The sequence below is a fragment of the Macaca mulatta genome, chromosome 3, assembly GCF_049350105.2.
Source record: "Macaca mulatta isolate MMU2019108-1 chromosome 3, T2T-MMU8v2.0, whole genome shotgun sequence".
Lineage (NCBI taxonomy): Eukaryota > Metazoa > Chordata > Mammalia > Primates > Cercopithecidae > Macaca > Macaca mulatta.
Window position 1 is genome coordinate 158,476,406 of NC_133408.1, and position 72,089 is coordinate 158,548,494.

Genomic DNA, 72,089 nt, shown 5'->3' on the forward strand with positions numbered 1-72,089 from the left:
AGGAAATACAGAGAACACCACAAAGATATTCCTCGAGAAGAGCAACCCCAAGACATCTAATTGTCAGATTCTCCAAGGTTAAAATGAAGGAAAAATATTAAGAGCAGCCAGAGAGAAAGGTTGGGTTACCCACAAAGGGAAGTCCATCAGACTAACAGTGGATCTCTCTGAAGAAACACTACAAGACAGAAGAGAGTGGGGGTCAATATTCAACATTCTTAAGAAAAGAATTTTCTACCCAGAATTTCATATCCAGCCAAACTAAGCTTAATAAGTGAAGGAGAAATAAAATCCTTTACAGACAAGCAAATGCTGAGAGATTTTGTCATTACCAGGCCTGCCTTACAAGAGCTCCTGAGGGAAGCAATATACATGGAAAGGAACAACTGGTGCCAGCCACTGCAAAAACACATCAAACTGTAAAGACCCATTGGCACTATGAAGAAACTGCATCAACTAACAGGCAAAATAACCAGCTACCATCACAGTGACAGGAGCAAATTCACACATAATATTAACCTTAATTGCAAATGGGCTAAATGCCCCAATTAAAAGACACAGACTGGCAAATTGGATAAAGAGTCAAGACCCATTGGTGTGCTGTATTTAGGAGACCCATCTCATGTGCAAAGACACACATATGGTCAAAATAAAGGGATGGAGGAATATTTACCAAGCAAATGGAAAGCAGAAAAAAAGGCAGGGGTTACTATCCCAGTCTCTGATAAAACAAACTTTAAACCAACAAAGATCAAAAGAGACAAAGAAGGTCATTACATAATGGTAAAGGGATCAATGCAACAAGAAGAGCTAACTATCATAAATATATTCATGCACCCAATACAGGAGCACTCAGATACATAAAGCAAGTTCTCAGAGACATACAAAGAGACTTAGACTCCCACACAATAATAGTGAGCGACCTTAACACCCCACTGTCAATAGTAGACAGATCAAAGAGACAGAAAATTAACAAGGATATTCAGGACTTGAACTCAGCTCTGGACCAAGCAGACCTAATAGACATCTACAGAACTCTCCACTCCAAATCAACAGAATATACATTCTTCTCAGCAAAACATATCAAACTGTAAAGACCATTGACACTATGAAGAAACTGCATCAATTAACGGGCACATTCTGCGTACGTACCCTAGAACTCAAAATATAAAAAATATATATATTTCAAAAGCAATCTGTTAGAAAGTGCCTTTGAGAAAGAAGTCTGTGATTGGCTGGGTCCAGTGGCTCATACCTGTAATCCCAGCACTTTGGGAAGCTGAGGTGGGTGAATTACAAAGTCAGGAGTTTGAGACCAGCCTGACCAGCATGGTGAAACCCCGTCTCCACTAAAAATAGAAAAAAATAGCTGGGTGTAATGGCAGGTGCCCATAATCCCAACTAGTCGGGAGGCTGAGGCAGGAGAATCACTTGAACCTAGGAGGTGTAGGGTGCAGTGAGCTGAGATTGTACCACTGCACTCCAGCCAGGGCAACAGAATGAGACTCTGTCTCAAAAAAAAAAAAAAAAAAAAAAAAAAAAGTCTGTGATTTTGTGTCCTGAACGCCTCACTTCAAAATCTGTGATCTTTTCTCTTGCTTTCCTATCTTGTCCCTTGCCTGTAAAGCTTATTTCCAATTCTAGATATAAGCTTATTCTTTGTTTTCTTGAGGGATGTTAATAACCTGAAGGCTCACAAACCACTCCAGGTGAGACTATTTTATTCATATATATAGTTCATGTATTCAGTCACTGTTTTTGTTAACTAACCCTAATCCAATTAGAAAAAAATGAATTAATTACTAAACAAACAAAGATTATACCTGTTGTTACACGTTTAAAATCATTAACCATAAGAGGTTTTAACTATTTTTGCCTCAGAACTAGGCTACACTGAATGAATTTGTGTCTTTTGATGCCATTGTTTCATGATGTGTGTCTGCCCCTAAACCCTTTAGAGGAAAATCAGGAAGAAAGCTACATTCCACCTTTATCTGACTGCCCTGGCCTTTAGCCTTTGGCCCCTCAGTTCAGGAGGATAAAAGACACTCAATCTTGTTTAAATGCGGAGCAGAACCGGATTCAGATTTTACCTTTGATGGCTGGATTGTATTCCAGCTCTGCCATTTTCTAGCTCTGAATAGCCAAGTTTCTAAATGGGAGTCTTACTTTATCTATAACATAATCTGTTGTGGAATATTTTTGGATTAAATAATATATGTGAAGATTATAAAACAGGCATTATATTCAGATTTTGTCTTCATTTAAAAATAAAATATTTTTAAAATAAGCTAGTTTTTAAAGCTAAAGAAAAATTTTATCAGATAGTTAAACAAGCAAGTACAACTTCATTCAAGACTATTGCAGCATGGCAGAGAGACTGAACTCAAGTACATTGAAACAAAAGGTAGTGAGCTAGAGGAATAATAGTATTGGAATAAATTAGAGAGAAGATTGTTTCATGTGATTAGACCATCTAATTAACCTCTATTGAAGTTAGGCCCCTGCCCTATCAAAGAGATTGGGAAATAGGAGCTCTGTCTTCCTTGACAAACATATAGTAGAGAGATTCTTGAAAAAGACATTTCTAGACTGTAAAACTGGCAAGAGGCTGGTAGAAGATCATATCTCCAGGGAGGAGCAGAAAAAAATGTACATAAGCAGCTTTTGTAAAGTGAATGCTCTAAGGAAAGCAGGATCATGGGGCTACAGTCAGGGAGAAACCTGTCTAAAGTCTAGTCCAGGTGAGGGAAACAATCAGGCTCCATTGGTCAGTGAATGTAAACTATTATAAAAAAGAGAATTTTTTAAATTTCTAGTACTTAGCTTGCAATTGTCAACTTCTGAAAATGAAAAAAAAAAAAAAAAAAAGAGAGAGAGAGAGAGAAAAGAAAACCAAACCAAATGAAAGTGTTTTCCCTATTCTTCTTGGAAAAGATTTTTTTTACAATTTGGAAAATAATAATTATTTAGAAGTCTGTGCTCAGCATGGGTATTTTCTGTATAGTCACAATTTCATTCTCTTTGACCAGAAAAGGAAAATAAGATCTGTGAGGTGGGAGTTGGGACAAGCAGGGCACACTGATGAGTAAGAAAGTATCGTGATAAGGGTTCTTCACTAGAGAAGGTAGCGATATCCTTTAGCAGAGGTAAGTGGTGCTGGGCAGGCTTTGACACCTTAGAGAGAGTTCCCTAGAGAGTCAATGCTGAAGTAATGTGCAATTCAAAACCTAAAGACGAAAACAATGTTACTTGGCAGAAGTCACATACTGTTTGTTAGATATTTAACAGTTTTATGGCCATTCATTATATCTTTTTAAGATTAATTTGTGTACTGGGGTATGCATAGTCTGTATGCACACATTTAAATATATATGCATATATACAAATATGTACACACGGTTCATCCATGTTGTAGGATGTGTCAGAACTGCCTTCATTTTTATGGCTGAATACTATTTAATTACATGTATACATCTATATTTATTATATTTTGTTTACCATTTACCCATAGATGAACACTTGGGTAGTTTATATCTTTTGACTATCATGAGTAATGCTCTTATGAACATGGGTGCACAAATATCTGTTTGAGTCCCTGCTATCCTGTATATATACAGAAGTGGCTTTCCTTAATTTTTAAATAAATAACTGCTACCTGTTTATTAACTATAGCTGCAGTAATGATGGCAATATTGTAAGTGCCACTTCAGTCAAATTCATTTCATTTCAGTCAAATGAATTTCCAATAACCCTGCAAACGATTTCTGTGGTGGTGACAGCAAAAGAGATGGAACCAAAATTCCAAATTTGGAATAGTCTGCTGAAGCCCTATCAACATGATGTTGGTATGTTAAAATTAGTTCTGACGCTCGTGGTAGGGGCAGTCAATGGGTAAATGGAAAAGGACGCTAAGAGAGATGAGATAAAAGGTATAATATGCATATACATATATGTATAAATATATACACACAGACATATATTTTATATGTGTGCCCGTTCAAGTATGTAGCACAATCTGAATATACAATAGTTTTAGAAAAAGAATAAATGTCTCTCCATTTGTAAAAATAACTCTTAAATAACTTTTTGCATCTAGATTACATAATGGTTTTTAAATTTTTTTATTTAAGTTTTTTTATTTAATACAAATTAATGCACATATTTTATATATGTTATTATTTATATACTCTTCAAGACTTATTCTACCTGAATTTCTTTAATCAGGAGTTATATTCTCTGTAAAGTTTAAATGTATTGTAATAGAAAGATTGGAGAAGACGGGGATGTTTCTAGATCATTTACACTTAAGATGGCTGTTATCTTTAAGCCATATTTTTAGATGCCAGTTCTAGGGCACTGAGAAAAATGTTTTGCCTAAGACATATGCAATTTGAATTTAGGATCCTTTACACCGTGAAGGTAGAATAATTGCTTCTCTAAGTAGCTTCTCAGCATTTACTATGAATTTGCTCTATGCAGGAAATATGGGATAAATTTTAGGAGGCTTACAGAACTATGTTTCAACTACATTGACATTTTCTTTTGCTTTTATTTTAATATTATCCATAACTTTTAGTTAAATACATATAAAAATGATTTAGTAATATTTAGATTTTTAACAATAAGTTTTACTAAATTGCTTTAACTTATTTAGAATTATACACCAAAGAGATTACATAACTCTCTCATTGTGGGATGGCTTCCAGCACTAACTCTAGCATCAGAGAGAATATGGTTGAAAAATAAATAGCCCATGACGTTTCATTTATAGGTAGATTTTCACTAGTGTGGGTCTTCCTTAATTGCAATCTGAATATTGCCACTATATTAATAATTAACTGGCCAAATCGAAGTAAACCTGCTGAAATAGTTCACCTACCAACAACAAATTCCATCAATATTCACTTCCTCTGACAAGGGTAAACTGAGAACATCTCTCTCTCTCTCTCTCTCTCCATACACATAAACACAGAAAAGTTAAAGCTAAAAGAAGTTATTGTCACGGTCTGCTACTTTTTATTTATGAAAACATGGTTTTTATCTTCTCTGCAGTAGTAAACTTCAGAAACCTTTACTCTTCATTTAGGGATGGAAAATTATTTCTGCAAGAATATGTTTACAACAGGGAAATATGTTTAGATACATTGTACGGAAAAAAAAAAAGTTGTTCTCATATCATGTTTCTTTTTGTTTGACCACAGTGCTGAGCTCAGCATATCTCATCTGCACTGGGAAATGTCTAATAAATCTCCAGACCTGCTACATATAGAGAATAACGCAGTTATATGGCAAATAAATCAGCAGTGGCAATAAGTGTGCATATGAAATGATCCAGTGCAAAGATAAGCATAATTTTATTGGCATTAGTGGACAACCTATATTTGCGAACATCTAGGTGATCAAGATAAAAGTTGTTTGTATTTTCTATTAATCTTACCAATCTGGATGCCAATTCCAAAACTGAAAAACTATAGCTAACAAGCTGATATGATGTTTATGGTAGAGGGAGGGTAGAGATATCTCCTTGATTACAGGATGAATGGATGGGGAGTGGGTAAGGGAGGTGACGTAAAAGATAAGAAGCCTGAAAATAAACAGACAAAAATAAATCTTGTCAAAGTAGCCTGCTGTAATGAGTAATACGTATCCAACTTTTTCTACTTTGAACGCCAGCTATGACCTTACTTGTACAGCATTTCCATTTAAGAATACTTGAAAACTTTCTTAAGAACTAGATGAGCTGAGAATCAGAGGCTTCTTGTTTGAAGATTTGTAGTGTAGACTAATATTTCTAGCAAGTGAACTTGGGCGACGTTCCAATCCCAAGTTTTCATTTGCATAGAGGTTAATGGAGCTCTGGGGGAAAAGGTTTTTATCTTGTTTATCCTCAGGTTTAGACATTTTTGTGGTTGACTTTCTTGAGGGTGAGGGAGACAAAGAAATAGAGTACCGTGAAATTAACCAGACCTAGAAATTGGGGAGCTTGAGTTTTTAGGGGAGTGTAAGTGGTATCACACATTTGAGCCGAATAACATTTCATTATACGTATATACCACATATTTACTCATAGATGGACACTTGAGTTTTTTCACTTTTTGACAATTGTGAGTACTGCTATTATGGACATAGGTGTACAGATGTCTGCTTGAGTCCTTACTTTCAATTCTTTGAGGTCTATATGCAGAAGTGGCTTTCTTCAATTTTTAAGAAGAACAAGTGCCAGCATTGTTAACTAGAGCGACAGTGATAGTGGCAATGGTGTTCGAGTGCACTTTAGTCAACTTTAAACGTAATAAAATTTCAAATTCCCTGGGAAGCATGTTAGTGGTGGTGACAGTAAAAGATGGAACTGTAATCCCAGGTTGCAAAAAAATGAGCATTTGCTTATATTTTTAAAAGATCAATACTTAGATTTATCTTTTAAAAATTTTTAAATTTATTTATTGATACATAACAATTGTACTTATTTATGGGGTACATGTGACATTTTTATACATGCATACAATATGTGTAATGCCCAGATCTGAAATAGCCCTCAGTACTATTTTGGCATAGTGAAATCAATTTTGAGTGATTAATACAGGCACACAAATATTTAGGGGTTTGAAACAAAGGTTAAACTTTCGGTAGTCAAACAAGTCGATGGTTGGAGTAATGAGAATTATATATTGGTGTGACTGTAACTGCATTTACCAACTAGTAGAGCACACATAGTAAAGATACATTACACACTATATATAAAAGCATAATCTAGTAAAATATTAACTTGAATATGTGTCATTTTTCTAGATTCTCTAAAAAAAAGACAGAAAAATGGGATTGAACATGCAAGGTTTTTAAGGGAAATGCCTATAATAGAAAATGGAGATGGGAGTGACAAAGGCTGGGAGTGATATCAGAGTGGGATGGATGTCTAACCCAGAATGAAGGGGAGAGGAAATGAAGGTGGGTGGAGGTTTTCTAGACTACTATAAAGTTTAAGGAAGGTTCAGCCAGGCACTGGTAAGCCTCAAGACAAAGATGGTTGTCAAAGGAGTCCAAGGTGTCTTAGGGATGGACCCGCTTTAGTATTCCTGCTGTGCTTGCTGCCTTTGGCAGCACCCTGTGGAAAGCATGACCTTGACCTAAATGCAGCAGTAGATTCAGAGTGCAGTAGCTGGGATCTGAGATCCATTACTCTCTTTAGTTGGAGATGTGCAAAGCACATTCTCATGGTCCTCCACTGTGCTCACTCTGTAGTTTTTGCTTCTTTTCAGTACAAGTAGGTAGCTAGGAAAAGTGAGAAAAACTCATCTGCAACTGTAGCAACAAAGCACCATAACCTTCAACATAATGCAGACCCCTATGGTGCCATTTACCTCTCCCCTACCACCCGCATTCTCTTGTTCTATCCAGAGTGGGACCATAAACACCTGGAGTACCTCCTGAATTGTTTGTCATAGCTAATGAATTTGAGTTCTCTCTGATGTCTGTATTCTCTTCCTCACTCAGCATCCTGTCTTTGTACAGAGAATAAGCATTGCACCATGACTGCCTTTTAGCCTTTATGTAGCCTCTAAATTGATGACTCAGAAAAGTAACATCTCTGGGCAGATGTGGCCACACAGGGTGCTCTTTCTGGGCCCAATTCTGCAGTAGGTTACCGTGGTTGGCAGGTGGAGCCCAGGCTACATTTCTGTTCCCAGCACCACCTCAGCAGGATGCTTTTATACAGTGCCTACACTCCACAGTTAGATAAAGAGGCTGTTTGTCCTATTTCCCGTAGCAAGGAAAGTCAATTGATAATTTGTGTGTGAAGAGTAGCTCACAAGCATCATACCTGTTTATGTTTCTTGTTACAGTGCAGCTCAGAAATGTTTTGTCCTCAACCCACAAGGATGGTTCTAACTTTTATTTTTTGATAAAATTCATCAACTCCTGAATGGTGCTAACATTTTTAAAAACAATTCTCAACTCCTTGTTTTTTGAATTAGGAAGCTCACAAATTAATGTGACAGTGGAGAGGTCTATAACAGTCAGTATCACCATCATTTCACTCTATATATCATGATGTACTTTACCATTTTCATCAGCTATTTTATTGCCTATATTTAATGGATTCCATAGGTTTCAAAATTTGGTGTTTTTTCTTACTCTAGAAAATGCTGACAGTTAACTAACCATAAAATTTCTTTATAGATCTATTTTTATATGCACAAAAAATCTTGGGAGTTGTGTATTGTTCCTTTATACATCATAATTTCTATTATTTGTAAGAAAATTCATTTAGATTTGGAAAACTGCAGTGGCAGTTTTCTGTATTACAGAAATTTCTTTTTTGTCTGCTGAAATGAACCTGGGGGATGGTCTTTTAAAGGGGGCATCTCTTTGTTTAAAGAGTACTGCATATAAATACAGTCCACATATTTTCTATGTGAATATATTTATATATAAATATGGTGTTCTATTGTATATGAGAGGAGAAATTCCAGCAAATAAGTGCAGCCTAGTTTAAGGAGTAATACTAGAGAGACAACATGCCAATTTTTAGGTAATATTTTTCAGTAATTAATTTGTGTAGGAAAATTCAAAATGTCAGAATTTTGGATTAGTTTGTCTCACATAGAGGGAAATAAGATTTCCCCCAGTAGAAAAATCTTTAAGATGTACCTAAGTAGGGTTTTACTCAAATTTAAGACAATGAACTTTTTAACTGCCCAAAATAATCTGCTAATAAAAGTATCCATTCTTTAAAAATTCTGTAAAGGGATGTTATAAACAAGTGCTTAGTTATTTCCAAAAATGCTTTATTTTAAAAGATAGGCATTTTAAAAACATTTTTAATGACTATTTTATGTACATCCACTCTGCTACTTTTTGCTATAAAAACAGCATCTGATATAAAGAAGTGGAAATTACATGTGTGCTTTCCATGCCAAACCTTCACAGCATTTCCCAACCCTTTGCTTCTCTTTAGTATCTTGGCTCTTCACATTTTGGCTGCCTTGATTGATATTTAAAGTCTCAAAAACTGTATTTTGCTACAAATTTTATGTTTATTTTGGTATTTTACTCATCTTGTATTTATTCTTGGCAGATGTTTAGTCTGATGTAAGACATTCCACCAAAGCTGGAAGTAAAAGTCTTGTTCTTTTTTCTTTGAGATGTTGTTGAATTTACATGATTATAGAAAAAAAAAAAAAAAAACCAAAACAAAAAACCCCAAGAGTAATTAACTTTAACATGGCCCCCTTCAATCTTTTCAGAGAGCTATTCTTAGAACACTTCTGTATGTCTATAGCCTAGAATGTGTTTTACCCACATTTTTAAGAAGTAGCCAGGATTTGTACATATTTGATTTTTTTTTCAGCTTAACATACATAAAAACTGATATTTTAGTAGGACCTAATTATTCAGTAGTGATGTACCATTTGATCTGGATACAGAATGTCACCAGGGAAAAACACACTGAATGTAAGACTCTTCATCATTTTTTAAAGTAGATAACAAGCCAGTGTGGTTTAAGATCAGCAGAAATTAAGTTCTAACTAAATATTTAGCAATCATAATCAGGTGAAAGCATGGTTCCCATTGTGACAATAGATAGAAATATATGATTCACACAAATAATGGGTTATAAAATGATTCAAGAAGTTAATTTGGTAATTTCATTATGTGATAATAAATAATTGAAAAGTTTGGGAAACGAAGACCAATTTTAGAACAGGAACAAGGTGTTTCTTTGACTGACATATTCTCATTAGGTGCAGGCTTTACAGCCTTGTTCCCATGTCAACCATGTGATGAGCTTATCATTTAATAAATTTCACACTTCTGGCTTATTATAACTTTTCAAAATGATTCCTAATTCTCAAATAATATGAAATAGTAATCAGGAATATGTGACTTTTTAAACATCTTATGAAATATTGCTTCTAAAAGCCAAGTGTTTGTAATGTTTCCATAGTCACTCTGGAGCCAGAATTTTTTGACCTCTCATTTTAAGCCTTCAATTATATTTAACAGAAGGAAATAGTAGTACTTTTATTGGTGGATTTGTATTGTATTATAAATGACTCCCAGATATTACATTGCAACAAGTACAGACATTGTGCACTTATCCAAAATTTCAATTTACATAATATTTCCTTAATAGTAACTTTAAAAAATTAATTTTGTGGAGAATTTGGTACATTTTAATTTTCCTGATTCATTTTTTTGCCAGATCTTTCTATTTTTTCTTAGAGAGAGGAAATGGGATGATACATTCTGTGCTCTGTGTGTGTATGTGTATTTATACACAATATAACTATAATGATATAGATATAATAAAATATAGTATATATTTTTTATTGCATGTTCCAGTTTCAAGTGCCTTTTAGAGATCATTTTATTGTGTGCACTATTTGCAGTTACTAATAGAGAAGGAAAAACAAACACCTTTAATCAATATTCTTCCTATGTTTCTTGTTGGATTGATTATATTACTAAACTTTGGATTCTAAGTTCCAGGAGAATATTTTTGATAATGTTAAGGGCACATATGCATAGATCAGTGGAATAGAATAAAGAGGAAAGAAATGAATCCACAGATGTACAGTCAACTGATTTTCAACAAAGATACTAAGAATGAGCAACAGGGAAAGAACATTCTCTTTAACAATTGGTGCTGGAATAACCAGATATCCACATGCAAAAGAATAAAATTGAATCCTTATTGTGATATATATACACACACATATGTATATATACATATATACATATATACGTATGTATATACACACAATATACATATATACATATATACGTATGTGTGTATATATATCACAATAAATTGAAGACTTACATGTAAGGTGGAAACTGTAAATTTGCTAGAATAATACAGGGGGATATCTCTATTAAATTGTTCTTTGAAATAATTTTTTGAGTATTACATCAAAAGTACAGGAAACAAAAGCAAATTAGATAAATGTAATTATATTAAACTAAAAAGCTTCTGTACAGCAAATATTTTCAAAATGTGTATCTGATAAGGGGTTAATATCCATAATCTATATAAATGACTCAATAGCAACAACAACAACAACAACAAAAATCTAAGTAAAATAGGCAAAGGTCATTTTTTATATGCCTTTTTCAAAAGAATTACACAAATGACTAACAAATACGCAAAAAGGTGCTCAACTTTACTAATGATCAGGAAAATCCACATTAAAATCATGTTACCTCAGCTCTGTTAGCATGACTACTATCAAAAAGGCAAAATATAAATGTTGATGATTGGTAGAAATGTAAATTAGTACTTTCATTATGGAAAACAGTATAATATTTCCTTACAATATTGAAATAGAACTACTAATATATGACTTAGCAATCCTACTGCAGAGTATATACAAAGAAAATAAAATTGGTATGTTGAGGAGATACTGTATTCCCGTACTTATTTCAGCATTATTCAAAATGCCCAAGACATGGAATCAATCTAAGTGTCCATCACTGGATGAATTGGCAAAGAAAATGTGGGATATACACATAATATCATACCATTTAGTCACAAAAAAGAGGGAACCACTGTTACTTATAACAACACGGATGCTTTTGGAAGACAATGTGTTAATGAAATAGCCAGTCACAGAAATAAATACCACATGAGCTCACTAATACATGGAATCTAAAAGAGTCAAACTCATAGAAACACAGAATAGAACCGTATTTACCAGGGCTTGGTGGGGTGGGGAGGAGACTGGGAATATATTCATCAAAAGATACAAAATTTCATGAGATGGAAGGAAAACGTTCAAGCAATCTACAGTAAAACATAGTGTTTATATGTATTGACAAGGTATTGTATACTTGAAAATTGCTAATTCAGTAGATTTTAAGTGTTCTTAATACAAAAAAAAAGATAAGTATGTGAGGTAATGGATATGCTGAGTAGCTTAATTTAGCCACTCTTCAATGTATGCATATACCAGAACATCATGTTATGCATCATAAATTTATATAATTTGTATTTGTCTGTTAAAATTAATTAGTTCATTAACAAAAAATAAAGACTTCAAATAAACAAACTAACTTTACACCTCAGGGAACCAGAAAAAGAACAAACTAGTTTAAGCAACCTAACTTTACACCTCAGGGAACTAGAAAAAGAACAATCTAAGCTTAACATCAGCAAAAGGAAGGCAATTGTAAAGACTAGAGCAAAAATATATGAAACAGAGTCTACAAAGACAAAAGATCTATAAAAATAAGAACTGTTTTTTTAGAAAGATAAATACATTTTATCAACTTTAGCTAGACTAACCACTAATAAAAGACAGAGAAGGTTCAGGTCAATATAGTTACAAATGAATAAAGAAGACATTACAAAGGATACCACAAATACACAAGAGATTGTAAGAGACTACTGTGAAAAATTATATGCCAGCAAGTTGAATAACTTAGAATAAATGAATAAATTCTTGGAAACATACATCTTTCCAAGACTTAATCATGAAGAAATAGAAAATCTGAACAGGACAATAATGACTAAGGAAATTAAATCAGTCATCAAACACCTCTTAACAACAAAAGACCAAAATCATATGTTTTTATTGGTAAATTCTTCCATGTATTTAGAGGAAAATCAATGCCAATCCTTCTCAAACTTATTCAAAAAGTTGAAGGGAAGGGAACACTTAAATTTATTTTATGAAACCAACAATATATTCACACAAAAGCCAGATAGGTATGCTACAAATAAAATTAGAGGCCAATATATCTGATGAACATAGATGTAAAAATCCTCAATGGAATGCCTATAAACCAAAATCAACAGCACATTAAAAGGATCATACACCATAATCAAGTAAGATTTATCCCTGGGATGCAAAGATGGTTCAACATAGGCAAATCAATAAATGTAATATATCGCATTAACAAAATGAAGGATACAAATTACATAATCACCTCAATATGCAAGGAGAAATTATTTGACAAAGTTCAGCATTGTTTTATGATGAATATTCTCAACAAATTAGGTATAGTTGCCTTCTACTTCAACATAATAAAGGCTACATATGACAAGCCCATAACTAATATTATTATAGTCAAGGGTGAAAAACTGAAAGCTTTTTCTCTAAGACCATAGTGCCCACCCTTACCCCTTCCATTCATCACAGTACTGGAAATCCTAGCTACAGAAATTAGTCATGGAAAAGAAATAAAAGACATCAAAATCAGGATGAAAGAAGTATAATTGATTGTTTTTTTTTTTTTCATTGTGTATTCTTGATGCTCTTGTCAAATATTAGTTACTATACACGTATAAGTTTATTGATGGGCTTTCAAATATGTTTCACGGTTTATGTGTCTATTTTTATGCCAGTGCCATACTGTTTGATACTGCAGCTTTGCAACATAGTTTAAAATAGGGAGAGTGATGCTCATTCTGGCTTTGTTTTCCTTTTTCAAGATTGCTCTCACTATTCAAGGTCTTTTGTGGCTCTCTAAGATTCTCAGGATTCTTTTTCCATTTCTGTGAAATTACAATAGGGATTGCATTTAATCTATAGATTACTTTGGGTAGTATGGACATTTTAACAATATTAATTATTACAATCTGGGAACATGGAATATCTTTCCACTTATATTTGTCTTTTATATTTTCTTTAATTAATGTCTTATAGCTTTCAGTCCATGGTTAAATTTATTCTTAAAGATATTGTTTGACTGGTTGTGGTGGCTCATGCCTGTAATCCCAGCACTTTGGGAGGGCAAGGTGGGCGAATCATGAGGTCAGGAGATTGAGATCATCCTGGCAAACATGGTGAAACACCATCTCTACTAAAAATACAAAAAAAAAAAAAATTAGTTGGGCATGGTGGCACGTGCCTGTAGTTTCAACTACTTGGGAGGCTGAGGCAGGAGAATCGCTTGAACCTGGGAGGCTGAGGTTGCAATGAGCCGAGATCACGCCATTGCACTCCAGCCTGTGTGACAGAGAGAGAGAGAGAGAGACTCTATCTATCTATCTAAATAAATAAATAAATAAATAAATAAATAAATGTATTGTTTTTGATACTATTGCATTTAAGAATGCTTTCTTTATTCTTCAGATAGTGTGTTGTTAGGGTTAGAAAAGCAATTTTATTTTTGTATGTTGATTTTGCAACTTTATTGAATTTATTAGTTGTAACAGGGTTTTTTGGTGAAGTCTTTAGGTTTTTCTGTATACAAGATCATACGCTCTGCAAGCAGACAATTTAACTTCCTTGCTTCCAAGTTGGATGTCTTTTTTTAATTGAAAAAATTATGGATACACAATAGTTGTACATATTTATGAAGTACATGTGATATTTTGATTGAAGTATACAATATTTTGTGACTGAATTAGGTCATTCTTGCATTGCTATAAAGTAATACCTGAGACTCGGTAATTTATAAAGAAAAGAGTTTTAATTGACTCATGGTTCTGCAGGCTTTATAGGAAGTATGGTGCTGGCATCTAATCTGTTTCTGGGGAAGCTTACAATCATGGTGGAAGATGAAGCGGGAGCAGGCATGTGACATGGCCAGAGTAGGAGCAAAGGCGTTGGCAGGAGCCACACACTTAAATGACCGTATCTCAGGAGAACTCACTCACTATTGTGAAGACAGCACCAAGCCATGAGTAATCCGCTCCTATGGCACAAACACCTCTCACTAGGTCCCACCTCTAGCATTGGGGATTACAATTCCACAGGGGATTTGGGCAGGGGCAAGTAGCCAAACTATTTCAATGATCAAATCTGAATAATTGAGATATCCATCTCCACAAATATTTGTCATTTCTTTGTGTTGGGAACATTCCCAATCTCCTGTTATAGTTATTTTGGAATATACAATAAATTTTTATTTACTATAGTTGCCCTATTTTGCTACTGAACATTAAATCTTATTGTTTCTATCTACCTATATTTTTGTACCCATTAACCAACTTCTCTTTAACCCCCTGCCTCTCACCTGCCAGCATTCCCAGTATTTAGTAATCATCATCCTATTTACTACTTCCATGAGATCATTTTTCAGCTTCTTTCATTTATTTTTCTTGCTTAATTGCTCTAGTTATGACTCCTAATACCATATTGAATAGAAGTGGTGAGAATTGACACCCTATTCTTTTTCCAATATTTGAGGAAGAGCTTTTACCTTTTTATCATTGAGCATAATTTTAGCTGTGCGTTTGCCACATATGGCCTTTATTTTATTGAGATATATTTCTTCTATACCTAATTCGTTGAGAATTTTTGTAATAAATGATGTTAACTTTTGTGAAACACCTCTTCTCTTGAGATGATCATATAATTTTATCCTTAATTTTGTGAATGTGGTGTATCACATTTATTGATTTGCATATGTTTAATCATATTTGCATCCCAAGAATAAATCTCATTTGATTATGACTCTTAATGTGCAATTGAATTTGATTGACTAGTATTTTGTTGAGGATTTTTTAAATCTATGTTTGTCAAAGAAATTGACCTGTAGCTTTCTTTCCTTGAGAGTTTTGATATGAGATTAATGAGCACAATTTTTTGGTGGTCTTGGGCCAACTCTCTTGTTCTCTGATTTTTAGTTGTATTTCTCAACTATAACTGTAGGATGTGCCGGGAATGGAAGATGCTGTAACAGGGAGAGACTGTCTAGAACAGACTGGGCTCTATTTCAGCCACCACCCCCCGACCAGTAGAAATATGATATATTTAAGTGCTTTAACCCACTACATCATGTTGTTTCCCGAGTTACAACCTCAGCGCAAACACCCAGGAGTTCCTCAGCTATGATCCAAATGGGGCAGGTGCAGTAGAGAACTCCATCCACCCAGGGCAGCCTTCCCGAGCTTTGAGGGACTATGATAAATCCCAGACTTCTGTTGTTCCTTGCTGCCTTGTTGTTCTCTAAGTAATAAATCTGCTTCACGTACCTTGCTGTGTATAAATGTGTTTTGTCTTACCTAATTCAGACATGTTGATAACCAGTACACAGTGAACTTGATTCACAAGTAATGCTGGTCTCATAAAATAAGTTTGGAAGTGTACCCTCTGTATTAGTCTATTCTCATGCTGCTAATTGGGTAATTTGTAAAGAAAAGAGGTTTGATTGACTCACAGTTCAACATGGCTGGGGAGGCCTCACAATCATGGTAGAAGGCAAATGAGGAGCAAAGTCACATCTTACATGGTGGCAGGCAAACAGAGAGAGCTTGTGTAGGGCAACTCCCCTTTATAAAACCATCAGATCTTGTGATACTTATTCACTATCATGAGAACAGCATGAGAAAAACTTACCCTCATGATTCAATTAATTTCCACTGGGTTTCTCTCATGACACGCGGGGACTTATGGGAGCTACAATTCAAGATGAGATATGAGTGGGGAAACAGCCAAACCATATCACCCTCTTTTTAAATGTGTTGGTATACTTTAAAAATGACATTAATTCTTCTTTCAATGTTTGGTATAACTTAACTATAAAACCATCTGGTCTTGTCTGATTCCTTGTTGGGAGGTGTTTCATTACTGATTCAATTCTTTACTGATTATTGGTTTGTTTAAATTTTCTGTTTCTTCCTGATTCTGTCAGGGAATGCTGTATGTTTTAGGAATTCATCCATTCCTCCAGCTTATCCATTTTTTTTTGACATATAATTGTTTGTAGTAATTGTGTGAGATCATTTGTATTTCTGTGGTATCAGTTGTAATGTTTTCTTTTTCATTTCATCCTTAATAATAGATCTCCAAGTGAGAGAATGCTTATATTTGAGAAACTCATTCGGATTGAGTTCACTGTTCTATCATATTTCTTTTTTTTTTTTTTTTTTTTTTTTTTTGAGACGGAGTCTCGCGTTGTCACCCAGGCTGGAGTGCAGTGGCCGGATCTCAGCTCACTGCAAGCTCCGCCTCCCGGGTTCACGCCATTCTCCTGCCTCCACCTCCCGAGTAGCTGGGACTACAGGCGTCCGCCACCTCGGCCGGCTAGTTTTTTGTATTTTTTAGTAGAGACGGGGTTTCACCGTGTTAACCAGGATGGTCTCGATCTCCTGACCTCGTGATCCGCCCGTCTCGGCCTCCCAAAGTGCTGGGATTACAGGCTTGAGCCACTGCGCCCGGCCTGTTCTATCATATTTCTTACCCTAGTCTATCAATTAGGTTTACTTAGTGCCTGCTGTTCATATATATCTGAATCACATGGGTCAAGAGGATCTTATTGTTCCCAATTACTCTCTCTTATTCATTTGTTGATTTCTGAGAACATAAAAATTTATAATTTATCAATTATTGAGTTTGTAATAGAATGATCTAAAAAATTACAGGGAATAACATTTTACTTTCAACTCAGAAGAAAAATATGAAAATAAATAAGTTTAATAGTTAAGTGTTTGCTTGTAGAAATACTTGTACCTGATCACCAGCACATAGAACAGGCACAACCTAACCCTGTTCCTCATAGGACATAGTTAAAGGAATTGGCTAGTCTTAAAACTTGCATTACAATCCTTAGATATTCCTCTAAGACAAATACCACTTGAGTAAGACTAAAATTAAAACCTGTCTGTTCCATTTGCAGAGTTAAATTATTTCTAGCTATTTTTTCAGGCAATGGTTAATATAATCTATATTATTATAATAATTTGGTTAAAAGAAAGAGTGTACAGAGGACTGGAGACCTATATATGATCTTGGAGCCACCATCAATACTTTCTCCAAAACAACCTAATAATAATAATAATAATAATGATAGTAATGAAGTAACAATAACAATATTGTTTAAACTGCAAAAAAGGTGGCTATGATGCAAATTCTATTCTTGTTATTTTAATATTAATTTTTAAATTTTAGAATTAATGTAGTGAGCTGTACTCTTTCTAAAATTTTAAATGTCAAATACTGATTTTCCCTTTTTCTGAAATACATAAATATAAACTTATATCATAATTATTAGATTACCACCCCCTTTAACACAGGGGAGTCCAGTGCTCCATAATTATTTTTAAATGGATAAATGGTTGTGCAATGTTTTTATTCTCTACAAAATGTTGAAAAGAAACAACAAACTTGAGTAAAAATGTGTGAAGTAAACCATGATTCATTTACTAATGAATTTATTTTGTATTTTTATCTCTCAACATTGAGAAGTGCTAATTGAATTCTTATGAATGTAAGAAGCATTTGATTTGGAAAGAGCATCACGAAAATCCCAATTGATTGAAGTCAGGTAGAATAATGAATACTTTTTTTAATGAAGTGGAGATCCCTTTTTCAGTTAAAAAACTTTTTCTAAAGTTGATTGTGCCATTTGAACGTCTATAATGTTTACCTATACATATCTCCCTTTGAGAATATCCTTCTTCTCCTCCTGATACCTCTAAAAATAAATTAGTATTGTATTTCAAAAGCATAGGTCTTAGACCTTTTCCTGTTTTTATTTTCTGCTGTTACTTGGCAGCTATAGTTAGCAGCACAACTTTCTTAGAAGCCTCATGAGCATCGATCCAATTTACAAAGGTAGAAGATTTCACACCACTTAGGAATAGGTCGACAGGGTTTTCTTTTAAGAAGGAAAGAGGTGCTTTGATAAATACTTATGGGCCCCTGAGATGCCCAAAATTCTGTGGTAGAGGTTATGAGGAATTAATAAAGAAAAATATAATTAAGCATGGCTCCTTTCCTTAAGGTACTTATATTCTAGAGAGAAACACGAGATGCACAAATAGTCATGACAGAAGGGACAAAATAACTGCACTAAAATGACAGTTTGCAAAGGGAGTACAGAAAGGAGGAGTTATTCTGACTGGGAGTTGTGAAAGCTTATGAATCCTTTTCATATTAAAAAAAAAAAAACCACACTAACAATGATAACTTTAATGGCCACCTATCTATTCATTATAGAGCATTTCCTGAGTCTCAGACACTCTGTTCATTGTTTTACATATTATCTCATTTAATTCTCAATATAATTCATTGTGGAAGATTTTCTTTTTTAATGATGAGATAAGGCTTAGGAAGTAATGGAAGAAATAGAATGCTCAAAACATAGAAAAAGGAAGGAAGAGTAGTTGATTGGAGTATAGGGTAGAAAGCAAAAGTACTTAGGAAGTTATGTTGGGGCCAGATGGGTGAAATATCTTGAATACCTCACATTTCCAAACATTTTCTCCCAATCTGTAACCTATATCTTCTATGTAACTTCAAATAAATTGTTTTACCATCTGTGCATACTAAGGAGTTTTTACTTTATTGAATAAAATAGACTAGGGAATGCTACTATGTGCTATGACTTAGAAGGAGTAAACTTGAAATAAGAGTGTAGATAAAGTTGTATTCCTACTTAGGAATTCAACTATTCCTAAATAGAAATAGTTGTATTTCTATTGTGTTCTTACTGTATTCGTACTTGGGAGTTCAGTAGGAATCTTTTTTCTAAATATTCCCATTTTAAATAAAATTCCATGATTGAATAAAACTCATGCTTTTTCTTGAATCTAAGGGTAGCGAGCATACTGAATGTCAACCTTAAAGCAAATTAGTAAATTCTCTCATTAATATTTTCATTTAATTATTCATTTATGTTTTCATGTAGCGCTGGTTGTAACCAACTCTATTCAGAGCCATTTGTTTAAATGTTAAAGCAAGAGCAATCTCAGAGTCTCCTAGAGATATATTAAATATGTGTGTTAATTGTAAATTACACCACTTCATCTCTGGAGTGACTGAGAAGCACTTGAGCCACAAGTGGAAACAGCGTGCCTTAAAATTTTTAAGGAGTCTAAATAGTTACAGTAAATCTGAGTATCTGTGAAGGCTCCAACATTGTCCAATTCCAAGTTTCAAAATGGACAGAAACACTATGGAAAATAGGAGGAAAGAGTGTGACACGGCGGGTTATGGAGTTTAGGACCACTTAAGGGTATTATTTTTTTACATGGGCTTAACCAACCTATGTAATTATGAATAACATAAAAAAGCAAATGAAGTGAGTACATTAAAATCAAATGGTTATAATTTTAGAGCCTGTGAAATAATGATTAAAATATTCTATAGTAATTAAAGCAAACAAATCAAGAATAATTGTGTATAAAGAATACTTACACTATTTTCTCAAGAAATAGCATAATATAAATTATTACAAAAATAGTTAATTAAAGTTGACAAAAATGGATATGAAATAAATTGTTTAGGCAATAAGCTTTTGTGAAATTATGCTCTTGAGAAATATTTTCATATAGAGAAGATAAACATAATTATACAACTAATTATCATTATTCATATTGTGCCTTTAAAATCAGCTATACTTTTTTTTCCCTGAAGTTTGTAATGTCAAAATCTGGCACTCATTTCTCTAAATCATATCCCAAAACTTTATTACCTCTGGCTATAAACTTCATTCTTGACAGAAAGACTATAGCCATGTAGGGACTCAAATTTGGAAAAAAAAAATTCTTAAAGCAGAAATCAAGTTTCTGACAAACTCTGCAGCTTGTTAAATCTGAAAAAGAAAAGAGTACACGTTTAAATGCAAATTATATATTAAATACTTAATATTTATCCTGTTAGTGGAACACTACAGAAACTTTTATTGATTTGAGGATAAGGATATTTTTTGTTTTGTTTTTAAAATAAAAATTATGAATTGGAGAACCTTTTAAAACAAACACATTTTTATTGCTTTTAATCTCATTAAGTGATATAAATTTTTAACATGATTTTAGTGACAAATCTCAGTAGATTTCTAAAATCTATAGATAAAATGCATTTTGAAAAGTTGTATTGACCTTGTCTTAAATGCTAAGGCTTTTTTGATCTATAAAATTTCATCTTCTTAAAAGGAATAAATTGGACATGCCGTTTTAGAGCTAAAAATGTATTTGAAGGTCATCTGACAGGGAGATAATATTTTTGATTAATTTATTTAGCAATCCCATTCTTTATAGAAAGTGCACATTTCAGACCACCAAATGTACATTTTAGCATAACTCAAGTTGATTTACTAACACCCAAAACTATAACATATTACTTAAGACTCAAATATGGCAAAAGTCTGATTTATTTATTCTAATATTTTTTCATATTTTAATTCCTAATGTGGAGAAAAATATATAAAAGGGGGGACTTTAGTTATGGTTAAGATTATTTATAGTAGTAAAATATTTTATTTTCACCAAAATAAAAATTTACTATTCACCCTATGGCTTTTTGAATGTTTATTTTTTCATGTAAAATGATTTTTATATATGAGCAAAATTTCATGGAGATCATAGAAGTTTTAGAAGATTTTCAGTTTTTTTTCATATAAATGCTGTCCTTTGAGTTTTTTAGTTATAAGGTAGTCATGTTGAAGGACTAAAAAATCAATTATAGTGTTAGTATTTTTATACTATTTTTGGTGTCGTTACTAATTATTTAAACAAAATTTGCTTAACTGAATTTCACATAAAGCAATTTATAAATCATAGCTATAGGTTTCCACTAAAATACAATAGTATACATATATGTGCATGTGCATATATTTATATATTACATATTGTGTGTGTGTGTGTGTGTGTGTGTGTGTAACCTCAAGCCCTTCATATTCTGCATATATATTTTAGATTCTCCTTAGCTAGAATACTGCTTCTTTTTTGTTGCTATGAATTAAAAGTCAAATGCAGTTACTGGCTAATGCCTTAGTTTTGCAATAATATTTAAGTTCAACAACTGTTACTTTTATGTTGGAGTATCGCTATAGTATTGCGATAACATCTGTTAAATTAATAAAGGAGTCAAAAATTGTATGGCAAATATTAAAACAAACTATTAATATACTAACTATTGTTAGATATCTGTCAATTGCTGCATATCTACATCCCAAGTGACATTTGAGAAAAATCTCTATTTATAAAGAAAAGTTAAGTAATCTGATGTTCTTTCTTCCTCTTAAAGCATTAAAATGTGTAAGCTATCTGGGAAATGATTATCAGATCTTGGTGTCAAAATGCAATAAAACAAAAACCAAAAACAAACATTATGAAATAAACCAAAACAAACAAACAAAAAGAACAAAAAACAAAACCCACAGCACCAAAAGCTCTCTAATTCACATTTTTAGGAGAAAAAGAATCCAGCCTGGGGAAAGGGCTCAGAAATGAAAGGAAAACCAGTTGCATCTTTCCTTCATTACTTCCCCATGTCTTGAGGGTCACTCCCCTTCACTGCCTGATGTCTAGTACATTGAAACTTATCATTTAATATATGTTGTTCATTTTTGGTTGTTTTGGGTAAGAAGGTAAATTTGGCCCATTACTCTACCATGATTTAAAGCAGAAGTCATGGAAATGAATTTTTAATTATTTTGTTACATACTTTCCTGTGGTCTCTTATTAGGTCTAGTAAATTTGCAGTTGATTCTTTTAGTTTTTCAATAAAATAATGATATGATAAAAATCATAATGATTTTATTTCCAGGAACTGAGTAAATGAAAAAAAGTTTTTAAAAAATCACACATCTTATTGCTATGACTACAAATTCTAGATGAATATTGAATGATAGCTATGACTTTGCCCTTTTGTTATTGGAATTACTGGTAGTGCAGTGATTCATTGATCCCTCCAAAAATGTGATTAAGCCTATGAACACTTTCTTTGAATTACACTTCTATGCAAATCATCTGTGCTTCAGTATTTCACTTTTAAATATATCGTTGATCTTGGCCTTTGGAGATGTATCCTTCAATACATATTTAAAAAGGACTTTTTTCAGCATAATAAAAAGTATTAAATTATGTAAAAAGTACATTATATCAAAGGCCTTTAGGCATCTAGACAAATGTTCATTTTTTGTTGTTTTTATAGAGAGCTTCATTTATCTCACATACTTTTGGAACAATCTGTTTGTACCCTTTTATAAAATGCAAACAAGAAACTTGGGACTATAAATACCAATGAACATGTTTTTTAAATTAATGTTTGGTATGACAACCACAAATATTTATGTGCTTAGTAAAAGGTGGAGAAAACCTATCTGGTATATTAGTATTTTAAATATTTCAAAATTTATTTTACTTGCAATGTCCACTATGCTCAGGTATAAACTATACCATAAATGTTTGATTGGAATGTGTACTAATTTATATTTTAATAACTATGTCATTGATACATTTTTGCATGTTCAAAAATATTTGGTTCTTACAAGTAAAATTCTTACAAGTATGTGACATAGCATATTCATACATTTAAAGCTCAGTATAACTTAAATATTAATCATTTTTATATTTAGTGACTAAATTAGTTGTTCAGCCCTCTGGTTTTTATAATCATTGAATCAACATATTTATTGTACCATTTGCTTTTTTAAATTGACTATGATCTTAAAAACTCTTTTTGCAGAGTGATTTCATTACAAATACACATAAATAAGTATGAATTAATGGAAAATATTTAACAACAGAAACTCTGTCTTCCCAGGGTGCTCAGGTCACTAAACTGAAGTCGCTTCAGAACAAGTTATAATCCTAGGAAAAATTAAGCAAAATAATGAACCATCAACAGTGTTTCTCACAGAAATGAATTTATTGATGCAGAGCACAAATGATCATCAGAAGATCCTGTAATATGATTATTCGTAGTTAATCCTTACTCAAATCTTCAGTATTTGTTATTTTCTGCTGTATATTATAGAATCTGATCACCACATAATTCTGTCTTGCTTTTTCATTATCACAACCAAACCAGTCATCAAAATATGAAAGATTTTGTCATCTGTTATAAGATATGGGACACCTGCCTCCCCAAACAATTCTGTAAACCTTAATTTCCTCGGGAAATTGACGGGATTCAATTTGATGAAGTTATTGCTCTAATGTTTCTAATCCTGTTTCAGGAAGATCTACCTTCTCTTTTGTGGGAGGAACAATTCTAAAATGTCCTCTTTAATATTTCCCACACTAAGGTCCAGGACTGTGAAAAAGATTAAATATTGTGCTATGTAACACGGGAAATAGAATTTTTCAGCTGTAACTAACGTTACTATTTCATTGAATTCAAGCAACAATGGAGATTATCCAGGTGGAACTAATCTAATCACACGCACCTTTTAAAAGCAGTTCCTTTTCTCTGACTAGCGGCAAAAAGGAAATCAGAGAAACTGAGAAAAATGAGGACGACCGACAATGGCTTGAACATGAATTGACAATGTGACAAGGTACGTGAGCAATCTCTAGAACCTGAGAGTGACCCCTGACCCACTCTGACTTGGCCAGCAAAACTTCTGACTCATAGATCAGTGAGATAATAATAGGTATTTTTTAAGCTGCTAAGTTTGTGGTAATTTGTTAAGCAACAATAGAAAAATAATGTATACTTTTCTTTTAGAAGATAGGTAGAACAGATTCTGTTAAACATTTAAAAAGAAATATAATTAAAATAATTTTAATTATACTTACCATATGTTTTAAACTTTTCTTGGTGAATAGGAAGACAGTCAGTCCTCAATGTCCTGAAAGAGTCATGAAAATAGTGGCAGGGTTCCAACAATGCCCTGAAATTTCTGTCCTTAAGTTACATTTAAAAAGGACAACTCCTTTTTTTCTGAAGCCTTCACATGGTAAAACTAGGCTGCTTTACTGAGAGCTGCAGACAAAATCTGGGTTCACTCTCTACCGCCAACCAAGTCATGTCCTGTCAACTCGAGGTCAGTAACAGTTAGGGCCATGGCAGAATCCTGCCTCAGCAGAGAGTTGGAAAGATAGTAGGTAACATCTAAGTATCATTTCTTATTTCGAGGTGTAATAAGCGATAGTTGAACCATGTTGGCTGGTTGCTGAAATTTCCATCTCTCTGTGATTTAAAGAATCAAAATATAGGCCAGTCTTCATAGGTCTCTATATCGAGATCAACATCTCTCAATATTGATCTCTGAATTTTTTAGGGCTGAAGCATCCAGGAATAGTTTTATTACTCTTGTTGTGTCCCCAAAGCGAGAAACACGCTGTTTCTGTATTGCTGTATGTATGATTTACCAATACTATGCAAAATGACAATATTTGCAATTATGTGCATTCTTATAATAAGGCAGAGTTATTTTTACCTCATAGAAAATTGATTTTTGAATTATGATAGAAAGGTTTCACCCTGAAACAAAAAAAGAAAATGTTAGAAAGAAATTTTAATGGTAATATTGTTAAGCCTGATAGAGTAATATTTTGTTATGAAACAATAATGTAGAACATTCTAACACGGAAACTGGAAAGATGCCTAAACGTGAGCAGACTAGAATATGGTAGATGTATATAAATTAAAAAAATGAAAAAGAAAGTAAGATATATAATGGAAAATTTTAATAGGTGAATAAAGAGGTCACTGCATTTATAGGGAAGCTAACACATTTAAAATATGATAGTATCTGAGAATGTGTCATGGTATTTAGAGAGCTTTGGATCTTGGCACTAGGTTAGATAACTGAGCAACCAAAATACCATTATTCGCAAAATATCTGCGAAAAGGGAACAAGTTTTCCTGCTTGTCTCAATGCTGAACATATTAATTGGGACTAGAAAATAAGATGGAAATTTGAATATAATTAAGGTCTATATGATGTGGAGTTCGTTCTGAGAGAAGATGTTTAAAAAAATGAAAAGTTAGGCCCAAGGCATGAGGAGGCATTTATAGAGAAGACTGGAAGAAAAGGACAGATAGGTGATTAAAGAAAAGTGAGTAGTAGATTGGTGTTCCTAGTGACAGCAATGTCATTTCTAAGTGTTCTTCTAGAGATTAATATACTCTCTTAAAGGATGCTTTCAGAAGACAAAGTCTCCATTTGTCTCTAATATAACCTCAAGTGTAGGCATGATTTTATTTTTCAAAATATTTTATAAAACTAAATTATATTGTACTTTTACCATTTCACATTCTGGGAATCATGATGTGAAGTAGGCTATCCAAAATACAACACTTTCCCCTTAAGTATCCCTAATATGATTAATAGTGTGAAATCAATCTTGTATATGACATAATATTAAGAGGAAGCAGAAATAGTGGTAGGTAATAAAGAACATTTAATATTCACCAATGATGTGCTGAAATGAGGTCTTCTATAAACTCCTATTGTCATTTAAAAGGGGATGATATCTTAAAAAGAATCTTGAGACTAAAATAAAATGATGGTTTGCAATATTCTGTACCTTAGGTTTTCCAGATCACATTTTTAAAAATTCATTCTTTGATCGCTGTATTTACAACTACCTGTATCTCTATCTTTATTTTGTATTTTAATGAAACTATAATTAATATACAAATTGCACACATCTAAGTACAAAGTTGATAGGTTTTGACACACACACACATATACCAATATACACTGATATAGATAGATGCATGGGTTTATGAACCCATCCATGAAACTGTCACTGTTTAATCAAGATAATGAATATATGCATCAATACCGAAAGTTTCCTTGCACAATTCTGTAATAGTTCCCTTCAGCGTATCTGCCCCTTCCCCAGGTCACCACTGATTTTCTGTCACTGTGGGTTACTTATATTTTATAAAATTTAATACAGATAGAATTATACAGTTTGTATTTCTTTTTGTCTAGCTTATTTCTTTAGCATAATTACTTTGCAAAGTAATTCTCTTTTATTGTTAAGTAGTATTTCATTGTATATATTGTGAGATATACAGGGCATATATTTGTGTTTCTTCACAGATGAGGATTTATAAATAAATTTGCTGAACACTTGGGATTCTGGGCTAAAGGAAATCTTGGAAAATTAATTTACAACTTTATATTTACAGTGAGAGCTCCAGAGAGATTTACTTAACTTTGTAGGCACCTGTTTACGTTCTAAGAGAAAATGTGCCTAGGACCTTGGAGACATGTCTGGGTCATAAAAGACAGAACACAGGCTTATTTAGCCCTTAAAAAAGATGTATTTTTATTCCGAATGATTGGAGTGAGGGTCCATAATCTTGTCCACTCCAATTCCAATGAGCAAATGTTTTTGTTTTTGTTTCACGAGGGTAGGGGCAGTAGCTCCTCTGCCTCTTGTGTCTGAGCAGAGAGAATCCATTCAAACCATTAGTCACCTATCAAGGGTCTGATTCCTGGCATAAAGGGAATGTTCTACCTTGCTTTCATTACATTACCACAGGGGTAACAACTCGGGCAATGGGTGGGTGAAACAGTTTTGATTATAAAAACAATAAGTATTCTATCTCTGATCCAGAATACCACATGTACTCATTGAAGATAAAATTAATAAAGATAAATATTAAGATCTCAACTTTATATAGCAGTTTGTGGAGGTCTATGGCTAGGCAATTTACTCTGTCCTATTAATGTATTGTTAAAAAATCTTTATTCCAGTTATGCACTGTTTTGATAATTATAAATGTGTAACGAATCTTAAATCAGATAGTTTTAGTCCTTCATGTTTAATCTTTTTAAAAGTGTTTTAGGCTTTTCTGGGTCCTTTGCATTTCCATTTGAATTTGACGATTAGTCTGTTAATTTCTACAAGAAAATATTCTGGATTTTAGTTTGAAATGCAGTGAATGCTTTGAGAAATTAGAGGACAATTGGCATACTAGAATGCCAAGACTTGCAAATCATAAAAGTAGTATATATTGTATATTTATTACTTCTTTCTTTAACTTCTCTCTCAAAGTTTTGTAGTTTCCAGATTACAGATTTTTCACACCTATTGTCAGACAGTATTTCATATTACTGGATGCTGTTTTAATTGCATTAAAATTCCAGTTTCTGATACTTCATTGCCAATATGTAGAAATGTAATTGATTTTTTCGTTGATCTTTTGTCTTGTAATGTTGCTAAACTCACTTAGTCTTAGAGACTATTTTGTAAAAGTCATTGTACTGCAACATAGACAATTATGTTTTCTATGGCTAAAGATACAGACAAAGCTTTAGTTCTTTCGTTTTTAATTGCTTGCCTTATCACAGCGACTAGAGACTAGAATCTTCTGTAAAATATTAAGTAAAAGTGGTCAGCACCAACTCTCTTGCCTTTTTCCTCATAGGCAAACATTTAATACGCCAACATTCAGTTGATATTGGCTGTAGGTTTTTTTAAAGATGTTTGTTATCAGGTTGGAGGAAGTTCCTCCTGTCTCTAGTTTGCTGAATATTTTCAAAAGGAGTGAACACTGGATTTTGTCAAATGATTGTGCTGCATCTATTGAGATATTCTTTTTTTTTTTTTAGATTGTTAAAATGGTGAATTACACTGATTGATTATTTTATGTTAAACCAACCTTGAATTACTTACTTTGATATATTGTCTTTATTATCCATTGTATTCAACTTGCTAAAATATTGTTTAGGTATTTTTTTTTTAATTTCTGTTTTAAATTTTTAAATTTCTGTTTTAAATTATTTTAATTTGTTTTTTAAATTTCTGTTCTTTTTTTTTAACAATATCTATATCTCTTTGGTAGTACATTAATTCTAGTTCCATAAGAATTGGGAAGTATTTTCTGTATTTTTATTTTCTGGAACAATTTTTGTAACATTGGTATTGTTTTTTGTTTGAATGTTTGATAGAATTCACTAGTGAAGCCATTTGTTTCTCAAGTTTTCTCTCTGAAATGGCTTTTAAATACAAAGTCATGTTTTAAAAAGAGATATGGGGGTGCTCAGTATACCTATTTCTTCATGAGTAACCTTTAGTAGCTGGTATCTTTCCGTAAGTTTGTCGATTTTGTTTAAGTTACTAAATTTATTGTTCCAAAAAATTGTTCCATTAATATCTCCCTATTGTTCATAATGTCTCCCTACTAAGCTTTTGGTGCCACTGGAAACTAAATTGATAGTTTGGGTTTCTACCTTTTTCCAGCCAATCTAAATACAGGATTAGCAATTTTATTAATTTTCTCTAATGGGTTTCATTGATTTTCTGTATTATTGTGTGAGTTCTATTTTACTGGTTTATTTTTGAATATTTATTATTTCAACCCTCCTTACTTTGAGTCTTATTTTTATTTTAATAGTTTCTTTTTGAATTTTTATTTATTTATTTTCTGTAAACAAGAGTCTTGCTCTGTTGCTCAGACTGGAGTATTGTGGTGTGATAACGGCTTGCTGCAGCCTCACCCTTCCAGGTTCAAGTGATCCTCCTGAGGTAAATTGGACAGAGTGGTCATATAGCCTCACTTAAAGAGGAAAACTCACGTAAAATGGATGGATGAAACAAACTGTCCAACAACGTACAAACATCATCATGGGCTCATGGTTAGAACATTCTGCAGCAAAGAAGTAGAGGAGCAGAAGTGAAAAATTCCCAAATTTTGCAAGTGTAGAAACCCACGATTAGTGTCCTTGGGCTGACCTGTGTTCATTATAACAGTAAAAACACACCTGGGGTGGAGATTTTAGATGCTAATGACATATGTGATGTATGTACTAGCATGTGCAGCCTCTGTGCATGCAGGTTTAAGAAATCACCCATACCATGCTGAATAGCAACACCCTTTCCCACCCCTTTATGAATCATCATGTAAAATTCCTATAAAAAGAAGTTCTACAGTGCCATATGGTGCTGTCTCACCAGTTGCACCTGCTTTCAGCAGCCTGCTCTGATCAGCTCTGAGTGTACTCCCACTTTGCAGTAAACGTCTTTAATGACTTTCACTTTGGACTCACTCTCAAACTATTTTGTGCAGCCGAATCAAGAACCTGAACTGGCCGGGCGCGGTGGCTCAAGCCTGTAATCCCAGCACTTTGGGAGGCCGAGACGGGTGGATCACGAGGTCAGGAGATCGAGACCATCCTGGCTAACACGGTGAAACCCCGTCTCTACTAAGAAATACAAAAAACTAGCCAGGTGAGGTGGCGGGCGCCTGTAGTCCCAGCTACTCGGGAGGCTGAGGCCGGAGAATGGCGTGAACCCGGGAGGCGGAGCTTGCAGTGAGCTGAGATCTGGCCACTGCACTCCAGCCTGGGCTACAGAGCGAGACTTCGTCATAAAAAACAAAACAAAACAAAACAAAACAAAAAACAAAACAAACAAACAAACAAAAAGGAACCTGAACTGACCCACTTGCAACACTCCTACCTCAGCCTCCTGAGTGGATGGGATCACAGGCATACACCATCACATCTGGCTAATTAATTTTTTTTTTTTTTTTTTTTTTTTTTTTTTTTTTTTTTGTAGAGACAGGGTTTCAACATGTTGCTCAGGCTGATCTCTAATACTTGGGCTCAAGTGATCCACCTGCCTCAGCCTCTGAAAGTGAGTCATCATGACTGGCCTAATTTTTTTAATTGACATAAAATTGTATATATTTATCATGTATAACATGATGTTTTGAAATATATATATATACACACACACACACACATTGTGGAATGACTAAATCAAGCTTATTAACATATGTATTATCTCACAAAGTTGTCATTTTTTTGTGGTGAGTACAATTAAAATATATTCTCTTAAACAATGTTCAAGATTACAATATATCACTATTTACTATAGTCACCATGTTGTACAGTAGAACTTATTCCTCCTATCTAAATGAAATTTTGTAACTTTCTACCAATATGTTCACAGCCCCATGCCCCAACATTGCCCCAGTCCCTGGTAACCACCATTTTATTCTCTGCTTCTATAAGATCAACATTTTTAGATTCTACATATGGGTGAGATCATGCAGTATTTGTCTTTTTGTGCCTAGTTTATTTCACTTAATATAATGTCCTCCAGATTTATCAAGGTTGTTGTAAATAACAAGATTTTATTCTTTTTTGATAGCTGAATATTATTCCATTATGTATATATACCACATTTTCTTTATTCATTAATTGACTGATGGACACTTAAGTAGATTTCATGTCCTAATATTATGAAAAATGCCACAATAAGCATGGGAGTACAGACATCTCTTGACCATACTGATTTTATTTCCTTTGGATATACATACCCAGTGGTGGGATTGCTGGAAATGATGGATAATAGAACAAGTCCATTTTTAATTTTTTGAAAAACCTCCTTTCCATTTTCCATAATAGCTATACTAATTTACATTCCCACCAACAGTGTGCAAAGGTTCTCTTTTCTCCACAACCTCACCAACATTTATCTTTTTTCTTTTTGATAATGGCCATTTTAACAGGTGTGAGGTCCTTTCTCAATGTGGTTTTAATTTACATTTCGCTGGTGATTAGTGATGTTAAGCATCTTTTCATATACTTCTTGGCCATTTGTATGTCTTCTTTTGAAATATGTCTATTCAGGTCTTTGCTCATTTTAAAAATCAAGTTGTGTTATTGCTATTGAATTGTTTTCGTTCCTTATATATTTTGAACATTAAATCATTATACGATATATGGTTTACAAATATTTTCTCTCATTTTGTAAATTGTCTTTTCACTGATGACTGTTTCTTTTGCTGAACAGAAGCTTTATAGTTTGATGTAATCCCATTTATCTCTTTTTGCTATGGTGGCCTGTGCTTTCGGGGTCATATCCAAAAATATTATCATTCAGGCCAATACCATGGAACTTTCCCCTTGCATTTTCTACGAGTATTTTTACAGCTTCAGTACTTACATTCAAATTGTTAATTTTGAGTTGATTTTTGTATATAGTGTGAGATAAAGGTCCAATTTCATTCTCTGTATGTTGGTATTCAGTTTTCCTAAAACCATTTATTGAAGAGATTGTCCTTTCTCCACTTTGTGTTTTTGACTACTTCGTTCAAAATCAGTTGGCTGTAAATGCATGGATTTATTTCTGTGCTTTCTATTCTATTCAATTGTTCTATATGTTGGGTCACTATAGTTTTGTAGCATATTTTGATGCCTGGTAATGTGATGCTACCATCTTTTTGTTCTACATTGCTTTGGCTATTTGTGGTCTTTTTGGTTCCATATGAATTTCAGGATTGGTATTCTATTTCTTTGAAAACAATGACATTGATATTTTGATAGGGATTGCATTTTTGTAGCTATTTTAAATGGAATTGTTTTGTTGATTGAATTTTCAGCTAGTTTGTGATTTGTTTATAGAAATGCTGTTGATTTGGGGATGTTGACGTATTTGGCAAATTTTTAAATTTATTTATTAGTGCTAACAGTTTTTTAATGCAGTCTTTAGGGTTTTCTTTATATAAGAACATGCCATCTGCAAACAGGTACAATTTAACTTCTTCCTTTTCAATTTGAATACTTTTTATCTTTTTCCTTGCCTAATTACTCTGGCTAGGACTTTCGGGACTTATTTTTCTAGTTTCTTAAGGTGAAAGCCAGGGTTATTTATTCTAGAGCTCTTGTTTTTGCCACTGTAAATATTTATTGTTATAAATACACCCTAATAATACTTGAGTGGCATACCAAAACAAATGTATTGTATTTTAATTTTCATTAAGCTAAAATGCATTTCAATTTATTTGTCAATGTTGTCTTTGACTTATGAGTTATTTAGAAGTATGTTTTTTAAATTTTTATATACTTTTGCTTTTTCTTTTTGTTATTGATAGTCTATTATATTCATAATTTCACTGTGGTCAGAGAACATTCTTTGTATTGTGAATTATTTTATGACCCAGAATATGGTCTGTCATGGTAAATTTTTTGTGCACTAGTAAAGAATCTGTGTTCTACTGTCTTTGGGGTAATATTCCAAAAATGTTATTTAGATCAAATTGGTGGGTAGTGGTCCTCACATCTTTTATATTTGTACTGATTTTGTGCCTACTTTTTCCATCAGTTATTGAAAATGAGGTATTAAAATCTTGGCCTGTATTTATTTGTTTGTTCATTTCTTGTTGAAGTTTCATCAGTGTTTCTTTATATAATTTGAAGCTCCAGAAAGCATTTTGGGTTGGTATGTTATCTTTATGAATTGACCTTTTTATTAATTCTGTGTTAGCTTATTTTTGGTTCCTAGTAATATTTTTTGTTTCGAAATCTACTTTGTTGTTAATGTAGTTGACATTGCTTTCTTTTTATTAGTGTTAATACAGTATATTTTTATAATACTCTTTTAACCTATTTGTTACTTTGTTTGTAATACATTTTTGTAGATAGCATGTAGTTGGATTTTGCTGCTTTTATTCAATATGACCTCCTCTTTAATTTGTACATAGACACTATTTATATTTAGTGTGATTTATCCAAATAACTAGGTTTAAATATTGCTTTTAAAAAATATTTGTCCCTATAGGTTTGTGGGTTTTGTTCCATTTTTCCTGTTCTCCCTTCTTTTAGATTTATTAATATTTTTGGGTCCAATTTTTCTCACATTGACTTATTGTCATTTTCTCTCTCTCTTCTTATTTTACCTGATGTTTTCTGATTTACAGTTATCTATCACAGTCTAATGATAAGTGACACTGTACTAACATTAGGTAAGAACCTTAAAATAGTACACTAAAATTTTTCCTCTCCTGAATGTTTTACTTTCATGTCAGAAGTCCCATACTATTTATTTTTTTGTTTATAAACAGTGAATAATATTTTAAAGATATTTAAATAAAAATATATTTACATAAAAATATTTAAATATATATTTAAATAAAAATATAAAACCTTATATTTTTACTCATGGGCTACCATTTCTCGTGTTCTTCTTTCCTTTGTGAAGATCCATATTTGATTTGGTGTCAATTTCTTTCATCTGGGATGATTGCCCTTAATATTCCTTGTATTGTAAGTGTGCTGATAATAAATTTGTTACGCTATTATAGGTCTAAGAATTACAACCTTATTTTACATTTATTTTTGAAAGGTATTTTTACTAGACATTGAATTCTTGGTTTGTAGATCCTTTTATTTCAGTATTTTAAAAATGTTGCTCTACTGACTTTTTACATCTTTGTCTGATAAGAAATCTGCTGTCATTTATCTGCTATTTATTCATCTGTAGATCATGTGTCTTCTGTTTTCCCAGAAACTTTAATAATTTTTTTTCACTGACTTTTGCTAGCTAATTAGAATGTACCTTTAATTAGTTTTCTTTTTATTTCTGCACTTGAGCTTTCTTGTATTTTTGGGTTCTGTGGATTTATAGTTTTCTTGAAATTTGGGAAAAAATGCCCATTATTCTGTTAAATATTTGTTCTGCAACCCTTTCTCGCATGTCTTTCACATTAAGTACATTAAGCAGCTTAAAGTTATTGCACGGCTTTCTGATGCTTTTTATTTATTCTTTGAATTTTATTTTGTATAGTTTCTATAGTTACATCTTCATGTACACTATTCATTTTTTGGCAACATATCTACTCTGACTTTATTTCAGTCAGTGTATTTACCATTTCATATATTGTAGTCATTACAACTTATATCTAGAATTTATATTTGTGTTTTTTATATCTTTCAGGACTCTGAATTTTTGACCCTTTGGAGTACAATTATACTTACTATTTCAATGTTCTTGTCTGCTATTTCTAACATTTCTATCAGTTTTTGTTTTCAATTAATTGACTTTTTTTCTTCATTTTGGGTCACATTGTCCTCCTTTCCTTGCATGTCATATTGAATGTCCTTCATTGTGAATTTTACCATGTTGGGTGCTAGATATTTTTGTATGCCTATACATTTTCTTAAGTTTTTCTGAGACTCATTTATGTTGCTTAAAAGCAGTTTCATCCTATCACATCTTGCTTTCACCTTTTTGTTCAACGGGTCCAGAGCAGTACTCTGTCTAAGGCTAATTATTTCCTAACACTGAGACAATATCGTCTTTGTAATCTACCTAATGCCTTGTGGCTTGTGAGGTTTTCCAGTCTGAATAATTAGAACATCACAATTCCCAGACATGTATGTGTGCTGGCTACTGTTTCCTCCTCAGGTTTCTCGAGTTCTTTCTGTGTGCAGTTTCCTCATCTCTGACAGTCGGTCCTATGATCCCTACCTTCCCCTTTGCCTCCTTGGAATCTCAACTCTGTACTCAACTCAAGAAATTTTCCAAACTTGAGTCATTGCCTGAAAACTCTATCAAGGCAGTAAGCTAGGATAATCATATGGCTCATTTTGTTTGTTTATCATCACCTAGGGAATGTTACCTGATATCTGTTCATTCCCAATGTCTAGTGTCTATTGTTATTTAGCATATGTGTCCTTTTTGTTTTTTTGTTTGTTTTTAGGGGAGAGGTCCTAGTTTGTTTGTTTTTTTTTTTTTCTTTTTTTTTTCAGTTGAAAGGATAAGTCCATCTATCTATTTTTTAAAATAGCAAATAAAACTGGAGAATAAGCTCTTACATAAATGCTGACAGACCCAGGCCTGTTGTGAAAAAGCATTAGCAATGAAAAAGATCCTAAGACAGAGCTAGGTTAGAATCTAAGATTTATATCCTGGACAAGTTATTTAATCTCATATAGACTCAATTTTCTCAACACATGTAAAGTGTCTAGTAGGGTAGTATTAACAGTTGCTTAACAAATTTCAAATGATATAACATATCCTTCATTGTTTTGTATAATGTCACCTTTGATAAACAATTGAATAAGCATGTTCTTTTAATTATAGAAACTAACTCGCTTAATTCTGTAGCCTAATTCTCTGTACCTCTTCAGAAATCATAAGAAACAGTAACTTTATATGTGTCTCTTGAGTGTATGTATTTGATAGATTTCTTTTTCAATTTCTACATCTTTGACAGAAATTTTTATATTTTCTCTTGAAGAAGATTTGCCCATTAAAAGCCCCATTTCCTACTCTCATTAAATTTACTCTTCTAAAGACTTATAAGATTTTGGATCTCAGGGGAGGGCAGAGTGTCCATTGAACTTGCCCTAGCCATTCCTGCCTCAGAAGTTTTAGTCTGCCTGTTGAGCAACTACAGAACTTCTCCTCCTCCCCCGCCTCATAAATTGTGCTTCCTTCGTATTCCTGATCAAGAGCACTTTTCCCATGAAACATTTGGATATCATGTTCAGACCTTCTTTAAATTCTTTGCTTTGCTCACACAGTCAGTACAACACATTCTAGCATTTATATCTACATATTTGTTCACTCGTGGCTCCTTTCTTTAGGACATAGGACCCTGCATAGATAAAATGAGAGTGATCTGTCCAATTATTATGAGTCCAGATAGTTAACAAAAGGTGAAGAGATTGTTTCTTAGTCAAAGACCCCAAGAAAATGGGCTAGGCAATTTCTGTGTCAAGGCTGAAGGCAGCTAGAACGTCCTAAGCCTGTATGCTTAGATCTAACTTGTCTTGCCAACTCCTCTCATACTTATTTAGCCTTCCTCATTTCATTAATATTTACCACCCTGCAAAAATCCAGTATCCAACAACCCCTCTATACCTAGTAGAGATAGTAAGCTTTGCCACCATCGTCAAAGCTCAATCGTCTCTTGGTTGGATGATGACAATATCCAATCAGCTGATCCTACCCCTGCCTTTGTTTTTGTTTCAACATAGAGCCCAGGAAAATCTCACTTCAGGTAAGGCCAACCTTGTTAGTTCTCTGCTCAGGGATCACCTCTGGCTTCTCATCTCATTCTGAGTAGATCAGAACAGTGTCTGCTGGATTGTGAGCACTCAATAAATATGTGTTGAATGATTAAAGGATGTAATTGAATATGCAGTGGACAGTTTTTGTACTTTCCCAGATTGGGGGAGTGTAAGTTTCTAGCTAATTCCACTTAATTCTTCTCAGGCATGTGTGGGTAACTTTTCCTTTCTTACGGTGTTATTTGCGAATTTCCATAGCCTTCCCTTAGTCTTCAAGAGCTAAAAATTCCCAAGGTTGTCAAATTAGAGGTTGTCTGAGACCAGTCAGAGCAGGTACCAGTGAACTTCAAGGCCACAGAGCATCACTCCCATCAGGAAGTCATGCGATACTTATCAATATATTGCCATTGTCAAATAAGAGCTTTGGTGAACCACAATTGGAAGTTCAGATGATGCATTTCATAGATAATAAGTGATATTCTTAAAGGAAGGCTAGATGGCCTGTTGGTCCTAACTGGGTTTGCACACAGTTCTTGGTGACTAGCAACAGAATGTGCTCACTGGAGTAAGGGTTGGCAATAGTGAATGCTATCTCAATTTCCTACCACACCACATGGTGCTTTCAGGTCTGGTTTCCTCATCTCGGCTCTCAAAAATTGCATCCCTCTCTGTTTTCCTTCCCACTTACCCTAGGAAGTCTATTCTATGTTGTGGGAAGTCATGGACCCCGATCAGAGGGACCGGCTGAAGCCATGGCAGAAGAACAAAAATTGTGAAGATTTCATGGACATTTCTTAGTTACCCAAATTAATAATTTTGTAATTTCTTATGCCTGTCTTTACTGCAATCTCTGAACATAAATTGTGAAGATTTCATGGACATTTATCACTTCCCCAATCAATACTCTTATAATTTCCTTTGCATCTTTACTTTAATCTCTTAATCCCATCATCTTCATAAACTGAGGATGTGTATCACCTCAGGACCCTGTGATGATTGCGCTATCTGTACAAATTGCTTGTAAAACATGTGTGTTTGAACAATATGAAATCTGGGCACCTTGAAAAAGAACAGGATAACAGTGATTTTCAGGGAACAAGGGAGATAACTATAAGGTCTGACTGCCTGTGGGGCCGGGCAGAACAGAGTCATATTTCTCTTCTTGCAGAAAGCGAATAGCAGAAATATCACTGAATTCTTTTCCCAGCAAGGAATAACCCTGGGAAAGGAATGCATTCTGAAGGGGAGGTCTCTAAAATGGCCACTCTGGGAGTGTCTGTCTTATGCGGTTGAAGATAAGGGATGAAATATGCCCTGGTCTCCTGCAGTGCCCTCAGGCTTGCTAGGATTAGGAAATTCCAGCCTGGCAAATTCTAGTCAGACTGTTTGTCTGCTCTCAAACCTGGTTTTCTGTTAAGATGTTTATCAATGACAACGCATGCCCAGTGGGACATGGAACCTCATCAGTAATTCTAATTTCACCCTGACCTTGTGGTCTTCTTCTGCCATTTGCCCTGTGATCTTTTATTGCCCTAGGAAGCATGTGATCTCTGTGACCCATTCCCTATTTGTACCCCCCTCCCTTTTTGAAATCTTAATAAAAACGTGTTGGTTTTGCAGCTCAGGTGGGTATCACAGAACCTGCTGACATGTGATGTCACCCCCAGAGGCTCAGCTGTAAAATTTCTCTCTTTGTATTCTTTCTCTTTATTTCTCAGACTGACTGACACTTAGGGAAAATAGAAAAGAACCTAAGTTGAAATATTGGGGGCTGGTTCCCCCTATAATTCTATTCTTATGAATAGGAAGACTTGCTTCTACTCATCAAATGTTTCACTATCTCTTTGTCCATACACATGAGCTCCTTTCTTTTATATCAGAGAATAAAACATCTAAAAGGTGAACACCAAGGGTTGACTCCTCTTTTCTATTTTCTGTTGGGTCATCTTTTCCATGGAATTATAGAAAATTTAGTAAGCAGACAAATTACCTAGGGATTAAGGTAAATTAATGGTATTTTTTTCATTTTTTTTCCTTTTAAGGAACAATTTATTTTCTAATAATTCTCTCACAAAGTTTTTAAAAGTGGAGTTCAGATCACTTGAATAGGAATCATCTGTGCTCTAGAGATCCTGCTGCAGACATTTTGAATTAAAATTTCTGAGAATGAGCTCTGAAATTCTAATTTAAAGAGGAAAGAAAAAGAGAAGAAAGGAAAAAGAGTGTGATCATTTATGTAACATCATTTTCCCTTATTTGAAGGCATCCTTCTTGAAGTTTCTCATATCTGAGAGTTAGCTCATCCTTCCATCCCAAAACAACATTTCCATTTAGTTTCTGTCATTCACTTCTCTCACTTTTTAATTCTCTTATTAAATGACCTTTCCTTCTAGATTTCACTACTGGCTCCTCTTCTCCTAATAATTAATGGTGGAACACTTGTTGTCTCATTTTTGGGACTTTTTTTTTTCTTCTCCACCTTCTCTCCCTAGACTACATCACACAATAACCTAGTGTTTTTTGTTTGTTTGTTTGTTTGTTTTCCTCTGTTTCTTCCTCTACACTGATTTTCATACTCATTTTGTAACCTTAATTAGTTCCTTGCCTGAAGCACATGGGAAATCAATATGTAGAGACAACAGCAGAGAAAAGATTAATTGTAGGGATGCTGGATGAGGATACAGAGGAAACCTCAAATCCATCTCTTCAAGGAGTTTGGAGAGAGGGGTTTTAGGGCTTTTAGACTTGGTTTAAGAATGGAAATCATTGATTGGTTGAAGAGTAGGGTGAAGTCATAGGATAGAAAGCTGAAGAAACTGTTTTCTCATGCTTATTTTTTCCTCTGTGGAGAGGTTTTCAGACTGGTTGACATCAGCTGTTTCATTGGAATTGGGGTCTGGAAAACATTTTAAGCAAAACAAAAAAACAAAAAACAACAAAAAATCCCAACTTTTTTTCAGATTTTTTTTTCCATACATGTTGTATGTGAAGCATTAATATCAGGTCTGATATTGAGTAGTACTAAATAATAATCTCCCTTTTCATGCCAATGTTCTATAAAATGGATATTTTATCTTGACCTTTAAAGAAAGTTAGTAAAAATGTAAACAAATCAGGAGTTTTCCTTCTTCTCATAGCTTTATAATTTACAAAACCCACAAAATGAAAGTGTGGCATAATGTGACTAGGAGAAGTTAAATGAGAAATATGGGTGGTTAGGGTCAGGGCAAGGCTTCTAATCCTATAGGATAACTCTGCAAATAAATAGCCAAACATTTAAATCATTATATGCAAGGGAGAGAGGCTCACCAACCTCTATCATAGCAATTAATATTCATATAGGGAAGCTAATCCTGGGCTGTGATGCAGTAGCTGGAATTTCAAGACAGAAGTGCTGACTGCGGTCATACATATATGACAAGACACCAGCCTGTGGAAGTAAATAAGACATCAATGTCTTAGTCTAATGGGCTGGCATTTAGAAAGCCTCGAAATACTTTTATTTTGTTTCATATTTTTCCTCTTCAGGGTAGAGAGTAGTAGGAAGAGGAAGGGTATGTCGGTTAAAATACTTATATCTATGTCAAGCACTTTGCTGGATATTTTATAAAGAATATCTTATTTAACATTTATAATCAAAGGTGTTATAAGCCTTCTTCCAGACATACCAAGCTTGAGATAAAAAATGTATTTTATACCTCACTTAGAGAATACGACTTTCTTTACTTCTGTAAGGCTTAGTCAGGCAGGAACAATTTAACCCTTGGTGGACTTGAATCTGCAAGTTATGTTCTTAGGTACCTGCAGCTGAGTGGAGCCAGTGTAGCAACTGAGACACTAGACGCCCCATGATCTGGGCAAGGATCAGGACAAAAGGATTCTGGTAGTTGCTGATTGCTTCATTGCCTCAATTTAGCTGTGGCTTGCTTCTTTGCCTAATGGAAAGGTTATGGGCTTTGGGAGATATGACTTCATCTTAAAAGCAATTTTGATTTCATGAGTATTTTTTGATACTAGGAGAAAAATTGAATCCCTTATAGAATAGTAATGAGAATTAAATTACAACACAATAACTCATCAAAAGACTAACACTTATTAGGTTATTCCTAACTAGTCTCTTTTATTTGCCCTTCTGTATTCCCACAAGGCCAAGCACAGAGTTTATCAATCCCACATGCATATCAGAATCATATATGAAAGTGTTTATAAAAATATGACAAAGTTATACTCCACAGGAAATCTAGCACAGGGCCCAGAAATCTATATAATATTGAAAGATTCCTAGGGGAGATGCAAATGCAAAAATCAGGGTTGAAAATTCCTGGCCCAGTACAATACTGAGGGCTCCATAAAAGAAATAGTGATTAATTGATTATGGAGTAAAAAAGCAAAGAGATATGATGAAGAATTTTGCATACAGTGATAACATACAACTGGAGAGACCTGTGAAGCACATTGTGTCTTATGTAATGAGTTTGAAGAAAGAATCTGGTATTTTCTAACACCATTAATACTTGTTGTTAGTACAATTTTAGACTACCTGCCAGGAATTTCAGCATAAAAGGATTTCTTTATAGGCTTGGAAACTAATAATTTGAGGTAGAAACCAAGTATGTTTGCAATCATAAGGGAAGTGAAATTTCAGAATGAAGTAGGGTTTTTTTATTGTTTTTATATATATATTTTTTTATTTATGTGCTATTGCTCTGATCTTAACAGCATGTGACCTTCTTTGTAACATTTGATGACCACGTTTAAGAGAAATAATCTAAGAAGGTGTAAAATTATATTAAAGATAGTGTTTAAATTAAATACAACTTTTCATTAATCTGATACAAATATAATGTTATGATACTATTTCTTGCAAAGACATAAATTATCAGTTGTTGACATTATGTTGAGTACTATTTTGACAAAATCTCCTTACATTTGTATACTCAAACCAAGCATTCTTAGGATTAGTTTAGGGAAGAGGTGGTCTTAGGTGGGTGAGTGTGAGGCTTCTAGAATATCCTTTTAGGTAGATTTCCTTAGTGTCATGCTCTGGGATTTTTGACTTAGTGCCAAAACAAATGGTTTTGCCTGAGTAAGTGTTAACAGATGACAAATTCAGTGAGCACAAAGGGTTCTGATTAAGTATAACTGAGCCAGCCAGCTGCTGAGACAAAGAAATAGCCTTGGCCATACGACACTGGCTTTTATAAGTTGTGATCATTTCCACTTCCATCTCACGGCCACAGCTTACAGAATCCTGCTCAGGGAGCATTTCAGAGAGGAGCTACTGGGAATTTTAGCTTAATCTGCCACTAGATTGTCAGGGAGAGAATCAACTCAGGAGAACAGGCTTCTAGAGAATTAATGCACTGTTCTAGGGTGAGGCAGCCTTGAGGGAGAAAGAAACAGCCCCAAAGTATCTTAGCATCGTCCTGAGAGTTTCACAAAATAGTGCCTGCTGGACAAAGTAGGCCAAGGCCTATTTTTATACAACTGTCAGCTAATAATGGTGTTTTACATGCACAGGCATGTTTATTGCAGCACTATTCACAATAGCAAAGACTTGGAACCAACCAAGATGCCAATCAATGATAGACTGGATAAAAAAAATGTGGCACATACACACCATGGAATACTATGCAGCCATAAATAAGGATGAGTTCAAGTCCTTTGCAGGGACATGGATGAAGCTGGAAACCATTATTCTCAGCAAACTAATACAGGAACAGAAATCCAAATACTGCATGTTCTCACTCATAAATGGGAGTTGAGAACACATGGACACAAGGAAGGGAACATCACACATCAGGGCCTGTCAGTGGGTGAGGGGCTAGGGGAGAGATATCATTAGGAGAAATACCTAATGTAGATGACGGGCTGATGGGTGTGGCAAACCACCATGGTGTGTGTATACATATAACAAACCTATACATTCTGCACATGTATCTCAGAACTTAAGTATAGTAATAAAAAATCAATTAAGAGGATAGATCTTATATTAAATGTTCTTAACACTGAAAAAAAAAAGATGCAAAGAAAGTTTTGGAGGTGATGGCTATGTCTGTTACCTTGATTATGGGATGGTTTCACAGGTGGATGCATATGTCCACACTTCAAACTGTATATACTTAATATGCTTAGTTATATGTATATCAATTATATCTTACTAACACTGTCTAAAAAGTAAATTTGAAGAATAAAATTTATTTTCTCCTTTTTTAAAAACTAAGATGTTGAATAATTATCAAGAGCATTACAAATTTCTATAATTTATGAGAAAACTGCTTTTGTGTTGCTAATATAATTTCTAAAACGAAACAAAACAAAACAAGAATGTTGTTTTAAATCTTTAAAGGGCTTAAACAAACACAAAATTATTTGACAAACAATGTTTGTAGCCTATGCATCAAACTCATTGAATGAGTATTCACTACTGGACCTTTACAGAGAATGTCTGCCCACCTTGTTCTGCCTAATCCTTCCGTGCCTTTTACTGAGAGGAGGAGGAAAAAAAAAATTCTTCAAGTAATCTGATGAACTTGAGATTCTCAAGTCTAGATGACAGCTGGGGTCAGTTTTTACTACTCTAAACAATGGTTTGGCCCTCGAGTTTGTATGTATGGGTTCATACATTTGTTTATCCATTTTCTGATTTTGTTATTCAAAAGCATTGGTGGTTGGAAATATATGCATATATAACTCAAAGACAACATCAGAAATATTTGAACACAGGAGAAACCAAAGAAAACTAAGGGGAAGGGAAATAATGGCACTGCCAATTACACTTATTATTGATGTATACATAAAAATGCAACTTATATATATTCATATGTTTATATATATGCTTATTTTCAGATCCTGGGGAATTGAATGATCTATACAAATGTTTCAAGAGATGCTAATTGCTCCCAATAATCTATATTGTCTAGTGGGCATATTATGGAGGTTTATTATTAAAATAATTACATATATATAATATATATATAATTTATATATACATATATATATGTGTATATATATTTGATTTTGGTTTTAGTTATATCCTGGGCTTTACATAACTAAAAGAAAAATATCTTCATGGATATCATCATGAAATGCTGAGTTTTGTTGTCTTCCTTTCAAATTTTCCAGTTACAGTGACCAAAATTTGCTATATCAAACTACATTTTGTTTTTGAACTAACAAATAAAAATTGAGACTGCCAGATGTAAGAGTTCCCTAAAGGAAATAACCAAGAAAATGGAAAAAAAAAATCCAGTGTCTAGAAAATCATGCTATTGTTAGAAATAAAATAAAACATTTTCTAGAAGGGGATTTTAAATGGATTCTATTTCTTTTTGTAAAATTTGAGCAGACATGAAACACGATTCATCAATTTTACTATCAAAACCTTTCATTGCAACAGAAAATTGTTCTAAATTATTATAATAAAGCTTTTAATAATGAATAAAATATAATGCTAAACGTATTATGTGAACAGATACAATAGAAATGATATTCAAACCCATCATGAGTTTCAGTAAATCATCTTCATCAATTCATTTCCCTTGAATATGACAGATGTGTGATTTCATTCTTCCCTGTGGATGTTTTGATGGTGTGTAATAGAAAGATAAGTATGCACTAAAATTTGAAGAAAAGGCATAGCACAGTGAGGAAACTACAGACAGCAAATAATGGCATCACATTGTACACAAGAATGAGATACATATGAGTTACAGTAAATTAGAAGAAAGTAGACAGCATATAGTTGCATTACTTAAGTTGAAATATGTTAAGAAGGAGAGAAAGAAAGACTCATTGTGATGAGGAGCTGTTAACGAACATTGGATGTGTCAAAGTCAGTTGTCAACAAAGTCAGTTGTCAACAGGTTGTAGACTCTTTTTGTAACTGATACTACTCTCTAGGTAGCATATAGTGAAAGAGGTAATGACCATTTAGGGGGCATAATAATTACTTTTAAATTTGAATGAAAACATCATTGTTTTGTGGTAATTTGAATGGATTTGTGGTAATTTGTGTTTCCAGCCTGATGGCTCAGAAGACCAGATTAATGACATAACAAGGTTTGCATTGGAAGTTTCTCAGAGCTAACCCATTCTAGGTCTCCTTAGGACTTCAGTTTCCTGTCACCCTCACACTTATCAAAAGGTGTGACAGTATTTGAGAAAATCACCCTGGACTCTTTAAAATTTAAATCTTAGCAGGTATCAAACTTCATTTATGACCTGTAGGAGACTTGGAAGTTTTCAGTAGTTTTATGCTTATATTTTTTCAGAAAGATGATAATTTATCCTGAAGACAGTTTATGGAAATAATGTAAAAATTTCCCCCAATCATGACAATATATTTTACAAATGTGCCTTGATCCCTCAAAAGTCCTCCAAACTAGTCTTCTTTTATATAAATGCATAGACAAAGAAAGTTATTCTCATATTAAGTGTTTTACATATATTATATATTATTATTTACATATTACATTTCTATTAAATGGTCCACTGTCAAGATGGGTTTGTGACTTCTCTGAAAACTGATAAAACCAGGCCCAAGAACTGGCTCCATTTATATTCTGTCATGAAAAATATTCTCTCCATGAACTTAGTGTCAACTTCTAGAAATTACTTTTTTACTGTGTTATAGAAATGCTAAAAGATATCTGTGGATCTAATTATATAAACCCTATAGTCACATTTTTGAAGTAATCACTGTATTGTTGTAATAGAAGCTTTAATATTTGAAGTGAATAAATGAGTATTATCTAAAAGTTATCCAAACATTTTCAACCAGTTCTCCTTAGTGGCATAATTGCAAAAGCTCTTAACACTTGGAGAAAGCTAACACAGACATTTCTTGACTTCAAAAACATTCCATTTCTATATTCAAAATATAGCCAACTGATTAAAAATTTAATATCATTATGCTGTTTTATATCTATCAAGAACCAATTATGGTAAGGGTAACCACTAAGGAAAGAATGGGGTGTGGAAGAGGGAGCAAGAGGTAAGAAAGTGTCTCCAAATCAAATTTCAGATTTCTGTGACATATATGTGTGAAATTCCACTGAAGAATTTCTGATTACCACAGACTTTTCAGTCTTTATTTCTGACATGAAATTAGAAAACTAAGAATGTAAAGCGTATCACTTCGAAAATAAAGCTGTGGGCTGTTATGAAAATAAAATTTGTGCCATAATAATACTGCTGGGTTATTTTTTTAATGATGCTGTCAATATGTAAAGTGTAGTTAGTAGCACACATTTAATTTACTCTGTAGAGATTTTATCACCTTCTGTTACCATAATATATCTTGCATCTCTGGTTAACAATTTTTATTGGTTTGATGAACTCCTACAATACAGTTGGGGCTTAGAGAACAGTCTTTGTCTAAATAATTACATATCTGGGTGAGAAAAGTATCATACTATTTGAATCATTTGCTTATGATTTAACAAAAATTTAGCATCCCTACTAAATGGTAGTATTGGGCCTGCGGTTTTCACATATTTTGCCGAATTTTATCATCAAAATACCTTTAGGAGATGGACATCTCATTATTTCCTGTGAGGAAACTCAAACTCAGAGAAGTAACGTTACTGCCCTAATATATGGCATTGCCCAGATTCAATGGCAAATTTTTAAAGCTAGTTGTATTTCCATTATTTTATAATAATCCACAATAGATTGAAAATAAATAATAAATGAATTACTGCATTTGCTACAAGCCCCATGTCTTTAGACAAAAGATAAGTGATTGAATTTCCCAAGAGGAGACGAGAAATTCTCTCTTAATTGTCCTTGAATGAAGGAAACATTTTGTTCCGTGATCTAATGAATATTTTATAGGTGAAAACTTTCTCAGGTTGTAGGGTGTGATTCAAGCCAAACAGGGCCTAATGAGGCTCCAGAAAGCAAGAGGCAACAGAATGCAGTAAATTTTGACAGGATAACAGGGCAGACCTTCATATGGTCATGAAGAGTGTTTACCACCAGGAAAGATGGGAGACTGAGTTGTTGTAGTTGGCCATGTTACCAAATGAGCATTGTTTGTACAGCTGTGATCATTTCCCTGACGTACTCAGACCAGGATGTCCCCATTCTTCGGAGATAATTAGTAGTTGCAGATAACAAACTTTCACCTTATCTTCCCCAAGCTGCACTGGAAAGACATTCAGAATGTCCAGTGAATTTAGAGAAAATGTGCTTCTCAGTTAAATAGTCCTTGTGACATCCTATATCACAGCAAATTGTGGAAATATTTAATTGCAGATACATCTACATGTCTCTGGAAATATAAGAAAGAAAACATTCACCAGGGCTCCTGAGAGATGTAACACAAATTACACATATTAAGTATCTTTAGGTACCCCAGTTCAAGGACCCCTTGGTGCTCCTGGAGAATCAGCTACAGTCTTTTAGGCAGGATCCCACCTGAACTCTCTCTGCTGAAATTATGTTTGTAGCTCTAATGGATTTGTTCAATTCACTTCTGGACAGGAACTGAAAAGCTGATGAAAACTGTATCATTTTCAATGTTTAAAATGGCTTTTAGGTCCATGCTAATAAATTTTGAATCCATAGTTCGTAAGTTTGGTTTAAGCACATAATTCTTATTTTGTTTACTGTCTTGAGTGTTAACATAAAATGCTATGCTCATCATTCTAGGCCCTAAAGAAAAATTACCTGTCAGCTTGAATTAAAAGTAGTTTTTCAAAAATATTTTAAGAGAAACCTCTCTTGTTCAAAAGTATTAAACAACCACAAACCTTTTGTTCACATATTTTTAAATGTACAGAGGGAGATAAAAAGATAAGCAATGAAGAATATACATTTCCATTTATTTATTACTCTACATATTACTATTTTTAAGAACTTTATTATAAATAGTGCTCTTGGTAAAAATGATAGAAAATACTTACTAGAGGGTAGCATGGTATAGCACAATATGCAATGCACAAGGCTTGGGTAACTCTAGGCTAATTTTTGTTGCCCCTCGGTTATAAGTCTGAACGTGTCATTTAATCTGTTTTGTTTTCTCATTTATAAAGTGGGAATAATAAAATCTAATCCCCATTATTTATTGATTGAGTTATACTCTGTTTATTTCCCAAAAGGATATCTAGGAACTTCTTAGTGTTTACATACAAATTTTGATTGTTTGCTAGCCAATACCACTGCTTGTTAACATGCTAACTCATATTGACTAGTGAGAGGATTTTAGCTTTCATTGTTAATAGGCTCAGTACAAGCCAATGGTGTCCTGTGTTCTTGCATTAATAGAAGTGAGGTTAGGATGGGGCTTCTCTGCTCTGCACTGGGAAGACCTCACTAGGGTACTGCGCTCTCTTTTGGAAAGCTCACTTTTGGAGGTCTTTTAATCATATTGAAGTATATTCTAGTCCAAGTAGTGAGAACATTGCTGCTCACTGTAAATCACGACATGAGAAGCTACCTGCAAGAGCTGAGAATGTTTCATTTGGAGAAGGAAGGTATGAGGAATTTGATAGCTCTTTTTGATTATTTAAAGATTCATATGTGTAGGAAAGTTTGGATTCATTTTGAGAAGTTCTGGAGGATATGACTAGAGTGAAAGGTGGAAATGATGGGGAAGAAAAACTTAACATAAAATAATTTCCAATAACTAGAATACATCTATAAATGGATTCAGTTATTTCTTTCGAGAATATATTTCTCAATCCTGTATGTGTTTAGTGAGAGGCTAAAAAGACACTCTCATGAAATTTCATAAAGAATTAATCTAGGCCAGGCGCTGTGGCTCACGCCTGTAATCCCAACACTCTTGGAGACCTAGGCGGGTGGATCATGAGGTCGGGAGATCAAGACCATCCTGCCTAACACGGTGAAACCCTGTCTCTACTAAAAATACAAAAAAAAAAAAAAATTTAGTCGAGCGTGATGGCGGGCACCTGTAGTCCCAGCTACTTGAGAGGCTGAGGCAAGAGAATGGCATGAACTCAGGAGGCGGAGTTCTCTGTGATCTCTCGTATAAAGACACTAATCTCAATCATGAGGGCTTCAGCCTCAGGACCTAGGCGCCTTCTAAAGACCCCACCTCTTGATATTATTACCTTGGTGGTGAAGATTGCAAAGTATAAATCTGGGGAGGACACAACATTAAGACCACAATGATGTCTTAGAACTTTCATGCTGCTGTCACAAAATACCATAAACTGGGTGGCTTAGAAACAATGAGAATATACTTCTCACACTTCTGGAGGCTGAGTGGAAAACCAAAAATTAAGGTGCTGGTAGATTTGGTTTCTGATGAAAGCCCTGGTTTATAGACAGTCATCTCTTCAGTGTGTCTTTACATAGCATAAAGGTCAAAAGAGTTCCCTAAGGCCTTCTTTATAAGGGCACTAGTTCTGTTTACTAGGCCCTGATGACCTAATCAATTTCCAGAGGCCACCTCCTAGTATTATCACCTTGAGGAGTTAGTATTTCAACATATAAACTTGGGGGGACACATTCAGACCACAGCACTGGATCTCAGATGGGTAAATGAGTCTTCATCGTGCTCTTCTCTCTATTTGTGTATATCTTTGATATTTTCTGTTAAAAACTTTATAAACATGAAAATTCAACTCTGACAGGTGGTACCAAGGAAAGACAGCCAGTTTGCTGACAGCACATAATAGAGGGATTTCATAATGTCAGGGAAGTCAAGAATGGTCTCTGACAGGAAGTGATGCAACATTAGACGGGAAGAATGAATGGGAGTATGGAGAACAGATCCCTATACCCATTTGGAGCCCTATTGCAGAGGGACCCATACCATATCTGAGGGACAAAGGGAGCCAGTGTGGCCGGAAGGCTAGCAGAGTAGTAGGTATAGCTGGAGAATGAGACAAGGACGGCGTAAGAAGTGATCTTCATGTGTCCTAACGACAATAGGAAGCCTCTGAAGGATTTTAAGCTTGGAAGTGACAAAATCATATTTGCTTTTGGCTACTATGTGAAAACTGACAGTAGGGGGCTAGAGTGATGCAGGTGAACTGGTTTAGATACTGCCAGTTTTGTCCAGAAAACAGCCTCGTTACATTAGCACCCTAAAGTTTTAGCTTCCTTTAGTTTAGACAAAGAGCCTTCCCTGTTGATTTTATCACTTTCATATTCTATAATTCTATCGGCTTTTCTCTAGCTTTTCTTTTATCATCTTAGTGCAAGTCTCCTTCAACTCCTGTCCAGAATACATAACAGCCTCGACACTCCAGCTGCATCTACTCAGAAGCATTCTTTGCCCAGGAAACTCGTCCTTTTAAAAATGTATATTTCATGAAGAGTTCTGGGCATAATCACGTTTGGCTATTATAGTTCAGCTAAAATTGGGTTCTGTAGTTCAAAAGTGTGCATGACAGGGTTGCCAGAAAAATTAAATAAAAAACCCTAAACATCCAGCTAAATCTGAATTTGAGACAAACAATGAATCTAAAATATAAATATGTCTGAAAAATTAAGACATATAATACTTATATTAAAATATGGGATGGGCAATAGTTAGGATATACTACTACAAAAATTTATTTGCTGTTTATTGAGAAATTCAACTTTAATTGGCCATCCTATTTTTTAATTTCATAATTTTGACCATTCTAGAGGTATGAAAGCAAGAAAATGCCTGTTCTTCTAAACCATGAGCCTTAGTGACTATGCCATCCATTTTGTGAACAATGGAAAACAATTATGGAAACCTAATTCCAAATATATAGTAAATTAAAATGGAATATTACATTCAATACATATAACAGAACTGTTAATTATTTTGAATGTAAAGAAGTATATAGTTTTAATAAATGGAAAATCAGTTTTCTACTTGCTCCCATTAACAAAGGTTGAACAAAATATTCAAAGAATATTGATTAGGAGGAAAGCCTGCCTAGCATCTTACATTTGTGGGTTCAGACTTGCCTTAGGTCTTGTTCTTATTCCTGTCTGTGGTTTTCTCTCTGCCTCTGTTATTATGAGCAGAGACTTACATTATATCATGATGGACACATGGTCCAACAATAGTTCCCCAGGTGAAAGGAAGTATCTCTACAAAATTTCCAGGAGGAGTTTGATAAAGCGATTTAAAAATTACGTGAAAGTAATTGTATCTACTGCTTGCCTCCCCACATGCCCTTTCCTGGTATTACTCCATTTGTACTTTTTTAATATAAGCTGGCAACTTATCACATTGGAAAGTGAACAGATGTGGTGTGTGGTGCACTGAACAATCCAAAGGGCATTAAATTTAAATAGGGAAGCTATTAACATTTATAAATACAAATGATTTATTTAATTGGAGCAAAATTTCATTAATACAGGATTTTTTAAAGCACTGACTCTTAAGTCTGTTAAAAATGAAGCACAAGAATGAAATGGGAGTCCAGTTTGAATAATTCTGAGAAAGAAATTCTGTAATGTTTTATTGCAAACAGTTGTTCTAATTCCTCTGATTTTGTAAGATATTTATGCTACTTTGATGATATATAGACATTTCAGGTATCTTATAAAACACAATATTAAAACTGTGACATATCAAGTTGTGTTTAAAATTTAACTCCATTAGAATAGTAGAAACATTTCAAGTTATGAATTTCATATATTTATCGATAAAATATATTTTAGGTGAAAATGCAGAATTTATTTATAATGTAGAAATGCTTTGTTTATTTTTTTTCACTATTGTGAACACCATAGTTTTGCTGTAAATAAAACCTGATCTGCATATTGGATTTTTTCTTGTAACAGACATATGTAGGCTATTACACTTTCAAGCACTTTAAAAAATATATGGCACCTAAAATCTTGGGGAAAAATATAATGCAAATGCAAATTAGTAGAAGAATCAAAATAATATGTTTTCATTAACATAGTGTATTTAAGTTTAAAAGGAACTGCTTTAATGGAATCCCACAGGGTTTATTTTAGAGCAATTGGATATAGTATATTGATCATGAATTTCAGAGATGAAGAAATGAAGATGGATATATATAAATGTGCAAATGGCTATAATAAAATATTATGTGCGATGAAGATTCAGCAGAATTTCTGCAGAATAATGAAAAGGACCATTAAGAAGCAAATATTCAGCAACCTAGGAATAGAACATGACTTATGATAAAAGTTTAAATGTTAAAACAAAACAAATTTTAAATCTCTAAACAAAGACCTGTATGCTTAATGGGTGCATCCTGTTGATTTGATTTAGATGTACATGATTTCTTAGGGGGCGGTGGGTTTCTGAAAATGTTGATAACAAGAAAGAAACCGGGCAGAAAAGTAGATTGAACAGATAAACTGATACAAATAAGGATTATGTTTGAGACACAGTATAATAGGGAACAGATGAGAAGACCATTTTCTATGTAAACTTATCATGGCTAGGCTCCAGCTAGCTTCAAATGAAGTATTGGCTATCATCTCTTTAGAAGATCCAGGCTTAAGCAGAACTGGGCTGTAGTTCAATTAGCCAAAAGCCAATTCACCAAATGACCAGTTCACTGGTTTCTTTTAAATGTTTTAGTTTTAGTTGACCAGTTTTCCTTTTTTCTACATAAAATCTTCAAAAGTTTTTAAGGTGCTTCTGATTCCTCTCCATGTTACTCTATCTAGAGACCAAGGAAGGGAGAAAAAGAGAGATTGTAGGGCAGAGGAACATGTTTTTGGATATAGAGAATTCTTGTCAATATAGTCTTTATAAATATATTGAATATATTTTTATTATATATTAAAATATGATTGATATATTTATTTATCTAAAAGCTAATATTAAAACATTAGGTACAATTTATCTCTTAGTGAATAATTTGTCATAAAAATGTCCCTTTTATTTGAGAGAGACAGTCTCACTCTGTCACCCAGGCTGGAGAGCAGTGGCATGATATCGGCTCACTGCAGCCTCTGCCTCCCGAGTTCAAGCGATTCTCATGCCTCAGCCTCCCCAGTAGCTGGGTTTACAGGCACCCACCTCCAAGCCTAGCTAATTTTTGTATTTTTAGTAGAGATGAGGTTTCACCATGTTGGCTAGGCTGGTCTCAAACTCCTGACCTCAAGTGATCTGTCCACTTTGACCTCTCAAAGTACTGGGATTACAGGCATGAGCCACCACACTAGGCTGTCATGAAAATATTTTTAGGAACTTCATAATTACATATATTTATATAACTATATAACATATTCATAAATATTAATAATATTGCCGTAGATGTTTTAGAATATCAACGTTTATTTACAGTTCATTTTAATTTTATTCAGAGGTCCCTCAATTCCTGATCCTTTCTCTACATTTCTTTCTCTACCATGGTGCTCCCTTTCTTCCCTCAATCATCTGCTTCTTAAATGCTGGCATGGGGACAATTGATAAGATAGGATTGTGTATGTATATATTTATAAGACAGAATTAGAATTAGAATGATAAGAAACTAGTACATTTGGTGAGTTCATGTATTGACTGGAATCTGTGGCATTTAACACTGGTTGAAGCAAAGTTTTTTCTGTTGACTAAAGAAAATATACAGAAATTTGGAACTTAATCCATAAGACAGAAAGAATTAAAAGCCTAATTATTGGCTTGGAATTAGCATTTTATATTCCTTTTTGTGTCATACCTATTTTGGCTAGATATTCATGAAGATTCATGGTTTAAAGCAAGATTTATTTAGGGTTAGTTACTATTATGTAAACTTAGTAATCCTCCAGTAGATTTGCCACTTCATCCTGGTTTTTCAAAAAATTGTATACATTAAGGTCTCCCATAGTAAGTCTTTGTATATGTGTATGTGTTTATTCTACCAATTATACTACCAACATTTCCTTAGTAAGATAGGATTAAACAAACCAAAGGAGTGGATAACATTTCATGTATGTGATTTATTTGTTTCCAGATAATGCTTTTAAATAAGAAAAATGTTGAAATTAAAAGGAGGAATAATGTGGAGTTTGCTTTTAGATTAATTTATTGGAGACATTTAAGAAAATGCTTATATCAAAAGCAATGTATTCCCCAATACTTTTAATAGAACAGCCTCCTTAGAGCTTCCCATTCCACTGGGTGACAAAGTGCACACCATTGTGTAGTGAATAGGTCTCTTGCAGCCTTATCTGCCTTACCCCTATGTGGTAGATGACACTAATAATAATCAATTTTACTGAAGGCTTTAAGGGGTAGGTGATTACCCGTCTTATCCTATAGCTCCTAGGAAACACACACACACACACACACACACACACACACACAAACACACACACAAAAAAAACCATAAGGAACCATTGCCTTTTTTGATTTCTTGAAGAGAATTAAAAAAGTTTAGTAACACTTATTAATTGTAATTGAATTCACAGCGAAAGGATTGTGTTCTGAGAAAATAAATGAATGCCACCAAGGAACATCACTTCCACTCCTATCACATCAAGTTAGATGTAGTAAGTAGAAAAGCTGAACACTTCTTCCAGAAGCTATTATTCTGAGAGACTCATTTGGTAACCAAAGGAAAATATTAATGGGTGAATTTTTTTATGACGGTAATGGAAATGAAACCTTCACAGAGTGCTGATACATGACAGCTTCCTGTTTTCTTGATTTCCAGATATGCTGTTACCTGGAGTTCACTTGAAAAATGGGGGACCAAAGTTGAGAGTGAACATTATACTAAAAATAAAGATGCTTCAAATCTGAAAATATTTATAGAAGCTTGCTAGGAAAGATAATTGGAAGAACTCTGGTTCAAATGAATGAAAATATTGAATTCCAAAAAGCATCCAGTGAATGGCAGCTTTGTTCATTTTAAATTCATACAATTACTCAGATTAACTTAATATGTTTTATTAAATGTCTTTATTTATCAGTAGATATAAATGATTCATGAAGCAGTATATTAAGCTATCAATCCATATAATCAGGTTTCAATTCCTACTGCAGGAATATTTTTGAATTTGCAATACTCAAAATATTTCCATGATGCCTGGAACTTTTTTTGTAAGAAATGACATTTTAAAATTTTTATTTCAATGCTGATTTCTTACCGACTCTTTGTGATCGTCATGACAAATGTAAACCTTGGTTTACACCCTTTTTCAAGTTACCACAAATTCCAAACTTGTAAAAGTAGAAAAAATATGATCCATAATTATATTTTTATAATTGTGGTTAGTTCTCATTAATATAGGTATTATCTATACTGTGCTCCAGTATTTATTCTAGAGAATAGTAATCTATTAAATAATGAAATATGGCAAATATGTATTAAGATTTGGAAATGTTCTCTTTAATTACATAGTATATTAATGTAATTTATTCAAAGCAGCATATGTTGTCATAATGAAAGTTTCAGCCAAAATTCTTTCTTATAGCCAAATAGATATTTGAAATAGTCATTGCTGATGAAAAATAAACAATTAGGTACCAGAAGAAAGATGTAAATTTGATTTTTCCAATATTTCCTACCCCTCTTATATAGGGGTAAGAAATTTATTCAGGCCTCTTAATTTATTCAGGCCATCTTTTCCTTTAAGATCCCAATAGAATATATCCATATTCACAACACTTACATGAGGAATTCTCGTGGTAACCTCCTTAATATCTTTGGCACTTGAGTAACATGGAGTAGAGGTCACATTCCATATATGTCAGTCATTGTTTCCCTTCTTGTCTTTCTTAGCTGTAACTCTGAGCACCTGCTACTTGCTGTCATTTCTCACTGGCCAATTGCATCCCATGTTGAACATCACCCGTCTATAGAGCTGTGAAGAGACTTCGGATTTACCCTATTCGAAAACTAACAGGTTAGCCTGCCACAGTTTCATGAACTCGAATAGGCAACAGGAGATTCCTGGGTCAGAGACAAAGGACAAAGCATTATGCCTTGCAAAGCATTATCCCTTACCAATGTCAGTATTTTGTCATTTTCCTAAGCTTTGATATCTATAATGCCACATAACAAATAGAGTGGATTATAGAAAGGAACCCTGAGTTTAGAAAACCCCAAACTCTTCAATACACTTTAAGAAAACATGCAGAATATTTGCCCCTAGAGAACAGCATTGTCTTTATTACACTAAACAGCAAACAAACCTGCCCTCTACTATGGAGAGAGACATTATTTCTGTCTTCAAGGATGTGGGCTATACAGACATCCTTAGAAAGATAGCTCAGAACAATAAATTGTTTACTGCCTCTGTACTCATGTATCCCAGCACATTGTTATTTTCCACAGTATATTCCCAAGGTTGTCATGTCTGGCAGAATTTTATTGAAGTTTTGGCGATAAAAGAGTTCCAGAAAACAATATTTAAATTAATATTTCACCACTCTTCTTAGCAATATTTTTTTACCCCAAAGAAGCCACTTGTCATTTGTCATATCCCCTAGAATATTCCTCTCATCTCCCCGTATTTCAAGGATTTGTTTTGGTTCTACTGAGCTAATCTCTCCTCCCTCTTGGTCTGTTCTCAGAAATTTAAATTTCTCCTCTTAATTATGCAGGTCATTTTTTTCTTTTTGTTTTACCTTGTCTTTCAACACGAAGCTTTGGCCATACTTGAGATACCAATGGCAAAAACTGACAATATTCAGAGGTTCATCAAAGCAGTATTCAAAAAAGAAAAATGAAATAAAGGATGGAAGAAAGAAAGGAAAGAAAGACAAAAAGAAAAACAGAAAGACAGAGAGAAAGAAAGAAAGAGAATTCAGAAAGCATTCACATAATCCTAAAAGTCAAAATCACTAATTCAGTGAATGTTGACCTTAGCCTCAGTTCCTTCTTTTTATCAATAATTATTTTTAGTTGACCTCAGGACAAAGGGTTCTGCTAAGCATAAACTTTAAAGAAGTATTATGAGATGTCATCCTGTATTTTTTGGTCCTCTTGGTTGAAGGCAGGAAATTTACAATATAAATAACTGAAACACAAAGGATCTCTGAGGTTAAAATAAGGTACTTGAGAGAGAGAAATGAGTTATCTCCCAAATGATATAAGCCATATAGTTTATTTTGATTCTTATGTGCTGCCTACCTTGAAATCTATTCTCTATAATTATGTGGCTCCAAGAAATATTTTATTTTGCCCTCTTGCTGTATAAACTAATTATGTAGAATTCACTTAAAAAATAATCTCTGGTAAAAAGATGAGGAAGAAAACTTGTTTTCCAATATTATTGTAAGGCATTGTTATATATATATTGTACAAAATAAGCAAACAAATATAACTTTCAAGATATGCATTATATAAGTGACTCAGTGGAATATAAGATTAATAAACCCTAGCTTCTGATTCACTGTTCTCATTTTCAGATAAAGCTTATTTCTTAAAAAAGGAAAATGACAACAACAGTGCATATAATCATGAAGGAACTCTTTTTATCATGGCAAATAAAGTGAGGAAGTAAGGGAAAATGGCTATGGGTTGCAGACTACATCTCAAATATGCACAGCTACACATTTAAATAGCTGAGGATGAAAGTCTTTTATATAGGTTATGTGAACTGGTTTGGTTAACTGATAGATAAAAATCTCTGTATTTATGAAGGAAATGATGTATACAGTGGCCCATTTCCAAGACAAAGTGCCTTGAATTGGCTTAGGTCAGCAAACTACAGAAGAAACAGGATATACTAGGCCTCTGCTCAGACAGCTGACACCTGCTTGTCAGCCTCCCTCTTTTCACTCCCTTCTCCCTGCCTTAGTTGTCCTCACCCAAACCAAAAAAGTTTAGTCTAAAATGAAAGTTTACTAGCCTGCAAAATAGCTCACTTTGTCTGTTCTTATCAGCCTGCCCAGCTACTTAGGTCATAAGTCAAATACTTAAAGAGCTCCTGATCTAACTAGGATTGAAATGCACTGTGGGCTGCGACAAAATGCAGCAAGACAGTCCTAAAGAAAACACCTAAAGCCCCTACTCAATAATCAGTAGGCGATGTCCAGAAAGATTGTGACCCCATAGTACCCAGCCTATGAGGAACGGGGGAGAGACCTCTGCACTAGGGAAAAAATTTCTCGTTGTGACTGTACTGGGTGTTCCTGCATATTAGACACCCTATCTTGCAAGACCATCATTAAAAGTTTCACTTTCAGCCAGGTGCGGTGGCTCATGCCTGTAATCCCAGCACTTTTGGAGGCTGAGGCAGGAGGATCACGAGGTCAGGAAATAGAGAGCATCTTGGCCAACATGGTGAAACCTGTCTCTACTAAAACTACAAAGATTAGCTGGGCATGGTGGCATGCACCTGTAGTCCCAGCTACTGGGGAGGCTGAGGCAGGAGAATCGCTTGAACCCGGGAGGTGGAGGTTGCAGTGAGCCAAGATTCTGCCACTGCACTCCAGCCTGGTGATAGAGTAAGACTCTGTAAAAAACAAACAAACAAACAAAAAATAGTCTCACTTTCACTGTTCTCTGGGTCTCTGAGTCCCTTCTTTGGGTGAGTTTGTTTCTCACAACCTGGTGGCCCATACAAGGATCTCTGCCTGCGTGGAGTGAGACTCCAGCCAAGAGGGGAGGTGCGTTCCACCCGATTTAAGTGGCCCACCCTGTGCAGGTGTCCTAGCTCCCTGCAGAAGCCTTAACCAAACCTGAAACTATTGTTCAGGAGGCAGCAGAAGTGACACAGGGAGAAAAGCAGGCACTGGGGCAACCAGGCAACCTTGTGCATGAGTCAAGCAAGGTAGGAAAAGTGGACTCTAAGTACTACCTTGGTGGCTGGGCATTTTCAGAGGTCTTAGGGTGTGTAAGAAATCACCAGTAAGGGGGGTTGAGTACACAGGGGAAAGCTCAGACACAGAGACTAACTGAAAATGGGAAACGAGAATTCTAGGCCTAGGGAACAAATGAAAGAGGGAACTAAAAATACCCCCTCTGTCATTCTCCCAGATAGTCTGCTGGGGAGAATGTTGCAGGTTTGAAGGTATAATCCTCAAACCAGGGACAAGGAAAATCAAAAGATGATGAAGTATTGCTGTTTTATCTGACTCAAAAAGCAGCCCATTTATCAGCCTTTGGTCTTTTGGCCTAAGTTTGGCTCAGATGAGGATTGAATGTGCCAAGCTTTAATTCTCTATGTCAATGATTAAACTCCATTCTGACAAGAGGAGATGGGTTATGCTCTTTGTTGGTTTGTTGGATTAGTGAACTGGCCCCATATTCCACCTTAAAGAGGAAGAAAAAGAGCAGAGTAAGGAGCCCTTGCCCAGTGAAAAGCCCTGGGATCCCCTACCATGGTTACCCCCACCGCTGCACCATACATCTCACAAAGTAGAAGACAGGTAGACCAGGGGGCAACAGGAAGGCCAGAGGAAAAGGAATCTGGGGGTCATGAAGGAGCTAAACCCAGTGTTCCCTTAAATACTTATGCAAACTTGAGGAAAGAATTAGAACAATGTAAGAAGGACATTGAGAATTTCCCTATTCCTTCTAAACAGCAGGTGTCTTAACATGTATACTCTCTTAGAGAAGTCCCTATGGGACAGGGAGAAGTTGGATTTGTGAGTGTGCCTTTAACAAGTACCAAGGTTAGGAATTTTAAAAAGGAAATGAGGCCACTCTTGGAAAAACCCCTCAGTTTAGCAGCTTGATCAATTTTTAAAAGCCAGTTTTTATTCTTGGGCCGAGACAGTGTCAATCATGAATGTTCTGTTTACTGGAGGAGAGAGGGGAATGATTATAAAAGGGCAGCTGTGACCATCTGAGGAAGATAGCATCTTCTGGGGCAAAGAGTCCTGCCAGCTGAGCAGAAATTCCCAAATGCAAATCCCGGGTGGGATAACAATAACCCCAGAGATCGGGTCTAAATGCAAGATCTTAAAGAGATAATAATTAGGGGAATTAAAGAGTCCACTCCTAGGACACAGAATGTCTCAAAAGCATTCGAGATCCAACAAGAAAAAGAGACTCCCTGTGCATTTCTGCAGAGGCCCAGGGACCAAATGAGAAAATATTCAGGATTAGATCTGGAGGACCCAGTTGGGCAAGGTCTTTAAAAGGTTAATTTTGTGACTAAAATCTGGTCATAACCGCCGCAGACAATTTTCGTTGAATACAGATGACCATACTTATTATCCATTTCAATCATAGCTTATTCTCTTGCTGTGTTTAACTGCGTTACTCCCCATGGTTTTGCTAAGATGATGCAAAATTAAGTAATTTAATTAATCTCAATTCATGACCAGTTAGTTCAATCTAAACTAATTTGTTTTTTACATTCCTGACTTATGCTTGGCTGCTAAGAAGTGATAGCTTAAATGCATCTAAGATAAGAACAGGGATTTTGTGAATAATGAATGTAGAGTTGGCCAGAGTTGGGAGCATATATAAAGCAGAGTTGTTTCGTGAGAAACAAACTCACCCATCCAAACTGAAAGAATGGACTCAAAGACCTGAAGGACAGTGAAAGTGAGACTTTTAGTGACAGTCTTGCAATACCGGGTGTCTGATAGGCAGGCACACCCAGCATGGTCACAACAAGTGGTTTATCCCCTAGTGCGCAGGTCTCTCTAGCATCATGAATTGCTTCAAATTATTATCTTTCGGTTTCAGTGGGATGAGAAAAGATAGTTTTCATGGAAGCTCTCTTAAAAAGAATTTAATATTAATATACCTTGCGCAGTTTCTGGTATGTAGAAAGGGAGAAATAAACATTAGTATTTCATTACCATTACTTATATAATATTTAAATAGCCATATAAAGCTTAGTATGAGGGCTATGAAAAAAGTATAAAGGACAAATTATTATTATCTATGCAACCTTTGCATAACTTTTCCATGCTATCTTTAACCTTTTTTTATTATTATATTTTAAGTTCTAGGGTACATGTGCACAACGTGCAGGTTTGTTACATATGTATACATGTGCCATGTTGGTGTGCTGCACCCAGTAACTCGTCATTTACATTAGGTATATCTCCTAATGCTATCCCTCCCTGCTCCCTCCACCCCACGACAGGCCCCGGTGTGTGATGTTCCCCTTCCTGTGTCCAAGTGTTCTCTTTAACCTTTTTAATGAACACTTTTAGAAATTAATTGATGTAATGTGTTTGCTGCTAAGTGAAGACCTCCTACTGAGTTAGGTTTTATTTATTTATTTATTTGTTGACTTTTTGGCTATTACAGTTGTCATTTAGAATTTGGTTAGCATTTACGTAAGAAACTTACATGTCACTGCTGGATATATACCCCAAAGAGAGGAAATCGGTATATCAAAGAGATAAGTAAATATTCTTAAGCAAGAATTCCTGAAATGGCTCGATGAGGAACATCCATTTCCTGGGCATGTTGTGACTCACAGGCAGTTTGTAAAGTCCTGCCAGCTGAACAGCCAGTCTTCAGATAACCCTCTTCTTTCACAGTGTGTCAGACGTTTGTCTTCTTCCTACCTGGCTGACCTTGCCACATGTGTTTCACAATATACCCTTGTTTCTGTTACAGCCAAATATTTATTCACCCGCATTGACTTCCTTTTTGTTTCTTTCACTGGTCAACATCCAGCTGCCTATTGCTTTCACCTGACTTTAAGTAGTTGCAAGTAGTATTTATCTGCATTTTTTTTTTCTGATTCAGATTCAACCCATATCTATATTTTGTGACTTTTGGAGTTGGAAATTTGATTCCAGCCACCAACTTCCATGCAGTCTTTTCACAGAACTCTCTAAAAGGAATTTCTTCAAGACACATTGCTGATTTTATTTCATGACTCTTCACGCTCTTCTTTCCCTTTTCTCTATTGCTACTTTTTAGACTTAATGGTTGCATTTATTTGTGTTATTAATATATCCACAGTCAGAAGGCAGGAAAATATATCCAGTTCCCAGCGAATGGATGTTCACTGACATCAGACTAAGTCTCCTTTTAATGATTATTTATCCTACCTGTGTTTGGAGAAGTGAGAATGTAATAAAAGGAGCATGGAAGAGAGAGAGTCTATACAAGACGATAGACTCCTACCTGGTGAATAAAGCAATTACTTCAACTACATGCATTTTTTTCTTATATGCCACATATCCATGGGTTTATCAATACAGAGATGCTTCAAAGTCAATTTGTAGAAATAATCTATTTTGTTAGTCATGTAGGTATGTTAAACTAGCAGATATTTTAGTGTGGCTATTGTCCATATCAAATTTTAGTAGGAGGATATTGAGGAGTTCTGCTTCTGATTAAAAACCTATGTGTGATTTTTAGGCCTGACCTAGGTGCAGCTACAAAGACTTTATTTGACAGGCCTCACCAGGGAAACTGCCCTACCCGCACCAGACTCGGTGCCCAGTCGAGGGTACTGCATTCTCTCAAGGGAGTTGCAGTCAAGAGTACAAACTCTCTTTGCTGGTCATAATCTTTCACATATTTGCATTTTTAGTTTAATGCTTTATCTGAGGACATTAGCAAAGGTCCTCTTCAGGTGTTTCCAGAGGTCTCTTTTTAGGGGAGAAGGGAGAAACCTTAAGGATACTTTCCCAGACTGATTCAGTACTCAGTACTTTTCCGTTCCTAGCTTCAAACTCACCCCTTTCCACCTTCCCTCTAGCCCCACTTGAATCCAAAAACCTGACAAATACTTTTGTTTGTAGATCCCTGAAGAGTGAGACAATCCCTATGTTTGCTTTAATCCTCCTGACTCTCACTCTGTGTGACAGTCTATGGGGGAAAATGGAGCAGGGGAATGAGTGTTTCTTCTTGTTTTAGACTCTTGCTTACATCATCACAGTGAGGGACTAAAGGCTGAGCTTTTTATTTATGGCTTGTTTCTTTAATTGGCGACTTTGACACCAGACAGCTCAGTTCTCTCTCTCCCAGCCCGGCTGAGTTCCTGACAGATATATGTGTAGAAAATAAAAATAACACCTATTTTTCTAAAATTAAATAATTAGTAATTAGTTTTTGTATTTAAAAATTATTTCTAAATAAAGTAGCCTATATTTTGATTGGACCTTTTTAAGTCACTTATATTTTCTAAATTGAATAATTTATAATAATTTTAATTTTCAGTGCAAAAAAATAATTTTGTATAAAAGAGATTCCCTCTGTTAACTAAGCTAAGCTGGTGATCTCAAAATGAAGCTAAATAAGTACAATTCATTGTTGATTTAGGATTCTTAAATTGCTAATGAAAATACGGCTTGAGCATCTCAAATCCAAAAATATGAAACCCAAAATGCTCCAAAATCTGAAACTTATTGAGTGCTGACATGACTCTCCAAGTGAAAACTTTCACATCTAACCTCATGTGACAGGCTGCAGTCAAAATGCAGCCAAAACTTTGTTTTATGTGATAAGTTGGCAGAAATATTTTATAAAAATTACGCTCAGGCTATTTGTATAAGGTAAGTAAAAATATAAATAAATTTTATGTTTAGATTTGGGTCCCGTTCCCAATATATATTATTCTGTATATGCAAATATTCCAAACTCAAAAATAAATAAATACATAAATAAATAAATAAAAATGGAAACACTTCTTGCCTTAAGTGTTTTGGATAAGAGACACTCAACCTATATTGCTATCACAAATGAAGGAAAACAAATAAATGTACAAAAAGTTAGCTTCTCTCACAAATTTATTTTATTTTAATAAATCCTCAAAAATTATAAATAATGTCTAAGCAGATTTAGAATCTCAACAATAAATGCTTAGCCTTAGAATACTGCATTTTTGTATTATAATTTGATGGCCACTTCTTATATGGTTTCTACAAAAATTAAACAAGTTTCCCACCCATTTTTATCAATTATCTTTTCAGACACAGTTTGGATGATCAAAAAAGAAGTGGTAAATATAAATGTTTAATATATAGACTCTTTAAGACATTGGTATTTATTCAAAACTTTGTTCTCAATTATTTTAACCTGGTTAGTCACATTTAAACAAAAAGAGAGAGTTTTTTTCTGATTTATCAGCCTAAAATATAATAGGAAAATAACATTTGTATGTTAAAAATTAACACTTTTGAACATTATTGCATAGAATTACAGAATAATGAGCTTGTCTTCTCTTCAGGAGGACAGTAGGTCAGAATCGTCTAACCTTTGGAATAATCTCTGATGGGTAGTCTTGGGTTTGTGTCAGTCACTTATAAGCTCCAGAAGGGAAATAGCTCATGATACTTTTAACAATTAATCATGTGTCTATAACGACGTTTGCGCAATTAATTCCAAACAAAAAGGCAAAATAAGTGATTTTTGCATTTTCACTTGTTCAAAGTCGACATTGCTCAATAGAGAAAATCAATTTTCTTGAATATGACTTTTGCATCTTGTCTATAATATCACTGTGTTTTTGTAGCCAAGATGAAAGTGGTGTAGAATAGCAATCAGATTTTTGTCAGTTCCGTAGGCATAAATCCAGGGTTTAAATTTAAAACCTGAATTAAGTATACTAGATATGGATGAAGATTTACTATAAAATTCCATTATCCCTGACTCCAGGAGATTGATATATCCTTGGATATTTTTTAAAATGCTATGCCTTTTCTTGCCATTTTTGCAGCGCTTAATACTTTTTTTTTCCCTTTTCTTTGGAACAAGCTTTCAGTATTTAATACTGGAATGCACAACTTTATGATGCATACTATAGCATTCATTTTTCATAATGTGATGAGTGATCAATTTTAAAGTACTTGCCATTCTTCTGTAATATAATATCTAATGTATAGAAGGTTTAGTACTTGGAACTTATTAGAAGCAATGCTTTTCAGAAAATAGAGATATTTATCATCATATTATTCCTAGTCTAGTTTTTCTCTATCTTTGCTCATGCGTAGGACTTGACATTTTAATTTAGTCCCACAGGGACATTATCTTCTGCCATTTCCTCTCAGAAGACTTAGAGTGAGTTCAAAAGAAGCCATGGACACAGAGAAAACTCTCCTTTGGGGAATTTGACTGTAGAATAATGTGAATGAATGCTACATATTTTTTAAAAATTGTATGCAACACAACAGAATATAAGATTAAGTGTAAACGAAGGGTAACATCTTATAACAAACTCAGCGAGATGACAGGAGGAAGGGAAACATTTGTTCCTTATTTAAATAGTCTCATAATTTTCTGTGCTATTCAAGTTTACCAGGAACTGTGAGAACATGACTTTTGGAGTTAGGCTCTCATGAGTTCCATATCTTGCTGGTCTTGCCCTTTATTAGACTATCACTTTGGCAAATTAGTTCAGCCTTCTTGTCATATACCTATGCATAGATTGTGAGGAGTGTTCCAGAAGTTGTGACTCTAAGGAATCCTTAAATATTAGAGGTAAATTGTAATTTATGGGAAAGATTATATTTTACCCCACCGATCTCATTTATGTATGTCTATATTTTTAAAAAAGGAAAGGAGGCCAGGCGCAGTGGCTCACGTCTGTAATCCCAGCACTTTAGGAGGCCGAGGCAGGCAGATCATGAGGTCAATAGATTGAGACCATCCTGGTCAACATGGTGAAACCTCGTCTCCACTAAAAAACAAAAAATCAAAAAAACAAAAACCAAAAAACTAAAAACAAAAATTAGCTAGGAGTGGTGGTGCGAGCCTGTAGTACCAGCTACTCAGGAGGCTGAAGCAGGAGAATTGCTTGAATCCAGGAGACAGAGGTTGCAGTAAGGCAGGGAAAGGGAAGAAGGGGAAGTGGGGAAAGGTGAAGAAGGGGAAGTGGGGCAAAGGGAAAGAAGGGGAAGGGGAAGAAGGGGAAAGGAGGGGGAAAAGGAAGGAGGGGAAGAGGAAGTAGAAGGGAAAGGAAAAAGGAAAGGAAAGGAAAAAGGAAAGGGAAAGGAAAGGAAGGGAGGAAGGAAAGGGGTAGATTTATTGGATATTTTAGACAGAAAATGAGCTGGGATTGGTGTTTTCCCATATTCTCTCACCCTTCATCAAAAGCAGGAGAGTTTCAAGGCCTGAATATTTGTCTCTGGATGGCCACTGCTGGTATATTATTAACTTCTCTTGAGATCAAGACAATACAAAACTCAGGTCCTCTCTGCCAAGGATCCTGTCTAGGAAATACTGAGTGTTTGGGGGTAGTTTCAGAGATTTTCTAAATAGATAGTAAGTGCTGAGAGCATTTTACTTATAACTTTTGGCTGAAATTTTTTTTTATTATTGTACTAGTAAGTAAATTTCTACTAAATTTGTAACTAATTAATTCATTTATCCAAATAAGCACATTTTAAAACAAACTACTTAATATTTAAAACTCAAAATATGCCATAAAATTTTGAGTTCTTTTCTCTTCAAGGCAACAAGGCTACAATATTCTTTTAAAAATTGCTACATAGATTTTTGAAAAGAGCCTAATATATTGCTTGTCACATAGCATGCTCAATCAATGTTATTCCCACATTCCTCTTAGTGGGTCCTGTTCTTCATCTATAGTGAATTGCTTTTGATTTCAAGGTCTTAGAAAAAAGCTTTTTCCAAAGAAAGTAATTATGTTATTGTCAAACTACTTTTATAAATAAGATATGTTGGACTCAGTGGATAACTACAGATTTATTTTGGAAATATGCATGAAAATGCTAGATTTTTATTTTTTGAATCATTGCTGCGTTGATGATTGTTTGCCCACTTTACCACTTCACTGAAAAACAAATGGGATCAAACAAAATGTTGCTACTCTTCTCTTTGGAAGCCTCGAGTCATTCTGGATCATATAGTATATTCTATATTCTGATTGATGTCTTAACAATGTAGTGATGCTATATTAATACTATATTTTTAAAATTGTAATATTTGTTATAATATTTTTGCTTACTTGGAAACTACATAGTCTATACTCTTTTTGTTATCAATACATTTTGTGAATTATAACAAAAGTATATATATATTGTTCACTAAAGAAAACATACTCAAGCTTTGGAAGGATTAAAGTTAGTGTTATTTAGAAGTCTTACTGAGGACTGTAGACTGAAGCCTATAGCCCTAGGGCAGTTCTGCCAGACTGCTCCTGCTTAGTGTTTCAGCCACTGCTTATATACAAGTGGTGGGGGTTCAGTAAGTGCAAAATCACATCAGACTTGCTCAGGAGTTACATTAAAGCAGAATCACATCAAGGTTTGGGTGTAAGGGTACATCTGGTTATAGATTACAGAAGCATAATCACTGCCCCCGTCAGAGGTTATCTTGGGTGCAGGGAAAGGCAAGGACTAGGGTCATTTATCTTTTAAGAAAAACATAGTAGCTCAGGCAAGAGACATTGGAGGCTGTGCCTGCTATCCTGTTTTGTTTTCAAAGCCTCCCTTCAGAGAGCTGCAGATGGTAACAAAGTCAGGGGTTTTTTCACAAAACTAGCAAGCAGAACTGCTAGCAAGCAGAAATGCGCAAACACGGTTTGTAACGTTTGCTACTTTGTCTCACAATATATTCATGAACTTCACTTGTGATTAATAATAAAACAGCATTTTAATGTAAAATTTACATGCATTAAAGTAAAAGAGAGCTGGCTGTAGGTAGCCTAGTTTTACTGGCACTAATGTCAACATTTGCAGTAATACTATTGCATTAGTCTGTTTTCACGCTGCTGATAAAGACATACCCAAGATTGGGCAATTTACAAAATAAAGAGGTTTAATGGACTCACAGTTTGATGTGGCTGGGAAGGCCTCACAATTATGGCAGCAGGTGAAAGGCATGTCTCACATGGTGGCAGAGAAGAGAAGAGAGCTTGTGCAGGGAAATTCCCCCTTATAAAACCATCAGATCTCATGAGACTTATTCACTATCATGAGTACAGCATAGGAAAGGCCAGCCCCCATGATTCATTTACCTCCCATGAGGTCCATCCCACAACAAGTGGGAATTCAATATGAGATTTGGATGGGGACACACTCAAACCATATCAACTATGAATTAAGTTTTTAAGTTTTAAGTAGTGATGTGCCGTGAATATCTAAGAACTGGCCTCAGGGAGGGAGTCTGGTTTGAAGAATTTGCAGGCCTCCATAGTATAAGTAACTACCTCATCACCATATTCAAACTATTAAAAGTTTAAAAATTTGCTTGAAAAAATTCCTGAAAATTAAAAAATAAAATGGCTCTTGTGAGCCAATGTCTTCAGTCAGTCTTAGCACTATGTTGGGATTAAGTAAATATCATCTGTGACATACAGGCATGACTTTTTTTTTTTTTTTTCATTGTGCCTTGCTTTTGTGTGCTTCACAATATTACATTTTTTACAAATTGTAGTTTTGTGGAAACTTATATCTAGCAAGCTTATCAGCGCCATTTTTTCAACAGCATGTGCTTACTTCATGTCTCTGTTACATGGTAATTCTCACAATACTTAAACTTGTTAATTATTATCATATCTGTTATGACAATCTGTGATTAGTGATCTTCCTTTTTCTGCATCAACAATTTTAATAAAGAAAAATATGCTTCTGAGGGAAAATAGCTAAGATCATTGGTCTATAGTCCTTTGAAAAAAGCAATATGATACTTGGTTAAGGGGTAGTACCCTGACTGTGGAGCCCACCCTTATCTTCCATACATTTCAGAGGCCTTCCACTTGGAGACAAAAATAAGCCTTTCTCTTGTTTTAGGAAGGATATATCCACTGAGATGAGAGGTCAAGCTAGGTTTTTAGTGAGATTTTTTTTGCATTTATTATGTTTTTAATTGACACATACTACATTCATTCTGCATGAATACATTCTGCATATGTATGGGGTAAAGTGTGATATTTTGATATGTGTATACAATTTCTATAATCAGGGTAATTAGCATATCTATCACCTCTGACATTTATCATTTTTTGTGTGAAAAATGTTCAGAATCCACTCTCCTAGCTATTACTCTGAGCCTCATTTTCTTCTTGTCAGAATATGTGCAACAGTGTGTGTAGAAAGACTTTGCTTCACTGCAAATGTTTTGCCACAGCCAACATGTTCACATGCAAAGTGGCACCTTTTTTTCTCATGGAAAGGACATGGATTTGTAGAATAAACACAATTGTGTAGGTTCTTCCACAGACTTCTCTTGTATGTCAAAAATATCCCTTTCTGGGGCATGAGTGTTCATATGTTGCCTAAGAGAATGTTTAAATGTTTTCTGGCCTGCTTCATATGTTATTTCCTTTTTATAGGTTTCTCTCACATGTTTCAAAATTTCTGTTCATGTTTTCACCACAAAAGAACACCCTTTTTGACATATAGAGCCCTCATGGTCCTTGCTGCTTCCTAGATGGATGGGGAAAAAATGCTTCCCACATCTTTCCTGGGTACAGTTGAGTAGTGGTTCATTGGAATGCTGGCAGTGATGGTTTTTCAGCTGCTGATGTTTGTAAAGGTCTTCTTACAACCTTCAAAATTGCATATGTATATATATATTTTTGCTAGTTTTCATGTTTGCCCGTAAAATGTCTCTTTAAGTTTGATTTTGTGTTGAATTTTTTATCACAGCTACTAGCTGCACGAATATATGGCTTTTCTGCCATACGAATCAGGACATGACAACTTCAGATGTTAGCCTCTTGAGGTGGGTCTTGCCACATCCTTCACAGTCATAAACAAATGGCTTATTCCCCATGTTATTACAGGTGCACATTAAGTTTCCAGGCCTTGTTGTAAGTGGTGCCACAAGTGGGGAACTAGCCGATGACCCTCCTAAAAAGTGTGTGAATGGGGAAAGAGGGAAGGGAGAAGCAGTGGAGGGGCTAGACTCTCGCGAGCCTCCTTGAACACATCAGTGATGTATCCCAGAGACCAGAGATCAAAGTCAATGACTTCAGGGTGCTCAAACCTGTGTGTCTTGGCCCAGGCATTGCTAAACCAAGTCACATACTATAAACTGGCCACTGGTCAGTGATTTTTGATGTTACTGTTGTAATTGTTTTGAAGTGCCACAAAAAGCTCCCATATAGGATGATGAATTTAATTAATTCATTTTGTATGTGTTCTAACTGCACCACTTACCAGTCATTCCCCCTTCTCTCTTCCTTACCTCGGGCCTCCTTATCCCTTGTAACATAACAATGTTTTAATTAGGTTAATTAATAACCTTACAGTGGTCTCTTAAGTGTTCAAGTGAAAAAAAGAGTTACACATATTTCACTGTAAATCAAAAGCTACTAGTGATTCAGTTTATTGAGGAAGGTACATTGAAAGAAGAGATAGACTGAAAGCTAGGCCTCTTGCACCAAACAACCAAGTAGTGAATGCAAAGAGAAAGTTTATGAAGAAAATTAAAAGTCCTATTCCAGTGAACACACAAATAATAAGAAAGTTGAAACAGATTTATTGCTGATATAAGGAAAATTTTAGTGGATTGGATAAAAGATAAAACCAGTCACAAGATTTCCTTAAGCCAAAGCTTAATCCAGGGCAAGGCCCTAATGCTCTTAATTTCTATGAAGGCTGAGAAAGGGACGGAAACTACAGAAGGAAAATGTGAAGCTAACAGAGGTGGCTTTATGAAATTTAAGGACAAAAACCACCCCCACAACATAAAAGTGAAAGGTGAAGCAGTAAGTGCCAATTGATACAGAAGCTGCAGCAAGTTATTCCGAAGATCTAGGTGAGATCATCGATGGAGGTGGCTCCACTAAACAGCTTTTCAATGTAGACAAAACAGCCTCCTATTGGAAGAAGATGCCATCTGGGATTGTCATAACTAGAGAGAAGCTAATGCCTGGCTCCAAAGTTTTAAAGTACAGGCGGACTCTCTTGTAAGGAACTAATGTAACTTAACTTTGAAGCCAATGCTCATTTACAATTCTGAAAATCCTAGAGCCTTTAAGAATTACATTAAATCTACCCGGCCTATGCACTATAAATCGAACAGCAAAGCCTGGATGACAGTACCTCTGTTTAAAGCATGGTTTGCTGACCACTTTAAGTTCATTGTTAAGACTTACTGATCAGGAAAAAAGTCCATTTCAAAATATTACTGCACACTGGCAATGCACCTAGAAACTCAAGAGATCTGATAGAGTTGTACAAGGAAATTAATACTGTTTTCATGTCTGGTAACACATCCTGCATCCCGTGGATCAAGGAGTAATTTTGACTTTTAAGTCTTACTCATCAAGAAATACATTTTGTAAGGCTGTCATAGACATTAATTCCTCTTATAGGTCTATGTAAAGTTAAGTGGAAACCTCCTAAAAATGATTTACCCTTCTAGATTTTCATTAACAATATTTGTGATTCATGGGAGGAGGTCAAAATATCAACTTTGAATGAAGAGGCAGAGCAAAATGGCCAAATAGAAGCCTTCACTGATCATCCTCCTTGCAGCAACATCATACTTGACAACTATCTACACAAAAAAGCACTTTCATAAGAACCTAACAACAGGTAAGCAATCACATATGCAGTTTTAACTCCATATTGCTGAAAAAAGCACTGAAGAAGGTAGAAAAGACATTTTTGAATTGCTGAAAATACCCCTTCCCCATCCCCCAGCCACGGTTGCATGACATTGAGAGAGAATTTGTGTGCTTTGGGAGAGGGAGAGCACAGTGATTGGGGAACTTTGTATTGAAACTAAGTGCTGCCAGTCCTGGTAAGAACTCAGCTGTTGCCTACGGAGGGTGACTTTAGGCCAGCCCTAGCCAGCAGGGAAGTGCCCATACCAACAGTTGAAAGCTAAATGTTTTTAAGCTTCACTGCCTCAGGCTAAAGTAATCTGAGGTTCTAAATAAACCTAAAAAGGCTGTCTCGGCAACAAGGACTGCTTTTATCACTCTTCCCTGAGCTCCAGGAAGCTCAGCAGAGAGTGATACCACATTTGTTTGAGAGAAAGTAAGTGAAGAGAGCAAGAGTTTCTGAATAGTAACCCAGAAAAATTTTCCAGATCATTTCCAAGACCATCAAAGAGTCTGAAAGAACTACAGTGTTACTGGGGTTGGGGTGGCCGCTAATGTAGATATGGCTGCAGTGACCAAAACCTTAGATCACAACACCTAATTCCCTTTAAATACCTGGAAAGCCTTCCCAAGCAAGATGATTAAAAATAAAAGCAGAGTGCAAAAACTACAAGGAAATCCTAAGTCTTCAATGCCCAGACACCATTGTATATCCACAAGCATCATGACCATCCAGGAAAATTTTGCCTCAGGAAATGAACTAAATAAGGCATCAGGGGACAATCCTGGAGAGACAGAGACATATATATGACCTTTCAGATGGGAAAGTAAAATATATTTGTTGCAGAAACTCAAAGAAATTCAAGATAACACAGAGAAGAAATTTAGATTCATATCAGATAAATTTAACAGAAAATTGAAGTAATTAAAATGAATCAAGCAGAAATTCTTGAGTTCAAAAATGTAATGGCCATACTAAAGAATGCATCAGAGTTTCTTAATAGCAGAATTGAACAAACAGAAGAATGAATTAGTGCGCTTGAAGACTGACTATGAAAATTCACAGTCAGAGGAGACAAAATAACAAAATAATAGAAAACAATGAAGCATGCCCACAATATCTAAGGAAATAGGCCCAGAAGGGCAGATCTAAGTTATTGGCCTTAGAGAGAAGGTAAAAAGGGACACAGTGGTAGAAAGTTTATTCAAAGGGATAATAACAGAGAGCTTCCCAAATCTAGAGAAATTTTTCAATATTCAAGTATAGTATACAAGACTATCTCAAGGTATTTAATAATCAACTCCCAAAGGTCAAGGATAAACAAAGATTTCTAATAGCAGCAAGAGAAAACAGAAACAAATAATAAACAATGGATGTCCATTATGTCTAGCAGCAGGCTTCTCAGTGAAAACTTTACAGGCCAGGAGAGAGT